At 41.2% G+C, this 72,089-nt stretch overlaps 1 protein-coding gene across 2 annotated transcripts; it reads left to right on the forward strand.

Moving 5' to 3' along the window:
* The first annotated feature begins 14,811 nt into the window (after positions 1 to 14,811).
* On the forward strand, positions 14,812 to 59,006 carry acsf3 (acyl-CoA synthetase family member 3). 2 transcript variants are annotated; one of them, XM_061742001.1, is made up of 11 exons: positions 14,812 to 14,888; positions 15,450 to 16,250; positions 19,008 to 19,163; positions 26,972 to 27,126; positions 28,561 to 28,706; positions 33,498 to 33,595; positions 35,726 to 35,852; positions 52,331 to 52,465; positions 54,429 to 54,540; positions 57,794 to 57,951; positions 58,324 to 59,006. In XM_061742001.1, exons 2-10 carry the CDS (start codon positions 15,540 to 15,542, stop codon positions 57,906 to 57,908), a joined length of 1,755 nt encoding a protein of 584 aa, XP_061597985.1. In that variant the 5' UTR covers positions 14,812 to 14,888; positions 15,450 to 15,539; the 3' UTR covers positions 57,909 to 57,951; positions 58,324 to 59,006. The 2 variants fall into 2 exon arrangements, with proteins under 2 accessions (XP_061597985.1, XP_061597976.1); XM_061741992.1 differs by having other exon boundaries at positions 58,390 to 59,006.
* The last annotated feature ends 13,083 nt before the right edge of the window (positions 59,007 to 72,089 follow it).

Below are 72,089 nucleotides of genomic sequence, written 5' to 3' on the forward strand. Positions count from 1 at the left end.
GTGTGTGTGTGTGTGTGTGTGTGTGTGTGTGTGTGTGTGTGTATGCATGTGACTAAATGACTATATGTGTGTGTGTGTGTGTGTGTGTGTGTGTGTGTGTGTGTGTGTGTGTGTGTGTGTGTGTGTGTGTGTGTGTGTGTGTGTGTATAATAAACCAAACAAAGCTCCACCTGAAGTGTATCTACAGTGGGGGAGGGGGGGGAGCAACCCCGCCACCCGCGAGACCAGAGGCCGACAAGGAAGAGCCCGGAACCCAGGCCACCGGCAACCCCACAGAGGGGAGAAGTAGGAGGGAGGCAACCCACCGCCTGCGAGGCCCCCCCCCCACCCGGCGGCGGCCGAGGGGGCCCGCGGGCGGGGCCCCCACGGCGCGGAAAGAAGCAGCCAGGGATCCCGCGGCGGCGGACCGCGACCCAGGCAATCCCCGGCCACCCGGTCCGGGCCGGACACGCGGCCAGGAGGCCCTCACCCTTCAGGCCAACGACCCCCACCCGGCAGGGGGCCAGCCTGCCCGGAGAGACAGAGCCGCCCCGGCCGCCGACGCGGGCAGGCGCACCCGTCCCCCACGAAAGTGGCCCTCCAAGACCAGAGGGGCGCCCCGCCGTAGAGGCAGCGGGGGGGACCGGAGACGGGCCCGGAGAGAGGGAACCCCCCAACAAGGCGACACCCGCGCAGGCCCGACAACGGAGGGCCCCAGACCCAGGCATCCCATTCATTCATCCATTCACCTATTCGATACCTATACTAATAATAATATAATATACTATACATAATAACAATAATAATACTAATAATAATACTAATAATAATAATAATAATAACCATCTTTGTATAAAATAATATTGATAAATTATTACGTTTTTGATGTCCTGCCAATGGAGGCTCAAATCCTCCATGGCAGGACCCTTCCATACCGCATTCCCACCGACACAGACATACAATCACGCACCGTTTCCCCCTCCCCGGGGGGATCCAGCACCGCCAGAAGGCACCCCAGGCTGCACGGCGGGCCCCGCCAGGCCCGGGTAACCCGACCCACCCGTCCCAGGCCCAGGCCGGTGAGGGAACGCGGGTGATGTGGGACCCCCTCCCGCCCCTTGTGTTGAGTGCATGTGATTAATGCCATAAAAACAGGGAGGAGGGAGGGCCAAGTATCGATTGACACAGACCCCCCCCCCTCCCGAACTACGTGTCCTTGTCAAATGTATTTATTAAGTGTTGAATGTGCAGTGTCTATTTTGCTGTTAAAACCGTGAGGCGGGGAGTGCCAGGCCCCGCGGGACAGTGCCCCCCACGACCCGGACCCCCCGCCTTTCGCCTATGTGCGTATGAATCGTGTAGGGGGGGCAAGAGGGGGAGCGGAGGCCGAAGCCAGGAAGCAGGACCAGCAAAGCCGGCCCTGATAAGACACCCGCGTCCCCCCACCGGCCGTCCAGTAGACGGGGGCCGGCCCCCCGAGCCGGGCAAGGGCCCCACCGTACCTCCAAGGGCGCCCCCGGCGCCGCCGGAGCCCCCAGACGGAGGGGGAAACGGTCCAACATCCTCCCATTCATACTGACAACATAAGACATAGATACCTGGGAATGGTGCCACCCCGCCGTCGCGCCCGCCCGTGCACCCCCCGGTCAGGGGAGGCCCGCTCCCCGGACCCGGCCCCACCCCCCCCCGAGGCCACCCCGGCGGACACCCCAAGGGTCCCGGAGTCCCCACATCCGCAGGGGCACTTGGCCCCCGCCCAGCGACGGAGGACCAAGGCAGCAATGCCCCCCCAGCGCAGACAGCCACCCCCCACCCAGGCAGGGCCGGGCCCTCCGGGTGGGACCCCCACGTCCACGGCCCCGCCCCCCCCGGGAGGCCCGGAGACGCCCCTGCTGAGGGTTTATGAGTGCATCTTTTTGATTCAGTCGTATACTACACAACTTTTGCTCACTATATTTGAGTAGCTGTCAAACGCCTACTCCAGAGACATTCAGCCTAATCCCAACGTGTCCATCCTTGGATGCTCTGCAGAGTCTTCTGATCTATCACAGGACATACAGGGGGCTCTGTGCCTAGGGATGGTGGTAGCTATAAAAACTAATTCTGCTCTCCTGGAAGTCCACTACACCACCTACCTTTGTTCACTGGCCAAGTGAGATGTGAATGATGGGATGTTATTAGATGGAAAAACTGTGCCTGCACAGATCCAATGAACAGAGCAAATTTGAGAGAATTTGGGGAGCCTTTTTAGCACAATGTCACATTAACCCCCATGGATAGTGACCTTAACCCGTAAGACCTTTGGAATGGCTGTGATCCCCCCACAAAAACTTTAAACACAGTGCTTGACCTTGCTTCTCCTGTAACATTCTGTAATTCTGTTTATTCTAATTTAAAGGTCTGGTAGCCTTGTTGTCTCCTTCTTCCTCTTTTACTTTCTTTGTAAGTGTTTTATTATTTTTTTGTTATGTCTTCCAAATTAGGCAGGATGTTTTATATGGTTGAAAAGTTAAAAACAGTAAATACTTTCAAGGCAAAGTCTAGTTTAAAAATAAACTAATGCCATTAAATATTTTGAGAAGTGTGATGAAATACTGTCACTTTTATAACTATAGTCATTAATTGTGTTGTCACTTGTTTGGAAAATAATAAATCAACGTGGAAATAATTTTTAAAAATCTCAGCACAATGTTAAAAATAATAATTAAATTAAAGATAAGACAAAACCTGGCCAATTTTATTTTGCAATCATTTTCTTAAAAACAAAATCAGTATCTCTTAAATCCTCTAAACACGTACAATGCCATTTCCGATTTGACTGCCCTCTCATCGGTCTTCCTTCATTAAACCGCTTTGCTTTCATGTCCCCTTCATCTCATTAACTGAAACATTATTCCTGACCATGTTTTTACCCCTTTTGCCTACACGCTTACATACTCTGAACAAAAGAACATAGAAGAGCAAATGGACCACACTGAGAGTGGACAACGGACCACAGAGGTAAAAGGTTAAAGGGTTTCTTATGGCCGTGACCCCTGTAGTCAGTTAGTAGCATTGTGGACTGTGCTGCCACCACCTCAGCAGTCTGGTGGAGATGATTAGGTCAACTCAAACTGCCCTCTCACAACCAGCTTACAAAAGATAAAATATCTGTTACATTTATATATATATGAATGTGTATAACTGCAGCTAAAGATATAGATATGTATTGCATGTTCCTGCTGCTCTGCAATAGTTTCTCTCTTTATGCTTTTGTTATCTTTCTACTTATGGTAAAATACATGTTGTGACCTCGCTCCAGCATGTAAACTGCCTCCCTGAGCCTGCAGAGACCTTCACAGTATTGCTTCCTGAGCAAGGTCCAATAAACAAGCAATTACAAGACAGGAAGATGTATCGGGCTGAATTGCTTCATGATGGTGAAGCGTTTAATTTCTGATTTCACAGTCCTTTGGAAGTAGGGACGGGGGGGCCAATCCAAACAGAAGTCACTTTCCCAGAGACACACACATGCACTCCGTCTCTCTGACTCACACACACACACACACACACGCGCAGACATAAACACACAGAGTCAATGACAAAATTACTTTCATGCCCTACTGTTTTTGAAAAGCTCATAATTATATCTTAATGTCACGGCTCCCATTTTGAATTTAATGTATGTATGTAATGTATTCTGGTCTGAGGAAAACATCCATCTCTATCTGGTTTTTTACATGCTCCTCATAACTGAATTGCATTTTGAATAATTCAATTTGCCGTCATATATAATCACTACGTATAGTGGAGAGTGACCACAGTTTCAACATTCACTTAATGGATTGATTCAGTTATAAGAGTGGACTGGAGTAAGTAGTTTTCCTACTGGCTTGTCTAACCACAATGTAGCCATAAAGACCAACATTAAGCTGCACACAGATCAATATGTAACACTGAAAAGGGTTATCATGATTAAGACTGTGATTAAACCCTTCCTTAGTGAAAGTTAAATGTTCTTCCCATAAAAAAAGAATCTTTTAACACCTTTCCCTCTTGTTGGAACTGCATTCACGCTCTTGTTCAGTAATTAGACTGTTTTTACATGTGAGGTTGACAGCCGCAGGAGTTCAACACACCAAACATGCAACTCTCCTTCTTTTCTTTTAACAACTGACACGATTTCAAACTATCCGAGGACAGAAACAACCACTTCTGTCTAGTCACAATTTCAATTTACTGACAGATACAACAACTTTTCTGTTATACACTCCAAAAGGTTTATTAGCTGCTAAGTGGTGCTCAAGCTAGAGAAAAAGTAGGAACACCCCAACACTTAAATAATCCATTAAAATTACAGGATTCAAACCTTATTTGAGGAAAAGTACAGAAGCATTAGTCGCAAACTTAACTAATGCACTACAAATGACTCATTTGAGAGATTGGATCCTTTTGAGTTGTTAAATATTTAATAAGTGGACTGCATTGTAATATTATAGTCCATTCAGCTGCTACATTGATGCATATTCTGCTGGATGGTCATCATTTATTTTTTGTGCTACTTTAAAGGTGGCACATATATGAAGTCTTTGTGTACAATGATATCAAGCACTACTTTTCTTCTACATATTGTGTAGCTTTTTTGTTTAGGCCTACCACACAATCATCCATCCTGTTGTTTATAGCTTACAATATTTCTACAGCCATTACAGCATTATTTACTGCCTAAGTCAATGTTTACTCGTAAACGTGAACCTTCCCACTTTCCTCTATCTTTCTGAACTCTTGCGCACGCACACACACACACACACACACACACACACACACACACACACACACCTGCACATGTAGTTTCTGTTTCCGTTAATCCTGTAGCGTTGGTCTCAGTGGTTTTAGTGTGCATCCCACCTGCCCTCCCCATCCCCCACCCCCACCCCCCATACATCTGCCAGGGCTGATCTATTGTCCACCAGCGTGCCACACAAACAGGCATCAATTAAGCAAGATGCCCCTTTCTGTAGCAACATGATTGTTTTGGCCTGGTCTCCATCGCAGCACCTGCCGCAGACATGGGGCTCCTTTGATGGACTGTAACTTAACCCCTGTTCAAATGACACCGGGAGTAAAAATAGCAAGTGCCATGTTCAGCTAATGAGTGGTTCAGTTAAGAGCTCTCTGTTGCACAAATTATTCCTGACACATTGTGTTTGACACTAGTTTCATTTCTCATTTGGGTTGTCGCTACACGTGTTTATTTGCACATATAGTGCTCCTTATTCCAGGAGGGTGTGAGGTCAGTTCCTGTTGAAATGGCTTGACTTGATAATGACTGGTAATAGCGCTAAATCCAAGCGTGCTCTTACTGTACAGGAAGTCCATGCGCTTAAAACGTCCACACAGTAAAAGCCAGACGAATATTAAGTCAGGCTTTAAAACAGAATGCACTCACTGGCTAATATTAGATTTACACCTGGTATACTTAATAAGTGGTGATCACCCCTTATTTAGTATACCTAATGTTGCTGATAAAGTGGCTGGTGCGTGTATATTTATTTATCATAGGTATGAAACCTGGAGTTGGAGGGGAAAGAGGAAAAAAAGGAGTGAGCAGAATTTTCAGTTACTTTAGTGCAGACACAAAAGAGAAAATTACATTTAATTTGTCAATTTCCACCTTTTGCAAACAATATAATTTTTTATTCTGTTCCTCAAACCTTTAAGATTTTTAGATGATATTCCACAATATATTCTTTTATCAGTTATTACTTTATTATTACTTAAAGCCTTTGTTAGAGAGCCTCAAATTCAGAGATGACAGGAAATGGGGGAAAGAAAGACTCAAAGCAGGAAATTAGAATTCAAGTCCAGCACTTTCCACCCCGAGGAGCAGCTTATTTGTAGAATTTAACAGAGCTTATTTCACGTTTTATATCTGTTGATTACAAGTGAGTAAAATCCCAGTGTGATGTGACAATTCATTTACTTAAGATCAGTGTGGTCTCAGGTAAAACTGAGAAAAAAGCATGAATTAAATTAATATAAATGTATTCCGCAAATGGACAAACTTTGCTTTTCTTTCAGATGTTTCGAACCATCTTTATGTTTTCTGCAGGCAGCATCATCACTTGGGAAAACTAATATTAAGAAGCTGCTGTGATGGGCGTCCATTTGAAGAGATGCTGTTGGTGTTTTTCTGAATCTAGCCGTTATTCATACACTCAACTGACCAGTGAAGAGGAAGGGAAGTTAAGTTTTAAGCAAATTAATATTTAGAAGCAGTCAGACAGAAGTCAAACTCTGCAAGTTTTAATGACTGTCTTGAATATATCTTCACCTTCACATCCTCTATCTTCCACATATATTTACTTTTTTTTTTAATTTTAAACTCCATGAACACAAGTCAATACACCTTATTTTGTAACAGTTTCCCAAGCTGCTTTGAAAGTGAGTTGTGAGTAATGTTTTATGGTAGTTAGCCATTTCCAACAAGCGCTGCAGTCCTGCAGGATCACCAGGAGCCCCTCCACGAGATGTCTGAAACATCCAACTCATTTGGAATTTATTCCTCCGAGTCCCACGTTGAAGTACGTGCAATGTCCAACTAAAATTTATATCAAGCGACTGTGTAGCTGAGGAGCACAGCTTCATACTCTTTTCCATTCACAGCACCAGTGGCATCAACAAAATCATTCCCCAGTATGACATCCTGGAAGCAAAACACGGCACTTCCTGCAGCAATAGTCTTTTCATTTAATTTCCATCCATCCATCGTCCGCTGCTTATTGGTTCCCGGGTCGCGGGGGCAGCAGTCTCAACAGAGATGCCAAGACTTCCCTCACCCCAGACACTTCCTCCAGCTCTTCCGGGGGGAGTCCGAGGCGTTCCCAGGCCAGCCGAGAGACATAGTCTCTCCAGCGTGTCCTGGGTCTTCCCCGGGGTCTCCTCCCAGAGGGACATGCCTGGAACACCTCCCTAGGGAGGAGGGACATGCCTGGAACACCTCCCTAGGGAGGCGTCCAGGAGGATCCGGTACAGATGCCCAAGCCACCTCAGCTGATCCTCTCAATGTGAAGGAGCAGTGGCTCGACTCCGAGCTCCTCCCGGGTGACCGAACTCCTCACCCTATCTCTAAGGGAGCGTCCAGCCACCCTGCGGAGGAAACTCATCTCGGCCGCTTGTATCCGCGATCTCGTCCTTTCGGTCACTACCCAAAGTTCATGACCATAGGTGAGGGTAGGGGCGTAGATTGACCGGTAAATCGAAAGCTTTGCAAAGAGCAGCTCCTTCTTCACCACGACGGTCCGGTACATCGACCGCATAACTGCTGACGCTGCACCGATCCGTCTGTCAATCTCCCGCTCCATCGTTCCCTCACTCGTGAACAAGACCCCGAGATACTTGAACTCCTCCACCTGAGGCAGGACCTCTCCACCCACCCGGAGAAGGTGGGTGGATTTAATTTCATGTCAGAAAAAAAACCCAACCCTTTTTGTATTGTTCTTGTTGATATAACACAGAGCAGAAATGAAGAAGATACATTTAGCAAAAATTTCACAAAAAACAAAATGATTAGTCTTCAGCCTGCAGGAAGCATATCGTAGTGGTGAAAAAAATGAAAGCGAGAGCTTAGCGCTGTATGGAGCAAGGGTTTCCAAAGACAAACAAACAAATGAGAGAGCAAACAGACAATATATTCCACTCGTACGCACATATGATACAATCATGAGCGTACAGCAGCTAATTAATGCCATAATCTACTCCAGTCTCCCACCAGCATCATTGTAATTGATATTAAAAGTCACAAAACTGCTAACAAGGTGTCAAAAATGTTAATTATTCTTGCAATCGGCTAAAATATTCTATTTAAATTCACATCAATTGAAAATCAATAACAAGACAATCAATACAACCAGTTGTAAAATATTCTTGTTTCCAGCTATCATAACATCTCCACTGTGACTTGATTTCAACAAGAAGTGATTAAACAGTACTTGAGTCTAGTTGTTTCACATCATTATTTAAGTATGAAGGTTGATTAAATAAGAGCAACATAAATGTATAAGCACGTGAATTCAATATTTATTACATGTCAGTTTGTAAACATTTCCTGCAAACTGCACAATGTACAGCTGATTCCAGGAACATGAAAGTATAAAAATTATAGGCGCACAAACAGAAGATACACATTTGACAGGGAGTGGTATTACCAAAACATTTATCTTTAAAGCATAAAAGAAACTAAAGTGCTTTTTTTGAATCAATGTCTTCCAATATGCATTTCATATATAAGTAAACATCATCTTGTATACAAAAAGATACTGTTAATCTGTTCTCAAACTTCAGGGCTTAAAAGAACCACAGCTAATTAACCGCACACAAAAACAGGAATACATTTTAATATTGATCCCCTTGTGTCCCTGGTGCATTGTCTGTGTGCATGTGCGTGTGTGTGTGAGAGAGAGAGCATCCATGTGTGTGTGTGTGTGAGTGAGTCTGTGAGAGCAGGCAAGAGTATGATTATGAATATTTTAAGAGCGCATTTAACATGGCGAAGCCAGAGCAGCCTCGGTGAGGGATTTGCGCCTACTCTTCAGCTAATGACCCCAGGCGCTTCCAGCAAAGCTTCTTCATATTTTAAAGAAAGTCGATAGAGCTGCAGCTCAGTCAGCAACATTAAGATTCATACAGACGCCACAGGGACCCTGAAAAAATTAATAACACGCGTGTCTAACAATCCTTCCTGCGATTTAGTGGAGCACCCAAGCTCTCTGCCTGAAATGCAAAGCAGTAATGAACACACAGATAAGATACAATTTGAACACGATTCCCCTTCCCCTGAAGTCAGTGTAGAAACATACACTTAAACCCACTCTTTCTTCATCTCCTTATTAACAAATATACACACATTGCCACCCTGAAGTCTGCTCCAAAATGTAACCAAACACAATCTTTACGCTGCTTTGCACTCTGAGTTTTTAATGTCTCTCTCTTTTCCTGTCAGTCTCATCTCATCTGCAGAAGAGAAGAAAGGATAAATCAAGTGGCTTCAAAAGACCCAACATGACACTACTGAACAAAGGCTTTTTTTCTCTCTTTTTTTCTAAGAACTGTCAAGTCTCCTCAAGTGCTGATGTGCAGAGGCGTTTGGCAGGTCCTTCAAATGTAAAGTTGGCAATTGTCTAGAATTTATTTCAAGAACTTGTTTAGCATTTGCAGTTTGCCTGAAGAATTTATATCCTACAGCTGGTAGCTCTTTCAATTGTCCAAGTAAACGAGGATGCTGGGAGCTGCTGCAAGTGCACGTACAACGCATATGTGTGTTTTCTGAACTGTGTGCAGTTTCGTCACAGGCCACGGCACCTCTGAGTTTGCACCAGATGGCCTTTGCCATGCGCGCCCTGACACACCGGACAATGGCAAAATACATCAACGTAGGAAGACACTGAAACGTTGAGCTGTGGGCAAATACCAAGGTCTTCTCAGTGAAATTAGAGAAGAGGAAGTGAATAGTAACAGGCCTTGATGAGATTGGCATAAATTATTATTTCTTTCCCCCTTTTTTTATTATCATCACTTAGTTTTTGCCAAGTGATGAAGATCATGGGAAGGTTTACGGTATACCAATTCAGACTGTTAATTTAGACCGTTAGGTCACGACGCATCCAGGAAACTGACGCAGGGGTCGTCTTTTTGCAAGGGGCCCAGACAAAATAGCACGTGTGTTGTCATGTGTATAAAAACAGCTTTTGCATCATTTTTTATAGTTCTTTCGCAAAACATTTACAAGTTCAAAAAGAGTTAATGTAAAGGCACATAATTGCACATAATGGTGGGTTAGGATTAAGGACCAACAGTAGGTGAGGCATTGAGAGTCAGGACAACAGTGCAGTGGCAGGCTCTGCACTCGCTGGGATGCTAGACAGCATATGGCACCATCTCCCAGAGAACAGCACACCACTCATGCGGCCCGGCAGACTCCAAGTGTGTTTATGTGTGTGCGTGGAGGTGCAGACCATGCATGTATGATAGAGACTGTTTTTTTGGCCATGAAAAAACATGAATAGGTCGAAAAATATAGAGGGAGGAGATAAAGACTTAAGTTAACATTTGCATACATGTCCTGATGTGAGCTTTATTTTTATTAACATAGGTTGTTTTTTAGTTTTTTTTTCATCAGAATAATTATTTTATTCACACCTATACACAATAGTGCAAACAATGATGTTATTTTGCCTGGATCAAATAAGTTTAACACTTGCCATGCTCATAAAACAGGAGAATGGAAGTCCTGAATGTCCAGTGGAAGAGTTTCTATCAGTGTAGAATTTAAAAGGGAAAGAAGGGGATCAATAAAGCATTAGTGACTGATCTATATCTTGTATAGCCAATACGTTAGGAAGTTGGATATGATTTATTTAAGCTGAGTTACTTTAAGACTACTGTTAAATCAACTTTATTCTTTCCATTTGACAAAAGCATTTACCTCAGCTATTCAGGAAACATGTTAATTACAATAACAAGATGCAGTTGCTTCCATTACCTTATTTTTATAATGGTGTTTATCCACAATGGATTAGTGTATCGTGAAATTCTAAAGGGAGAACATCTTCATATCTGTTCTCCGAGCAACATTAATCAAAGATCTGGTGCCAACTTAGGCGATGCAGATGCACAGCTCCTTCAAATCCTCTGGTGGAGAGATTTCTCTCTAAGGCCATGATGAGAGGCTCATATAAGCAGCTCATCAGCAGCCTGTTTGCCCATATGTGCCTCACACCCCGAGGTCCCCAGTGGGCTCTGGCTCTGTGCAATGAAACCATCTCATCTGCCAACATGGACTACTTGGAACAACTCCCAATTTCTCATGCGATGGGCCATTTCTGTTGTCACTGGCAAGTGTTATGAGCTGCAAAGATAGTGATGAAATTCTGTCCACCAGTTCAACAGCCCGATGCAGGGCTGGTCAATAGAAGAGGAAGTAATAAAGGAATAAGAGCGGTTAGGTGGTGAATGAGATGCAGATTCATGATATCAACCACAATGCAACAAAAAGGAGGTGTGAGCAAACTTATATTAGACTCGCATACCCACGTATACACATAAGACATCAACCGGAATGAGCAAATTACTCATAATCCAAAATCATTTAATCAAGCAATCATATATAAGCCTCAGTGGGAAATGAAAAGGTGCAGGAGAAGCATGACGTGGTGTGGGAAGAAAACAGATAGGAAAGCAGGGTCCAGTGTCATATCTGCAGTGTGTGTGTCTGCAGGTCCCGCACGGCGATGGTTCGTTTATCCCCCTGCCACCCCACATATGTTTGGGACATGGAACAGTTGGACGTGGCTGAGGGCTAAAATAGGTCAGACTGACACAGATGGAGAAAGAAATCCCACTGGGTCACTATCAGATGACTAACACCCACATAAAAAAGGTGAGAATGTGTGTGTGTGTGTGTGTGTGTGTGTGTGTGTGTGTGTGTGTGTGTGTGTGTGTGTGTGTGTGTGTGTGTGTGTGTGTGTGTGTGTGTGTGTGTGTGTGTGTGTTAAAGTAAGACATGTTAACAGCTTGCCTTTCTCTTGAAACAAGACTGAAAAATAGAAACAAGTTTTGAGTTCAAATTGGGTCATGTATCTCTGGAGAAGCCGGGAACAAAACATGAACTGAAAGTACAGGGAATGCCACGAAAACAGACACTTTCACATAACTGCCATTCTTCTGTTTCATTATAAACAAAGCCTATATCGTAAACAGCACTTCTATCAATCTTAGCCTCGAGAGCTGACATTTGGAGTACACTGAAAGATTTGGGTTTTGCAACTGTACAAAAAAAAAAAAATTAACCAGCAGTGCAGGAAAAGGCTGGAGAGAGCAAGGCGAGCTGGCATACAACGCACCCCAGAGATGAAACAGAGTCATCCAGAACAGGCAAAAGCAGCATTACGTGTTTCTTCTTAAACTTTGAAAACAAGTAGGGACAAATTCATTCTTTGTGACCACTTCTCACAATACATCCAAATGGAAATTCTTCCTCCACAATGAAGGATATCTGCAAAGCGAGCTCGTCATTTTTCCATGGAGTCGTAACTGAAGTGTGTTCAAAGCATTTCAAGCAAATCTCCCTAGTTGTCAAAATCTCCTTCAGAATTGGATTGTCTTGAGGTAATTGTTAAGTTAAAAGATTGCCCAAACACTGGTTTATAATAAAAATGTATGGAAAATTCCTTTTTTGTGTAATCCTTGGTTTTTGAGCAGATCTTTACGATAAGATATGCCAACACAAAGTGACTGTCTGATGCACCAGATAAAGAGCACAAATTCATGTGAATCTCAATCACTCATATTCTTCTTGTTTTCAGACTTTAAAATCCGTCTTTATAAGCAATAAACTTCCACTGTCCATGTATTGTGTCATCTCTGCGTCATTTTGAAAACCATGAAGAGACATCGAACAGCAGATCTTTCACTTCAAATGAGCCATGCCTTCATGCGAGGATAGAGTCCCTGCGCAGAGAATACAGACCATGTTGTCAACCATGCAATCGTATGTGGGTGGCATGTGTTCAGTGAGGCACTCATATGTTTACAGCGAATCTCTTGGATGAAAGTCAAGTTTGCAGCTGCAGCCTCGGAATAATTCATCGCTCGCCTTTTTACCCAAGAGGAGCCACAGGTAGTTGATGAAGTGGCAGTGCCAATACTCCCAACTGGCGAAGACGAAACGCAGCTGCCAGGAGTCAGCGTGGCCAGATGCCGCTGCTGATGTACCATGTGTTCCAAGCAGGGCAGCAGTGTGTTTGTGTGTGAGCTGAGGTGGGAGGGGAGAGAACGGAGCTCTTGCCAAGACATTTTCACATCGATGCCAACCTGACACATGCTTGGGTACTCCCCACGGTTTGTGTTACCCTCTCAGCCTCTCTCACAGATCTGTGGGGGGTCCGCGTTTTCTCTTTTTCTCGAATGCGGTACGATGCCAAGATGGGAGTTGGCGCCTGCTTGCGGCCATCCCGTCCATCAGCAAAGAATATTTTCAGGTAGTCTATTCTGAATGGCGTGTTGGCAGCAGGCCACTTCAGCAGAATGTCATCTTCTGCTTACTTGGTCTGTCTTACCATGTTTCTACGATAATCATAACCTTTGGTCCTTGCAAGAGCCGTGTCTTTTTTTCTCATGACAATCCAAAATATATGTGATGCTCTTTTTTTCTGTCCTCCACCCTTAATCCACCTCTGGATGTCTCAGTATCTGTAATACGTGTCCAACTGGCTCAGATTCCAGTCCCCACATAACACATGTCAAAAATATGGCCAAATTCCAAGGAACAAATCCAAAAACACGGGTCGTCGGTGCCTTTTCTTTTAAGACTCATCCGAGATGACATTCAGTCTTTTTCAGTTGAATCCTTAAAATAACCATGGCAGTGGTATCTCCATCGAAAATGGCCAAAGATTGTGCAAAAGCCCCACAAATAAATGATTCTCTGGTAATTAGCAATAGCAGCATTTTCCTTACGAATGGGAACGAGTGGTCTTTGACGATACTATTCCTATGAGTGGAGGGGAGTTCTCTGAAACAAAGGCTCCAATTTCGTTAGGAACATGCCATCCTCGTCTGCAGTGTAGGGGGTTTGGGAAAGGAAGTGAAAACTTTTTGAACGTGTGCCATGTCTGTACCATTCTCTTATCTAAGGCCCGCGACTGCCAGCTGGCGGCTGAATGTGCCCACTTGCACTGTGATGATAGAGCCAGCCAAGCTAGTTGGCACACTATGAGGAAGGACTGGCATGTGATCTTAAGCCAAACAGCACTGTGTGAGGTAGCTGCGTATATCCAGTGCTACCCCCACACCACATGTGTCTTCATCTCTGCGGAGAAACTTCTCCACTGGATCGGCAGGTTTTCAGATCAAATGAGGATGGGAGAGGATGAGAAGGGTGGGGGTTGGAGGGAATAGTTTTTGATAACCACAAGATGAGGGACACCAACATAGCAGATCTATGATTAATGATACAATTACTTGAAACTGGCTTGGAACATATAATCCCATCCTGCCTAAAGGTTCCTGTAGTGGGGTCAGGCTGTGTTTGTTAAAAAACAACACAGCCATTCATCCATCTATACCTGCTTTCTCCTTTTCAGGTTCACAGAGAACACAATGGTTACTATAAAGAAAAACAACATCTTCTCTTCATTTTTTTTGTAACTTCATTTCAATGTCATACCAATTTCAATTACAATTGAGATTCTTCTCTTTCATTGTTATGAGGCTGCAACTTACACGTTACATTTTGGCAAAGGTTTTTAAAATGTCACTACATCGTCAAAGGGAGAATTTTAAATTGACTTGTAATGTGCAATTTTATTTTTTGCTATTTAATTATTTGCTATTAATTATGTATCTGTTAATGATTTCAAGTGTTTTTCAGATGGAAATGTCAGAAACAGGCACAGGGCTAAAAAAGATAATATAAAATATGGATAATCTAAAAAAGAAAAAAAAAAGTATCTCAATAAATAATGATTCCTGTTTTGACATTCTGTCATTTAGAGCAGTGGTCCCCAATCCTGGTCCTCGGGGCCCACTGTCCTACATGTTGCCATTCTGCCTTTCTGACTTCCTGAGAAACAATATTCAAGCTTCAGCACAGTGAGACTTGAAGGAATTGAGGGTAAACACAACATAAGTGATATCAGTTTACTAATTCAAAATAATGAATTAGATATAAAAAATAATCGATAAATAGATGTATTTTATGTATTTATTTTTAAAGGATATTATCTCATAAAACATCTGAATCTATCATGCGCTCAAGAGGCAGGAACCCTTAATCTATTTTGTTTCAAGCCGGAAGATTGATACTGCTGCACCGTCCTTCAAAACAAGACCCCAAACGCGGCGTTTGATTAAGGTTTTAACATTTAGATAAGGTGAATTGTGTTTTTTTCTGAAATAATATTCATTAACGATTGCCTGCAGGTATCCTTGTTTATAGTTCGTCGTAGTTTTTCTCTGCTGTCCGGTCAGTTGTCTTCGTTGTGTTACAGAGTTAAAGTCAAACGTTACTTTACATCTGTATTAAAACAGCTGCTGAACTCTCAGTCCCACATCACAAAAATGTGTTCGACATAATTTAAAGCTGAATCAAGATAGTAATATTTGGATAACTTTAAAGGGTTTGATGAAAAACAACACATGACATATTGCACTGTACCATTCTTTATATCAACAAAATTCATAAGCAATGCATTAAAACAAAAACACACTCTTTAATTCTGTCACATGTGGACCTTCAGCGGGTTGTTACTTGAATTGCTTCATTTCATTGAGCTTTTCAGGTATTTAGGAGTGCGAGAATGTGAGAATGTAAAGAAATGTCTTATGGTTTGTCAAATTGAGGCTTAAAGGGTTCAGGAGGCTTATTAATCTGTGGGTCCATCTTTGAATGCTGCTTAATTTAACTAAACTGTGCCCCCCACCCCTTTTCACAGGTCTTGTTTGGTTTGAACTGATGGCGGAGACTGAAGATGGAGCCCGCTTGAGATTCTAACTTGGTGGTGATAAACAGCTACGTCTCAAATATGCTGTCAGGACTTATTGCTTTTTCTAGATGCCCTCTGAATCGGCCTTTTCCTCAGTGGAAAGGCTCTTTTTGCCAGGCCTTTCGTCCAGGCCATCGGATATGGGGAAATGCAAGTCAAAGAAGGACTCACATAAGAATAACAGCGCCGTCCGCAAGGATAAACCAGAAGCCTGTTTTTACCAGGGCTCCGGCATTTGGTGAAAAACATGCAATCATAGACAGCAGTGGCAGACACAGCTACAAGCAGCTGTACAGCAGCAGCTTAGCTCTTGCTTATAAAATCAGTGTCATGTTAAACTCTGACTTTGGGGGTGTGGATGGAAAACGAATCTCCTTCCTGTGTGAAAATGATGCTTCTTATACAGTTGCACAGTGGGCAACTTGGATGAGTGGAGGGACAGCAGTGCCACTCTATAGAAAACACCCCTCATCTGAACTCGAGTATATAATCTCTGATTCTCAGAGTTCACTTCTTGTGGCAGCCCATACCTATGCCGAAACCCTAGAGCCACTGGCACAGAAGCTAAGGCTACCCTGCTTGATTCTGCCCCCTACTTCTAACCTGGATGCTTTAGAAGGAGCAGACATGTGTGAAAAGGAGAACGCTATCACAGACTGGGCTGATCGACCGGCTATGATCATCTACACCAGTGGTACCACAGGCCGCCCCAAAGGAGTTCTACACACCCACAGCAGCCTCCAAGCCATGGTAAATGATGTTCCTTTTAAAACCATAATTAGAATAAAATTGCCTAAGATCTTTAAATCACAGTTTTAACATTCTGTGATTTCATAATAAAATGTTATAACTGTGATTCATCTAGAGTGTGGCACGGGAAAAAAAAAATATCCCTGCAAGCAAGGTATCTAAAGAGTCTCAATTTGACCCGGAGCAATCTTGAGCAGTGGTTTGAACCTGTACCATATGCAGTGGGGCAAAAAAAGTATTTAGTCAGACACCAGTTCTCCCACTTAAAAAGATGAGAGGCCTGTAATGTTCACCAGGTATATCTCAACTATGAGAGACAAAATGAAAAAAAAAAAAAAATCAAGAAAAATCCCATTGTCTCATTTAAAAAAAAAATATTTGCAAATTACAGTGGAAAATAAGTATTTGGTCAATAACAAAAAAAAGTTAATCTAAATACTTGTTATATATCCTTTGTTGGTAATGACAGAGGTCAAACGTTTTCTGTAAGTCTTCACAAGGTTTTCACACACTGTTGCTGGTATTTTGGCCCATTCCTCCGTGCACGCTGTCACTGGGCAACACGGACTTTCAACTCCCTCCAAAGATTTTCTATGGGGTTGAGATCTGGAGACTGGCTAGGCCACTCCAGGACCGTGAAATGTTTCTTACGAAGCCACTCGTTCATTGCCCGGGCGGTGTGATTGGGATCATTGTCATGCTGAAAGACCCAGCCACATTTCATCTTCAATGCCCTTGCTGATGGAAGGAGGTTTTTACTGTCATCCTGGTCCCTTTGCAGAAAAACATTCCCAAAGCATGATGTTTCCACCCCCGTGCTTCACAGTAGATATGGTGTTCTTTGGATGCAACTCAGCTCTCTTTTTCCTCCAAACAGTGTTGTGTTTCTACCAAAAAGTTCTCTTTTGGTTTCATCTGACCATATAACATTCTCCCAATCCTCTTCTGCATCATCCAAATGCTCTCTAGCAAACTTCAGACGGGCCTGGACATGTACTGGTTTAAGCAGGGAGACACGTCTGGCACTGCAGGATCTGAGTCCCTGGCGGCGTAGTGTGTTACTGATGGTAACTTTGTTACTTTGGTCCCAGCTCTGCAGGTCATTCACTAGGTCCCCCGTGTGGTTCTGGGATTTTTACTCACCGTTCTCATTTTTACCCCACGGGGTGAGATCTTGCGTGGAGCCCCAGATCCAGGGAGATTATCAGTGGTCTTGTATGTCTTCCATTTTCTAATAATTGCTCTCACAGTTGATTTCTTCACACCAAGCTGCTTACCTATTGCAGATTCAGTCTTCCCAGCCTGGTGCAGGTCTACAATTTAGTTTCTTACGTCCTTTGACAGCTCTTTGGTCTCGGTCATAGTGGAGTTTGGAGTGTGACTGTTTGAGGTTGTGGACAGGTGTCTTTTATACTGATAACCAGTTAAAACAGGTGCCATTAATACAGGTAATGAGTGGAGGACAGAGGAGCCTCTTAAAAAAGAAGTTACACGTCTGTGAAAGCTAGAAATCTTGCTTGTTTGTAGGTGACCAAATACTTATTTTACCGAGAAATGTACCAATTGATTCGGTAAAAATCCTACAATGTGAATTCCTGGATTCTTTCCCCCCATTTTGTCTCTCATAGTTGAAGTGTACCTATGATGGAAATTACAGGCCTCTCTCATCTTTTTAAGTGGGAGAACTTGAACAATTGGTGGCTGACTAAATACTTTTTTGCCCCACTATACTACACAGTTGTGTACATTTAATGTTTGCTTTCATTGATGAGCTAGACTCTTTCAGGGGCAAGGCTTGGTGAACGAACATAACAAAAGTGGAGCTTTTTGTGAAGACCATGCATTAGATTTTTTTTGTGTTTGTGTGTGTGTGAAACCCAAGGAAGCCATTGAGAAAAAGACCAAAGTACCAAAAGTAGAAAATTTCATATTGTCTGTTTTACTTTGAAGCTCCTACGATGTACTTTTACTGAAGGTGTTTCAGCAAGTTAAAATATTAAGGCAAAGTGTGTTCGTTTCAGTAAGCCATGATGAAGGCGACGGATGCAACACAAAAAACAAAAACTTGTTGAGTTCTGATTATAAGCACAATCATTGCTCCAAATAACATAACACAATTTCGATTGGAAACATATCTACTGAAAAGATGAAATGGACATGTTCACCCACAAAGGTGCAAAAATAGGACTTAGTAAAAGAATCGATTGATTAAATAATCCATTAAAAAGTGTTTGTTGGTTTTTTCAGTGACTTGTCAACTAACATCATTTTATATGATAATAATACTTATATGCTATTCCTGCTGCCTATTACATTTGCACATTTCTTTCTTTCGTTCTTTTGGCTGAAATGCTAAAATTGAGTTATATCAATAGGTCAGCGACAGAAAACAACAGTTTTTGGTTTAATATCAAGCTGAACGGGTGAAACTTTTACATACCAACTCACTTTCTTATATGTTGTTTTATGGTGATACTTACCAGTGATATTTATGACTCCAAGTTATAGTAAGCTGTACGTAGATACGGTATCAGATAAAAAAAACAAGTAACCTTTATCGATATCTTGTCTTAGTAATCGCTGGATGCTGGGATAAAGATGAATAATTCACATAACTATTCTATAATCTGAAAGAGTAGCAAAGATGTCCTCTGATCATGGAGGTAATTTCTGCAACAGTGGAAGTGAGTTGATTTGTTTACAGCCGTGCTGACCTCTCCTTCTCTTCCCCTCTGTTCTGTCTTTCTTCTCCCTCAGGTCCAGGGTTTGGTGTCGGAGTGGGCGTGGTCCAAGGACGACGTCATCCTCCACACTTTACCACTGCACCATGTCCATGGCATCGTCAACAAGCTGATGTGCCCACTCTGGGTGGGGGCCACCTGTATCATGCTTCCTGAATTCGAGCCTCCGAAGGTCTAAATTCACTTTATTTCTTTATAACCTTTTTCTTGTGGTTCACTGTTTTTACTAAAACATCCTTGAAGTAGAGTGGCCTTTTGCAGCAGGACTGCACCAAAAAATTACAAAAAGTTAATTGTGAGAATAAAAAAATATTTTAAATTTAAAAATCCAATATTCACAAGATCCTGCTGGTTTAAAAAAAAGAAAGGCACATTCTAGCTGTCATCATCATTTTGTCCCCCCTGAATCTTTCCTTCTTCCTCTCTTCTCCTCACTTCCTGTCTTCTCCCTCTTGACCACCATCAGAGACTTCTCCTCCTTGTCTTTTTCCCTCCCTCCATTTCTCCCTCCCTGACTGTCAAACTAAGTGTTTGGGGCTCAGTGATGAATTGCCCCGTGTGGCTTTGTGTCTGACCAACGTCGACTCACAGCAGGGGCTTAAGCAGCAGATCAATCGATGAGCTGGCATTGAAGGATGATAGTGCTTGTTCAGCCCTGAGAAGGCGTGGGCTTGTGGGTGGGGCTGTAAATAGGTGTAGCTACACGGTTTTCAATGTATGCATTTGCGTGTGTTGCTTGTTGAAGTTTGAAGAAAATAAATAAAGAAACGGTCTTGAAGGGCATATGTTTCTTTCAACGCATGTTTTGCTACACTATTATAGTTGTAGGTATTCAAATGTTATCTGAATACCTGACCTTGTACACCAAACCACCAAGCCCCTTCTTTCACCATCAGAGAAAAAAAGGCTTTATTCTCCTTCTGAAGTTACAGTACATTGATGAAGTGATCGATAGTCTGTCTCTTCTATCCGTAAGATCTCTGAAGGGTAGCCTAAGCAGCAGAAGCCAGCATTGATTTTTGTCCGATTTTGCCTGGAGATAGTGACACAAAATTTCACTGCAGGAACTGTGATCCAGTAAATCACAGATAAGTCTATTTCAAGTCTTCTGCCGCTGACTGATGGCAGCAGACTCTCTCCCAGTTTTCACAAAGAGCTGGTCAGACTTCTTTCTTTTCTTTTCTTTTCTTGACTCTATTGACTACATACTAACAGCAACTACTCATACACAGTGCAACCGTCACTGCTGACATATTCCTGAAGAGGCCTAGATAAGGTGTCAGTGTATTGTAATCTAAGAAACAAAGATAATTAATCAAATGGCCATGATTAAGAACATAAATAGGGGATCTACTTGAAAACACTCAACAATCTATTGTTGTGGCTGAATTGATGTCATATACAAATTGTTAAAGTTGGAAAGGAACAGTTGGTTATATAGTTTTATTTTTACATTTTTTTTCAACCCATAAAAACATTTAAGAAATTATTACATGAGTTCATGGTCCCCTGATGTTGCAGGGTATTTGTTTAGGTCATCTTCTTCCTTTTTTTTTCTCTATTGCACCTCCAGCAAATCAAAGTGTTTACTCCTCCACCGGAAACCCATCATTACTTGATTTATTGCTATTTAATTTGGTATAGCCATTCATGATCACTAGATGATGCTATAAATGCTATAAATTGATTGTAGATTATCACTGGACTTGTCCTTCTAGTGACATCACAACATCCCTTTAATTTTCATTTTTACACAAACCACTGCACCAAAACTTGTGTTATTAAACTCAAATCTGACATACAAATTAAATGATATAACAAATGGCATCCGTCAAATCAAAGAATGAGAAAAGTTAACTTTTATGGAGCAGTGTGGTGGCTGCTTAAACACTGACGCTGGATTGAGTCCCATGTTGGATGCAGCACTGAGCACTTCACTAAGTTGTTTGGGATGCAGGCCGTGGCTGTGGGTTCTCACCACACCTTGTCCCCTCAGTGGGAACCAGCTCTTTGACAGACATAAATTGCCTTCCTTTCCCCTCTAGAGTGAACTTAGTGGAAGCGCTCCACTGCACTTGATAGACACCGCAGAGAGTGGTCAGGGCACACTCACTTAATAACCCTTTCCTCTGCACAAACTCTTATTTTGTATTCTTACAGGTAAACTCGAGGTGCCCACATTTTTTTAGATACAATCAGAATGATATTCTGCAAAATTGAACTCTGATGTGATGAGAGTGGTATCATATCATCATTTTATATGTATTTCTGTATAAGCTGCAGATATGTTTGTTTGTTCGAGGCAGTGGATGACAAATGAAGGCAGTTTAGTAGACAATAGATGAGGTGAATCAGTGACGTGGTCACACAAAGGAGAAGTGGAATGAAAAGTTTAGTAATAGGTGGCACATTAAGAAGGATGTGGTGTTTCAGGAGGTGAGGGTGATGATGGGAGAAACTGTGTTTTTCTGTGCTCGTATGTATTGAGTGTGTGTATGCGAGAGACTGCAGAGGCAGCGAAGCAAGAAATTAGGAGATGAAAGGTGAAGGTAAGTGAATGTGAGATGGGGGGGAGAAAAGAAAGATTAGGAATGATGCGGGGTCAGAGATGAGAGAAGAGAGTGATAAAGAAACGTGAGGAATATGTGAGAAGATGGACAAAGAAGAAGTGAGGATGAGCAGAGTAAACGGCATGAGGGGAGTATTTTATCTCACATGGAGGGGGATGGGGGTGAGAGAAGCTGCAGATCACCTTCATTTAATTCATGTGGCTGTCCCATCCTCTCATCCCCTGCTGCCGTTTACCCAAACTGTGTGTCTGCGTGTGTGTTTGAGGTGTAAGCTGGAGCAGGTAGGACAGGTTGAGAGAAATAGCTTTGTCCTTGATCAAATGAGTTTATGTGATATTCAAAAGGTAATATGTATGTGTGGAAGTATTTCGCAATGTATGTTTATATCCTTGGTGGAGTTATGATTTAGGTATTGTGGGCATTTCTAAAATAACTAACTGAAAATGATTAACAGAAAAACTAATGGGTATGTTTTCTGTGAGCAAATTATTAAAATAAAAATTCACCTCTGATGACAAGATTCATCACTTTTACTCACACAGAAGATTAGCTTTTATTTTCCTTATTTTGTTATGGGCATGCCAAGTAGTGGCATGACCATATTGCAATCGTCCAGAATGGCCCAAAGGGCAATGTTGCTAACATTTTGCTAACAAGCTAAAGTCGCAAAAGTCCCACTGCTCACCAGCGGGTGTACTGCATGACCCCGCTCTGATGTGGAAGAAAAAAATCCCCAAAAAATAAAACACACCAGGGAAAACCTGAAAAATGAAGGCGATATAATAGTATCTAGAAAAGGTTTCCCTTTTCTTCTTATTATTATTATTCTGCACGCTTTTTTTTGTCCGTTAATACGGCCCAAACCGCAACGTGCACTCATGCATGGCATACATTGTTGGATGCGTCGTGCCTCCATCGTGCCTCGATGGGCATTACTTTTTTGTTACCCTGGCAAAGCTAGATGCCAAAAAGCAAAAAAAAGGTGAAAATTTGGACGCTTATTGCTCGGTCGAACTTTATCGTAGAGACATCGTTCAAATTTACAAACACTCGGCCTGATTGGCCCTAAAGGACAGTACAACCTCATCATGCAAATTATTACGGTTTTTGCGGAAATTTGGACACTTGAAGCGCGGCACGCTTCGGGTTTAGGAGCGCACCTCATCTCTGAGATGAGGTCTCTCCTCCTCCTCCATTTGCACAAATTGATGAAACCAAAACAAACTAAGCAAACTTAATTCATTTGGTAGATAGAGTCCAGTTACTACACTACAGAATAGACTACAGTTCAGTTGAATGGATGAAATTCGCGCTTCAAACCAGTCACTTACAGTCGCCAATCAGTGCAGTTGGTGCGTAATGTATGAATGAATAATGATCTCTGTAAAGCGCTCTGGGTGCCTTGAAGGGCGCTATATAAATCCAAGTCATTATTATTATGTATATATATATATATATATATATATATATATATATATATATATATATATATATATATATATATATGAGCCCACACATCAAGGTTAGCTAAATTGAATATGAAACTACACACTTATAATAGCAGTGGTGTGATAAGTAAGATAACATGTAATTTTATCATGTTTTATCATGAATCACATTACATTCAGTTAGAAAACTCTAGGATGGCATTTAGACAGCATGTTTATGTTCTCATCAAAAAAAAAAAAAAATATATATATATATATATATATATATTTGAGATATATAAGTAATATAATATAAGTAATATATAAGTAATCCCACGACTTCTGTTTTCCTTAGTTTGCTCGTTTGAGCAGGAGTATGCTGCACACCAGCCTCGCATCCTGATAAGTGACCGTTGTAAGCTTGACGTTCACCACTCCAAGATGGCGGCGCTATTTCTCGCGTTCCAGGAGCCAATGCTCAGTCTAGTGTTCTATATGATGTCTATAGTGTCATCGGACTCGGTTTTGACTCATTCACCTTAATTGGTGCAAATTAGCCCCGCTCCTTCTTCTGATTGGTCAATATTTGATAGATCCTATTTTCTGCCATAACTTTTGAATGGTTTGACATAAAGACTTGTGGGTGGTGTCATTGCACTCAGTTTCGAGTCCTTGAACATAATTGCTGCAAATTAGCCCCACCCCTTCATCTGATTGGTCGATATCTGAAGACCTGAAGACATCTACATGCAAGTCATACAAGCGCTTCCACTGCAGCACACCTGAATGTGCAGAAGAGTGCGAGAGCCCATTCATCGCTGCTTGCAGCTTTAATTAGGGCCCGAGCACCTTCAGTGCGAAGGCCCTATTGTATCTGTAGGAATTTTTCTTTCTTTCTTTCTTTCTTTCTTTCTTTCTTTCTTTCTTCTGACGAAAGGAGGGCCTTTTTGCCCCCCTAAACGTGCCCAAAAAGTCACCAAATTTTGCATGCAAGTCAGGCCTGGCGAAAAATTTGATATTTAATGGTTTACATTAATGGGCGTGCCAAAATGGCTCAACAGCGCCCCCTTGAAAACTTTGTGCCTCAAGCCCCACAATACGGTTTGACGTACATGCACGAAAATCGCTACACACCTGTATCAGTACACAACTTAAAGAAAAGTCTCTTGGCGACATGGCCGAAACCGAACAGGAAGTCGGCCATTTTGAATTAATCGTGTCACTTTGGCGCAATTTATGCCATTCCTTGGGCAGTTAATACGGCCCGAACCGTAATGTGCCCCCAAGTGTGTTATACATCAAAATGTGCGTCTCCATCCTGCGACAACACGCATTACTTTTCTCTTTCAAAAGCGTTACCGTGGCGACGGTAGACGCCAAAAAGCGCACCCACCCTTCATCTGATTCGTTCAGACAGAAAAAACTTTGCGCCTCAAGCCCCATAATACGGTTTGACGTACATGAACGAAAATCGGTACACACCTGTATCATGTCGCAACTTAAAGAAAAGTCTCTTGGCGCTATGGCCGAAACTGAACAGGAAGTCGGCCATTTTGAACATTCTGAATTAATCACGTAATTTTGGAGCAATATATGCCATTCCTTCGAGACTTAATACGGCCCGAACCGTAACGTGCACCCAGGTGTGTTATACATCAAAATATGCGTCTCCATCCTGCGACTACGCGCATTACTTTTCTCTTTCAAAAGTGTTACCGTGGCGACGCTAGATGCCAAAAAGCACGCCCCCCTTTCATCTGATTGGTCCATATTTGATAGTTCCCCAAAAGGCACCAAATTTGGCATGCAAGCCAGGCCTGGCGATAAATTTGATATTTCATGGTTTGCATTAATGGGCGTGGCAAAATGGCTCAACAGCGCCACCTGGAAAACTTTTCTCTGCCATAACTTTTGAATGGTATGACATAAAGAGTCGTGGGTGGTGTCATGGGACTCGGTATTGAGTCCTTGACCATAATTAGTGAAAATTAGCCCCACCCCTTCTTTTGATTGGTTGTCCCTATTTCCTGCTATAACTTTTGAATGGTTTGACATAGAGAGTCGTGGGTGGTGTCATCAGACTCTGTATGGAGTCCTTGACCTTCATTGGCTTGAATTAGCCCCGCCCCTTCTTCTGATTGGTTGTCCCTTTTTTCTGCTATAACTTTTCAATGGTTTGACATAGGAAGTCGTGGGTGGTGTCATTTCTGATATGCTTATGGGGGCGGTGGCTGTGAGTGCGAGGGCCCGTTCATCGCTGCTTGCAGCTTTAATTATTCTTGTATCTTACTCTAGATCTACTCATTCATTTTTTTTTTTTTTTTTAATTGTGTACCTTTTTGTAGAATAATTTGACTTTATTTTGATATGAATAGTTAATCCTCAACATAAGCTGGTTAAACTCCAGCAACGACTTGGATAGAAAAGCACTTATCACAAATCGTATTGTAAGCCTGTGACATTTATGCAGAAAGAATACACAAGCCATCCATCCATCCATCCATCCATCCATCCATCCATCCATCCATCCATCCATCCATCCATCCATCCATCCATCCATCCATCCATCCATCCATCCATCCATCCATCCATCCATCCATCCATCCATTCTTTTTATTTTCTTTTTTTTAATACTCCATACTATTGAGGGTCACAAGGGGCTGGAGCCTATCCCAGCTGGCATCAGGGGAGAGGTGGGTAAACACTAGACAGGTTGCCGGTCCATCATAATCATAAGGCAAACGAGAATAAATAACTTCACACACTCAGGATCTCCAATATGGCACATTAAAATCACCACCCAGCATGCATGGGTTGGCTGTGGAAATAAGTTGGAGTTCTCAGAGAAAATGTATGACATCAGTAGAAAATGTAACCCCCCACACCAAAATTCAAACTTAGAGCCGTATAGCTGTGAGGCAGTACTACTAATCACCACACCATGCTGCCCAGCAACCAACCACCCGTCTCTCCATCCATTATCTATACCTGCTCATTTAGTCTGTTACTGAATGTGTTGCTGTGGCTGACCAGCATGTCATAGAGGGTGAAAACTGATTTCCAGCATTATTCTTATCCCATGTGCTTTCCCAGCACATGGGATAAAGGACATAAAATATCCTGAGCATCATCCACCACATTAACAATACCCCAAAGTAGACTATTTTTATTTGCAGCAAATTGCTGCAAAGTTCAGTCTTTTTTTCCCTGGAGGGAAAGAAGCATACCTGCCAGACTTGTACATCCCATCACCTGCAGTGATCCCTTCATTTTTCTGTGTCATGCTATCTCATCTGTACAACTAATTTATAATATTTCATAAAAAATAAATAAATACGTTTCCTGATGCACACAGTGCCTTCTTTTTCATTTGCACATCTTCACACCCAGAAAGCATAGCAAATACATCAGACTACTGCACCTGCTGTCACCTACATAGCATTTTATGCTGCATGTTTTTTGGAAATGTCTTTCTTTTGCCCTATACATCTCATAACATTAAGTGGGCTCTTTGCGTAGAAAAGTATAATTTATCATTTAACTTACAGTTGTTTATCTTATGTACAACACTTAAGGATAAGCAACCCCTTCTGTGATAGTTAAAAAGCACATTTGTCAAGAATAGCTGTACAGAAGGTATTTTAACTGGCCAACATTACATCTGTGTCCTAAAGCAGTCGGCCATTCTCCTCCTCCTGACCTTTACAAATGGTGACTTTTTTTTCTTCTTGTCTTTCTCTGGCGTTGTGTTGACAGGTTTAATATGAGGCTGCTGTGGACTTCACTCTGCCATTTACATCAAATAAAAAGAAAGTCATTTTTTTTCTGTCACACTAGTGGAGTGAATCTGGATGTAATAATTCAGTTTTTCATTGTCCTCTGTTAGATGTACTGCTTCTCTCTTAGCCTTTTCTTTATCTCTCGTCCTTCCTCCTAATATGTTGCACTTATCTTTCTCTTTTTTTCTCTGTTTGCATCCGCAGGTGTGGGAGATGCTTTTGAGCTCCAAGGCTCCAATGGTTAATGTGTTCATGGCTGTGCCAACTATTTACTCCAAATTGATCCATTATTATGATCAGCACTTCACACAACCGCATGTGAAGGACTTTGTCAAAGCGGTCTGCAAGCAGAGAATCAGGTACGGGTTCTGCCATCAGTGGCAGCTTCCTTTCAGATAACATTTACATTTTCTGCAAAAAAGCTATTAGGATATTAAATGTAAATATATGGGAGAAAAAAAAGATGCAATGATTTTGAAATGTCAGGCAAGAGATAGATTCATAGCATTTATGTTCTAAATCACAAATAAACACCCATAACTCTGCACAACTGGATGAAAAGGCATTGTCTTTGTGAAAGGGCGTGTTTTGCTGAGTGGATTAATGCATGTGTTACAGCATATGGAGCAGAAAACGTAATCTTATTGCCATCATGTATTTATAACACACATCCTGTACACCGTTACTGGCTGATGGCCAAACGCCCACCACTTAAATGTTGCAGCCCCAAAGTGTTTCAAACCCTGCCAATTTTTTTTTTAAAGTAAGAAAATAGACAGGAGGCACGATCAATGCAGAACAATACTCTACCATACATGTCGACAATCCTCAGCAAGTGAAAATGATTACATGTACACTTTTACGAGTCTGAACATTTATTTCTTTTAGATGTATGTATTTTATGAAGTTTTTAAAATATGTTATGCAAATTCTACATTTAAGCCTGTTTGCCTAGCTGTTTCTATTTGTAAGTGACAGTGGCTGTACAGGCAGCTGTCTCTGTGTTCCCTTTATGTATTGAAAGTAATCCTGTAAAGTTACAGACGCTTAATTACTGTAGTAAAGTTTCACCGAACTCCCTACTAATTCTTCACGTAAGTGGGTTTGGATTTGTTTGAGTTGCGACTAAAGAAGGAGAACACTTTTGTTTTTACAAAGTGGCGCTCTTGTAACAGTTAAATTAATAAAAACCTTAACTGCTTCCCCAAACAGTGCTGCACAACTGATGCTGCAGCTGCAACAGTCAACAGTGGGGTTAAGATGTTGGATCAATGATCCATTTACAATTATGAACTTATTGTTGCTTGTAGAGGACTGGTATGCTCCTCTTCTTTTCACCACATGCAGTATCTACTCCTGTTAACCCTACTGCACCATTAAAACGTCTTTTAAAGGACTCTGATGCCCATACATCTAAGACGATCTTGTTGCTTTTTCTCTTTCATTGACATCAAATATATTAGAGTAAATCCACTTTTACTCCGTATTTTACTCTTTAGTGTGTTTTTAGTTTATTCCATGCAATTCTTATTCTATATATTTATGTTTTTCATCAAAAAAAGGTCAATAATTATATCTAGCATTAGAAACATGCTCCCATGCTTGCTGATTCTCACAAACTTCCTTCATCATATGTGATTACACATCATTACTACAGATGTGTAAGGGGGTTCAATATGATCACATTCTTATTAATTAGACAGCATTAGCACGTTTCATGTTTTACTAACACAATCTAACTTTCCAATGTGGCACGTGAAGTTTGTTCCTGGCGTCCTTTCGTTTCCTCTCAGGCTGATGGTTTCAGGCTCAGCTGCTCTCCCGTGTCCCACTCTGCAGCGCTGGGAGGAGATTACGGGTCACACGCTGCTGGAACGTTACGGCATGACTGAGGTTGGCATGGCACTGTCCAACCCACTGAAGGGCCCACGCATCCCAGGTACTGGGTCTGACTGGACCCACACAATCGTACAAGCGATATAAAGTCCAACTCAGACCAGAAATGTGTAAAAGAACATATTTCTGTTGTGAGTATTGATATTTGATTGTCAGCGCTCACTCAACCTTGTATGGCATTTTACATTTTACGCAGGATCAAAACATTTGTAGAGTCACAAACTGACAGATCCAACATCATTGTCATCTCCTCTGTTGAGGAGATTTGGGAACATTCCTGTGAATTCAGCGAGGCATCATGTGTCTCAGGGCCACTCAGGAACAACAGACCTCACAAATGCTCTTGTCTGACTGACTTACTGCACTTTTGAGTCACTGGACCAAATAGCCTGACTGTTTCACAGCTTCATTATATTTTACAAGAATGGCGAGTGTTGAGCAGGAAACCCCATGAAACAGTTTAATCTTATGCTTGTCCTTAGATTTCTTTGTCTCTTGTCAGTTTTGACTTGGTGTGTGTGTGTTCAGCAGTTTACTTGGTTAGAGATGAAGATCATTTTAAGGATCGTAGTCAGGCCTGAAAGGAGTCAGCTATATGTTAAGTTTCCTGTTTTATGTTTCACATTAGTTCTGTTTGCATTGTATCAGTTGAGTAAATGGCGACCTGCGATGGCAATTTTATGCTGATTTGTTTCTTGAACCATTAGTTGGGTGGCTAAGAAGCTGCACTTCCTAGTTTATAGCTGTACAACACTTAAATTTCACATTTCCTTTGGCTGTGACAACATTGATCCTGTGCCGGGTTTATTCATGAAATATCGTCTCACAGAATGATATGGACTCTGGGAAGTGTGTGCACTGCATGCCACAATAAGTGGCTGCATTTCAACCTGAAAATGCAAACAACCCTACCTCCCTCATCTGTTGTTGATTGTTTGACTTCTGCTTTGTCTGTTGTGCTCATCTTAGTCAGTTTTCTCTGTTGTCATGTCAAGTAAAACCCCACAGTCCCAACTTCACCTCCCTCGCACCCAAAGAAACAAAGACAAGGTCTGGAAATGAGGCCAGACATGTGTTGTTTACCTTCTTCTGCTGTCATCTCCCCATTCCTCTCTCTCCCCACCATCCACGTCCCCAGTTAACACTTCCTTGTACAGGTAACACTAATTAGCTTGCAAGTGGATTGGGTAATCCTCTGTCTGCTGTCTTGTTTGGGTATTGTTTTGTTTGTTTGTCGGGGAATGTTTGGCAAAAATCGAGCAGGCTGTGTTTGATTCCTCTCAGGTGATTATTAAGAATATCTTCAAGAGGTCTGTGGTTCTATTGATGTTTCCTCCGCGGCACTTGTAGAAGGTGTGTATGTGTGGGTGTGCGTGCGTATGTGTGGGTGTGCGTGCGTGTGTGTGCATGTATGTTTAGGCATGAGCTTGTTTCTGTCTGAGTCTGTGGCTTCCCGTCTTCTCTTTAAGTAGGTTAAAATGGATCAATAGTAACCGCAGGAAGTGCTATCAGAGGAGTGTAGTAGTGGAGTCGCACTACCTGCCTCTCGTACATCCACCTACTTTCTTTTATTTCTCCTCGCTCTCCATTTATGTCAAAAACAACAACATAATACATTTAATTGACAGATATACTACTTAATTTCCACATATCTGGTGCTCCTAACTGGATTTTTTTTGTTGTGTATTTTATTGCTTTAATTAGCAGCGGTGTGGCATACTGATGGCCGTATTGCCCTTGCTAAGACATAAACATTTTTAGTAAATCCATGCTGGCCTCATCCGTCATCATTCTGCTGCCAGTTTCATCTTTTTTATTGTTTTATTACCCTCATTTCACTTTTTAGTTACCTTTTTTGTCTTTTCAGAGATATAGAGAAACGATGCAGTGTTGAAATATTCTTTCATTAACTTTTTTACACAGCGGCTTATAGAAGATTCTGTTTTGAATCCCTCCACACCACATAGACATTTTCCCATCCAGAGTGTGCCATTTAGCCATAGCCATAATTTGCCCGGACTCTTCAAAGTGCCACTTGATTTTGTTAAATCACAGAGCACAGGATTTTATAAGGCTTTAAAAAATTCTCAAGCTGCTGATGTGTAAAAATAAAGACGATGAGGGCAAAGAGAGAAGAAAGTTCCCGGAGTCCAAGTGTAAATATATTTTAGACAGATTTGCTCGACTCAGCAAATATGTATATATGGACATAAATTTGTATATATTTTTTTTAGATACACCAACCTGCTAAAAATCAGTTGCTGATTTACAATTTGATGGATATCTTATTAATTTCAGAAGGTGCCTTTTTTTTCATATATATATATATATATATATAAAAACAGTCGTCCATCCTGATTATCGGCAAGAACCACCCAAAGTAAATTTGGACTTCTGTTGCAGTCTTCCCTTCCAACAGCTATGTATGATTTACTGCACTACGTCCCACATCAACAATGGTAAAGCTTGTGCACAGAGTGAAAATCATAGCGAAGAAAAGTTAGAGGCTCAGAAAAGTAATAACAGAAGAGAAAAAGGACCCAGAAACAGACCAACAAGGGGGGCATCTTACAGCTGTTCCTCCTAAAGTTCCTGTGTGTCATTTTAAATTTTCTGTTTATATGCATTCAAATGTGTTGTGGTTTTTATGGTTTTGTGGTTCGGGTTCAAGCCCAAATGGGGGGGGCGGGTTCAAGCATTCCATTTTTGGGACAAAAAGCCCACAATTAATAATCAAGAAACCATTTGTACTTACCTAACAGCCAGTTTTCACATGGGTTAACTGTCCACACCTGAGACATCTGTAAACAGCTTTAAATTCGTAAAAGGGAGGTGTATCTAACGACGTTTGGGACGTCACTTCATCCTCCTAGTGTCATTATGTTACATTTTTCTACAGTCAAGGAGAAAATGTGGAGAAAAGTAGTTTTTTACAGAATAGTGTCAAGATGATGTGTCTTTTTTAATCTCTTTTTGAACAGTGCAGTAGAGGTTCACTAGGTAGTGAACTGTATTGTGCAGAGGTTCGTAAATAAGTTTGAAGAAATCATTAAATAAGCCCATGAACTGTAACCTCATTTAAAGTTCTGAAAGTGAAACATCTATAACTACATGTGCAACAGGGTTAAGGTTGTAACAGCCAAATATTGCTGTGTCCACACCTTTCAGACTCCTACTTACCATTGCCCCTCATTAATATACAGTGACAGTAGTGTCAGTAGCCCAAACATTTTGCATTGGTCCCCTGGTCTGCGTGGGCAGATGTTTTTATTTATGGTGCGATACAGACTTTTTCCTCTGGACTGAAAAAATTAAGGTAGACCACTCAGTCTGCTCCTATTTACAATCAGAGCAGAGGACAGAGCACAGAGGCTGAAAGATTCATCTTTTCTGCTAGTTTCTTTACCCATTTGACCACCTCTTTCACTCCATTAGACAACACAATTTCATTTCATTCCCAGTTTTTTCATTAAATGATGAACAACAACTTTGGATGGAGACTGTATCTTGCTTCAAAGTGTCAAAATGCACAGTGCCTTTTATTTAACAAGCCAATAATCCAATCTTGTTGTTTTTTAGTGAAAGCACCATTTTTTTATGACTTATATACAGTATATTTATATGGATCATGCTAGAAAGCAGCTAGTTTGCATAATGTGTTCTTCTCACTCAGTTAAAAGGTTGTAATGAAAATATGATAACATAGCCATCATACCCTTTAGGTCGTTATTGACCTTCGTCTGGTGTGTGTGCAGCTGTATGGGGTTTAACTGTCATTAAAACTCTACCAGATTCAGTTTATCTGACCTCATTACTCAAACATGTAGGTGACCCTGGTGGTCTATTGAGGAGCAGTCAAGTTACTTTCGTGGTTACTTGGTTCTCATATTGATCTATCCAACTCTAGTACCCCAATCAGTGCTTGAATTGATTAGATCAATATGAAGTGAGGTTCTTCTTAAACAGGACCTGACCTACTCTTTATTTGGAGAGCAGTAGTCTGTGAAATGGCATAGTAGCCTCAAGGCAAGCAAACACATACCCACCTACACATGTGCATAGAGAAGCCCAATGAGACGTTTTTTGTGCACCTGCTGCTATAATTACTTAACTCAGAAGGTCACACAAAGATGGAGACTGCAGGCGGTGTCAGATCTTGTGGGACTATTCAATTTCTGCCTTTTTTTTGTTTGTTTTTTACACATTACTTATTAATACTTTAACATTTCAGAAATTCACAGTTTAAAGCATATAATTTTTTTAAATCAAGCTCTTATTGCATTTGATAACTTGTCAACTCAGAACACATTTCTGAGTCTATGCTTCATTCAAAAAGCCTGCCGAGCACCTGGTGTTAGTTAAGATTGAAAGATTAAATTGTATTGCTCAGTTGGTTACTTGGCTTTTTTTCCAGAAGCCCTGTGAAACAAATGCAAAGAAAGACTAATGTCCAAACAGGTCTATTATTTTGAAGTTTGCTTGATGTTGGCAGGAAAAAAGGAAAAAGAAAAAAAGTCTGCATCACGCTTTGCCCAGAAACCCCTATTACTGTCCGAACAACCTGGCTTCTCTTGACTGGGACGAATTGCTTTCAGTTTAGTGTTTTACAAGCTCAGCAAGTCATTTAGTGTCCAGTTATGCCCTGGAGATGGAGGCTAATGCCATCCTTGAGAAAAATACTCCACTCTCTGGTGCAACAGCTTGAATGGTGGTTGTCAGTGGATATATTGCTGACTTTTGCCCTTATAAGCATCACATTTTTGTGACAAAAAGCCAAAAAAGCCACATGTCTTTAAAATATCTTGTTTTTTCCCCTTTCTTTAAATGTTTGCAGGGGCTGTCGGATTGCCTCTTCCAGGCGTGGAAGTTCGAATTGTCATGAATAATGCAACCAACACCACAATTGTGGAGGGCACTCACAAAGAGATTCAGGTAAATAATATTACAATGAATTTTATATTGCAACACCTTTTTGTGTTAATGTGTCAAATGCCATTTTGAACGGATGGGTCTTTAAGTTTGGGTTTGAAATGAGGCTGGTCAGTGATTAACTCAGGGGGGCAGCATGTTCCACATATTGAGACCAGCTACTGCAAAGAACGCTCACCCCACTTTTTCACCCTCGTCCGTGGAACCTCTAACAAGTGTTGGCCTGCTGAACGCACAGTTCTGCTGGGTTGATAGAAATTGAAAATGTCACATAGATATGAAGGAGCAAGGTTGAGTATAGCAATAAAAACAAACAAGCTTAAAATTGATTCTTAATGGATTCAACAGTTTAATGTCATCTAGGCATCTGCTGATGGACTCCAGGCGTTTGATGAACTAGCCTTGATTGGCAGATAGATTTGCAGATCATTTGTATACTGATGAAAAGAAACAATTTGAGCAGAAATTATTGACACTTATGGTAGCATGAATAATGAGAATAGGACAGGGCCCAAAATGGATCCCTGTGGCACACCAGAAGTCAGAGGGGCTGAAGATGAGGAGGGGTCATTAATCAAAAAATGGAGACACTCCTTTTTATTAAATAGAATCTGAACCACTGCAGCAGAAGTCCCTGCAGGCCAGCCTGTAGATCCAAAGGTTTCAGGAGGACTGGGTGGTCAACAGTGTCAAATGCCATGAGGTCCATCATCACTAGCAGTTTCATTGGCATCCGGGGACAGGAGGATGTGATTCTGGTCCTTCAACAGAGCAGATTCAGTGCTATGACGGGTCATGACATTAAACAATCACATATTAAAGGAGCTGTATGTAAGAGCAATAATAAAACGAACCATAAAATGTCCCCAATGTGTCAACAGACATTTAAAAATAATGTTCATTTCAAATACTTATGTCACTGACAACAGCACTCAAGCCAGGATATTCCAGTTTAAAAAGAGGAGTTGCAGCCCTCAACTGATGTTTATGTTGTCATTTTTTGTTTTGGCCTAAAGCTCCACCCTCCACCTATCTCCCAATCACCAAGTCAGTATTGTTTCGGCATCAGGGTTGCCAGCTCGGCTCTAATTATCGCAGCCATGGCAGCCTACGTTCCTGCTGCATTCTGCAGCCTACCTGGCAACCTCTGGTCGGGGGGAGGAGGGGGAGGGTACACGCCGCTCAACAATATTTTGAAAGTGACTGCAGTACCAGTTTTGGCCATTTCTTACAGATGGCTCCTTTAAATTAAAAAGGAAAAAGGAATGGGAATTTGTTCGTCACAGAGCCTTGGTGACAATAGACGCAGGAACTAATTTTAATGGATAAAGATCTCCAGTAAAACCAGATTCAGGGGGAACACCCATCTCCCTTGATAGGGGACAGGACTGAGAGGAACAGACATGACTCTTGGCCAAGAAACACAACAAAACCGAGGCTGAAACTAGTGACAGCAGCAGTAATGGTGTTTATGTTGAGAGTAAAGAAAGTGGAGTGAAAACAGGTACTGAGTGCATCTTAAGAGGTCACCCAGCAGTCTGGACTTAATGCTGCGCAACTGAAGGAATGGCTTAGGATGACCCAAGCCAGGTGTAGCTGTAAGCTTTAATTAAAATAAAATTTAAAAAGGTTTTAACAATAAATAGTAACTATTAGTTGCCTACATACTCATACAACTGGAATGAGATCGAAATGATTTTGTTGAGCTGAATGTTTGAGGCTTTTTCAGAATTCATGGTTTCAACTACGGCGTTTGAGGTTTACACTGCAGATCAACACAGAGGCACACTGGGAGTGATACAAAGCAAAACAAAAAACAAAAGGTAGAGATTGACTTTTTAAATTATCCCAGGGCACAGCTTGAATCCACTCAAAAGTAGGTTGACAACAATGGCATCCCGCCCATGGCTTTGATTAGCAAAGTCCTCCCGGAGCGCTCTTTGGACCGATTGTTGTTTTGTTTTTTTTTTCTCCTTTTTTTTTGTTTTTTTCATTTCATGTCATGATGTCAAACAAATCCTTAAGCTTGTTTATAATTTAATTAAGGCTATGCTGACTAACCTTAATGGTCTTCTAAGGGTTTTTATTTATTTTTATATTTTTCTGGTCTTCTTTGTTTTGAATATGTCACAGGTACGTCCAGGTCTTGAGGGTAAAGAGGGGGAGCTTCTGGTTCGAGGTTCATCGGTTTTTAAAGAGTACTGGAACAAACCTCAGGAGACCAAAGAGGCTTTCACTGATGATGGCTGGTTCAAAACAGGTAAAAATCCACCCTTTTCTCCTTTCACATACTTTCTGGAAAAGAAGCAAATTCAGCTAATACTTGCAGCTATGTGATCGGTAGTGATTTACTGGAGGAAAAAAGAGCAGGGACATTTTTTACCTGTGTTTCAGGCCACACTTTCACGTCATGAATTCAAACACTTAGATACTAGGAATGCCGTCCAGGTAGGACACAAACACACTTACACACAATTTGAGTAAGTATGAACTGTGTCTATGTGAGTACGTTCATTTTGGAGAAGTACGAGAGTGTGATAAATGGACTTTGTGTGTTTTGGGTGCTGCAGGACATTTTTCCTCAAAAGTGGTTGTGACTGCTCTGGGTCTTGATGAACCAAGTATTGCTCTCTTCTTCTCCTTTCCTCTTTCTGTTTTCTTGCGTGCGTGCGTGCGTGCGTGCGTGCGTGCGTGCGTGCGTGCGTGCGCGCGTGCGCGCGCGCGTGCGTGCGTGCGCGCGCGCGTGCGTGCGTGTGTGTGTGGTTGCACAGAGGGGAACTGTCATCAGAGGTTTTTACTCCCTGCAGGCCGTCACCCCCCCTCCCAAAAAAAAAAAAAGAAGCAGCGTAGCCAGCATTAAGTTGGCATGGGGGGCCTGAGATGTGCAGACACAAGTAAAGCTCTGAATGGTGATGTGGATGACAGGGAATAGGAGCCAGAGGCAACAAGAGTGCGGAAGTATTGAGCTTGGAGATGTGGTGCTACAGGAGATGGAAAGAGTCAGCTACAAAGGCCGGGTAGAGGTTAGGTAGGGACGGAAGGGGAGGTGTGACACGGAGGTGGCAGAAAGGAAGGACCGAGTGATGGAAAGCAAAGCAGAGCGAGGTAGTGGGAGAGCAGGTCAGAGTATGTTTAATTGGCTTTGCAGGCTGGAAGGACAGAGATCCACAGCCCAGCATGTTGCTGTCACACTCCATTACAGCCACTGGCCACATAATGAGAGCCTGTGCAATCAGCTCTCCACAGACTGGTCCCTCAAGCCACTCACACACACACACTCCACTTCTCTAGAGAAGCTATCAAACATGTTCCTCACCCACCTAGCTCCCGGAGCTACCGCAGCTCCCAGATGCCAGCTTGAGTACAGATACAGAGTTGTGAGGTAAGAAAAGATTTATGGATATTCAAGATTCCAGAAGTGACATGTTTGTTTTTACTCTGAGTGGTTTTTCAAATATAATCAACTGAGGTAGACTTTTATTTATTTTGATGACACCCTCTACTGAGGTATGAACAAGCTTACATCACTCCAAACCTATATGGGATTGCTGTACAAGTCTTGGCCAGCACTAATGTACATATAGAAATTAAAAAAAAAATAAGATGAAGTCCTTTCTGCTATGTAAAACCTATTTATTTAACTTTCCAGGTGGACTATAAAGGTGATATCTGTTCTAATGTGTTGACCAGAGGTTGTAAAGGTCATAAGATCTTTGGGCTTACAGCGGGCAGAATCAGAAAGCTTGATTTTTGTACAAATTGCTGATATAATTAGTTGCCTAAAGTTAGTTGTTGAACATTTTCAGAATTCATTCAGTGTTTTCACTGATCATATAAATAATTGTTACGGAGCAATCACATCCCCGCTACCACCACAACGACCACAACCCTTCACAATGTGGCGACATCGTTTCCCTACATCAGTGTTCGCTGTCCCACATGTTTTAGATGTTGCACCAACACACCTGATTCAAATGAATCGGTCACCGTAAGCTTGTCAGGTCTGCACAAGTCTGTTAATGACCTGTCAGGGTGGACTTTGCCTCTCGCCCAAGAACAGCCAGGCTCTAGTCCCCCAAGGGTGTTCAGGATGAAAAGGGTAAAGGAAATGACTGGATGAAACTCCATGATCATCAGTACATACTGAATGTATGTGGGTAAAAAAATGTAGGATTTAGGTGGCTGGCTTTGTCAGCTTTAAACTGAGAGACTACGGTACACTAATTGCATCCTTGTTTTGAAGCACCATGCTCATTTCACATCTTATTGATGTAAATTTAGTTTTTCCTCTTTCTCTGTCAGCAAGAATACCAGTAACTGTATTTAGAAAAGTCTAATACTCTACATTTGTCATTTATTCTTTTCTCATATGTCAATATTAGACATATTTACAACATACATATTCTTGATACATTGCTATCAAACTGCCTTTGCACACAATTGGTTAGCGCTAGAGAAACTAACTAGGTGACGTTTTCAGAGTGGCGGTAACCAGTCAACGGGAGAGTGGGTTTTGTAGAAGAGTGAATTAAACTTTTCACGTTGTCAAAATCGTGTCGCTTTTTGATAAAACAGCAAATACATCCACCTTGCAAAGGAATGATTTGAGTGCCGTCTTCTGCATGAATCAGTGAAAAGTTTTAATCATTAACTGCAGATGCCTAAGCCAATTCAAACAGCTGTTTCCTCAACTGCAGCCATGCAGTGTTTACATCCAGATTATGATACCGCTCTTTTGTAATCATGTTAAACCCGTGTGGGGACTTTCTTGACAAGAATAGACTGATGTGACTGGCTCTCCATGTATTTTAATCAGCTCCAAGTAGATAGAAATACATGCCAAGCAAATTTAAATTTGCTAGCGCTACGTCTCAATTTCAAGGCTTTATCCATCTCTCTCTCTTTATATATATATATATATATATATATATATATATATATATATATATATATATATATATATATATATATACAGTGGGGAGAACAAGTATTTGATACACTGCCGATTTTGCAGGTTTTCCCACTTGAAAAGCATGTAGAAGTCTGTAATTTTTATCATAGGTACTCTTCAACTGTGAGTGATGGAATCTAAAAAAAAAATCCAGAAAATCACATTGTATGATTTTTAAGTAATTAATTAGCATTTTATTGCACGACAAGTATTTGATACATCAGAAAAACAGAACTTAATATTTGGTACGGAAACCTTTGTTTGCAATTACAGAGATCAGACGTTTCCTGTAGTTCTTGACCAGGTTTGCACACACTGCAGCAGGGATTTTGGCCCACTCCTCCATACAGATCTTCTCCAGATCCTTCAGGTTTCGGGGCTGTCGCTGGGCAATACGGACTTTCAGCTCCCTCCAAAGATTTTCTATTGGGTTCAGGTCTGGAGACTGGCTAGGCCACTCCAGGACCTTGAAATGCTTCTTACGGAGCCACTCCTTAGTTGCCCTGGCTGTGTGTTTTGGGTCGTTGTCATGCTGGAAGACCCAGCCACGACCCATCTTCAATGCTCTTACTGAGGGAAGGAGGTTGTTGGCCAAGATCTCGCGATACATGGCCCCATCCATCCTCCCCTCAATACGGTGCAGTCGTCCTGTCCCCTTTGCAGAAAAGCATCCCCAAAGAATGATGTTTCCACCTCCATGCTTCACGGTTGGGATGGTGTTCTTGGGGTTGTACTCATCCTTCTTCTTCCTCCAAACACGGCGAATGGAGTTTAGACCAAAAAGCTCTATTTTAGTCTCATCAGACCACATGACCTTCTCCTATTCCTCCTCTGGATCATCCAGATGGTCATTGGCAAACTTCAGACGGGCCTTGACATGCACTGGCTTGAGCAGGGGGACCTTGCGTGCGCTGCAGGATTTTAATCCATGACGGCGTAGTGTGTTACTAATGGTTTTCTTTGAGACTGTGGTCCCAGCTCTCTTCAGGTCATTGACCAGGTCCTGCCGTGTAGTTCTGGGCTGATCCCTCACCTTCCTCATGATCATTGATGCCCCACGAGGTGAGATTTTGCATGGAGCCCCAGACCGAGGGAGATTGACCGTCATCTTGAACTTCTTCCATTTTCTAATAATTGCGCGAACAGTTGTTGCCTTCTCACCAAGCTGCTTGCCTATTGTCCTGTAGCCCATCCCAGCCTTGTGCAGGTCTACAATTTTATCTCTGATTTCCTTACACAGCTCTCTGGTCTTGGCCATTGTGGAGAGGTTGGAGTTTGTTTGATTGAGTGTGTGGACAGGTGTCTTTTATACAGGTAACGAGTTCAAACCGGTGATCAAATACTTGTGTCATCCAATAAAATGCAAATTAATTACTTAAAAATCATACAATGTGATTTTCTGGATTTTTTTTTAGATTCCATCACTCACAGTTGAAGAGTACCTATGATAAAAATTACAGACTTCTATATGCTTTGCAAGTGGGAAAACCCGCAAAATCGGCAGTGTATCAAATACTTGTTCTCCCCACTGTGTGTGTGTATATATATATATATATATATATATATATATATATATATATATATATATATATATATATATATATATATATATATATATGTGTATATGTATATGTTAGTAACATTATCTTTTACTACGGTACATGATATCTTGTGTTTATAAAAAAGAGGAAGAGAGCATGCATTTTCATTGAGGAGATGTATTTCTTCAGTCAGTAATATAAAAACTCTGCTAGATACCCTTTTTCTTCCACATACAAGCCTGCCATTTCCACATAAACTATCTTGGTGTAGCTATCTAAGAGGAGAGAAGTATTAGAAGGACTCTGAAGTGTCCTCTTTGCTCCCTAACTCTCCTCTCAGTCTTACCCTCACAGCTGCTCCCTGTTTCACGCTGCACCCTTCTTTTTAACACCTAGTCTTATTGCCAGACTGTCTCCTTGACTTGCCAACTCTTGCTTGATCTCTTTTCAACTCCATATAGAGCTGTATGTATCACGCTTCCCTACATCCTCCAGGATTTGACCGTCAGGTCAGTAAGAAAGTATGAGTTCTGCCTTTTAGGTATCTGACTTTTTGACACTCAGTTAATGATTTCTTTGACAATATATCTGTCCTTCTCCTCTCTTTGTTCTTCATCCTTTCTTTCCTATCTCCCTTGTCCTGCTGTACCTAGCTGGCCTTCGGCAGGAGGGTCCCCCCCTTATGATCCAAGGTTTCTTCCCTCCTAAAGGGAGTTTTTCCTCGCTGTTGTTTGGCTTAAGGTGGAGTGGGATGGGAGTTTTTACCTGCCATTGTTTATGTAATAGTTGCTCAGAGGTCATGTTCTGGGTCTCTGGAAAGCACCTCGAGACAACTTGTAATTTAATAGATGATACATAAATAAAATTGAATTGAATATGTTTTCATCCACTACTGATATGTTAACATTACATTGCAGTCTTGCAAGAAAAAGCGTAACTGATATGTTTGTCCACGTTACCAAAATGCAGCAGCTTAAGAGTTTTTGAGAATATTTATGAGAACATTTCTGTAGGATGTCGATTCATTTTGGACTATTAACATGAGATTGCCTTTTTTCCTTTTTTTCATCTCATTTTATAAAATGTTTCAGTTAGATAGCATGGCAGCACCTGAGTCCAACTGGACTCAGCAGTCTGAGCAGCACTTATCCAGCTGGACCCTCCTATGGGATTTCTTGCTTGTGTTGTTCTCTCAGATGTAAGTCACTTTGGATAAAAGCATCTGCTAAATGACAGTAGTAGTAGTAGTAGTAGTATACTTCTCCATGAATCACAATTGTGTTTTATACAAATTGATTGAAATCGCTTTATTTCTGCAGAGATATGACACCTACATGAGATAAACGTATAAATACTCAGTGAGTTACGTTAGCAGATGTTTCATTTCTTATTTTTATGACACTGAGGGTGGATGTAAATAACTTTCAAAATGTTCTGTCGATGAGAATATGTTGCTGACATAAAGAGGAAGGTGAAATCTGATAAGAAAAGGTGAAGGCTACAGCTAATAGGACCAGGACCAAGAAATGGCCTAAGAAGAATTCAAGTTTTCCATGTGCGGAAGGAAGATGAGTGCATGGGTCAATAATTTCTCAGCTGGTAAGAGGTGTCTTTTGGAGAGTCAGCAGGTGCTGTGTAGCATGATTGGCAGTTGAATAGCAAAGCTGTCACCCGAGTGCTCTCCTTCCACTCATCTTCACAAACATCTCTGAGCCAATTGATCGCTCCTCACTTTTTTAAGACTCCTTCTGTGTTCTGCAGTGGAGTGTGTCTACAACTAAAAGCAGTGTTCAGTCAGAGTCGATGAGCTCGTGAAAGATTTTGTGCTGGGTATGGTGTATACATGTAAATACACCTAGCCAGGAAGAGAAACTATAGAAGTGATGCATCAAATTTGGGTTTATTACATGCCTGTACATCAAGAGAGGCCAGTACGCCTCCCAGGTAGAAATGCAATCTTGGAAAGATCCCTTAATTTCTTTAATTTGTGAATGCATGAATAAGGAAGGATTTATGAGAAGAAAAAGAACTTTAGGCTTTAGCAATTTCCAAATTTAGCATTTTGGTAAAGCATAAGGAATATTGTTTGTGGAAGGCATTGTTGAGGACTTGAGCTCGGGGGCTGACTATTAGCCAGGCCTTATCTGAGGTCTCATTTAATTAAGTAGGAGAGGCTCAGGGGTAGAAATGTTAACAAGACTGTTAATCGTTGTCATTTTAACTCAGTTTCACACTCTTAATGGCTTACTCCCCAAAAAACTATTAATCTGACTCATCTAAATCCCTTATGAGCTATAGTTAAAAAATTGGGAAGATGGTGTATATTTCAGTTCAGGTTTTGTCATCTCCCCGATTTTTTTTTTTAATATTTTGAGCATTTTATATTGTTGCAGAGTTTTGTTGTGGACATTTTACTGTTAAATACATCCTTGAAAGGTTTCGTTTTGACACGGCATGAGTATTAAAACGCATTTGATGGAAGTTGTGTGTGTGAGCAATCGTGCGTCTGTTTCTGCCTGCGTGTCACAGAGAGGCGACACCCCAGCTATAAAGGTGAGCTTCATGTCTGCAAGGTTTGTTTCTCCAAACACACAGCAGTGGAGCTCATGTCCTGCAGAGCCATCACTAGTCATTTGTGAGTTGCACTTTAGCTCCCAGCTGCTCTTTGCTCTTCATCCTTCTCTTTTCTCCCAATGTCATATTTTACCCGAAGTCACACTCTGTCCTCCTAACTCCATTATCAGAATTCTTAGCTGGATTTGTTCAACATCTACTCCTCCCTCCACGTACTTTTGCTTAAATCAGCTCTTCCTGTAACATTTACCGCTGAGATGTCACCACATGGTGGCCCTTGTTTTATTAACACCGCTTGCAGGTCAGTCTAATTAAAAATGCCTCTTAATGTGAGCCAATGAACTACAGGGAACCAGTGAGTTCCCAAATTTCCTGCTGAAAACATTAAACAAATGGAACTACTTTTCCTTCTTTGTTTATATTCATCTGACATTTATTCATCTGTTCTGATCGAGAGTGATTAGGCAATTATAAAGTGATTAAGCACTAATACTCACTTTTTTCTCAATACTATAAAACATTTTTTCCTCATAGATCAATGTTATTGTTACATACTGTAACTAAAGAAGAAAAAAAGAAGGAGGAACACTAATCGAAGTTTTGAAATGTGGCTTCTCTGCGTTCAGGCGTCATAATCACCGCCTGCTTTCTGGAGTCGATTTGTCTCCTGATTGAGATCAGGTTTATGTGACTGAGTGCAGAGTTAGTGCATGTAAACAGCAGTTAAAGAGTTTCCTTGATGAACATGACAGATCTGAGACAGACATCAATCCTCAAGTTCTGTCTGTTATCTGCTGCCTAAAAGGCAACCGAGCAGTGGGTATAATCAGAAAGATTAACATAAAGCAATTCAAGCTCCTTTAATTGCATTATATTAAACAAATTAGATCACTCATCCAAGTGCAAAGTGCCTTCTTGTACGATATTAATTGCTAAAAAAGGAGCTGTGACAAAAGTTAAGGATGATAAATAATATCAGTCGCGAGATTTCACTGCTTGGCTGTCTGTTATTTATCCTCATTAACACTTTCATCTAGGCATCGGAGCTTTAATGTTGAACATTAATATTCATATATGCTAAGTGTTTACAGTCACTCTGAGAAGAGGCATGACTCACATTAGACCTCTCTCATCTTTGCTCAGATAAGGCTGTCGTTTCCACCGTGATGGAGAGCGCTCAGATTTAAGCTTCAGCGTGAGAGAAGGAGCTGAATGTGATGAAAAACTGTGACTCCACTTGTCCCTTCATGCAGTGGAGTAGCGTCTCCTCATCGAGCTCTCGATCAGCTCTCCAGCGATGCTTGTGTAGAGGCATGCACAAACTCTTTAGGTTTGACAAACAGCACCTCTAAGACTTTATGCACTGGGTTTTAAAAGGCTTTTATTGCCATGCCAGAGTGAAGTCGAAGGTGGAACACAGTAATACCGTTTTTTTTTTTTAAACATTTACCCCAGGTATCATTTTCAGAGCAGCCTACCTATACTGAGCAACAATGGTCAAAAGAGAAGACGGCAGCAGGTTGAATAGAAGCTTGCTGTTGGTCCAGTTATGTGTGTTTGCATTTTTATTTAAGGCTAATGTACAGATCAGTTATTATCATGGCTAATATTTTGAAATGGCGGGTTTTCAGTTGGGTTGTCATACATTACTAAGTCGATGAACTCTGAACCAATCATTGTTATGTACCCAATGCTTTCTCTTCTTCTGTGAGATCAAATAATCTGAGCTAGTTTTACAAAACTTTCCTGTTGTACAGAAACATAAAAAGGGGGAAAACCGTCTCCAGTAGTGAAAAAGATGGGTGTCCTAGATGGGTAGCTTGTATCCTGTTCAACTATTTCTCCAATGGTTACCGGCCAAGAAGTTCAGGAAGCACCAAGTTTACATTTGCATTTATTTTTAACTATCTATGAATTTTAACAAAGTTTATAAAGTAGAAAGTAACAGAGGGTCATGGCCTGTACAATCTGTTTATCCTACAGCCTTCAGCAGTGACTGTATAATCACACAACACATATGATTGACTTAACCTTGCAGTCGTGACTTGTTTGCTTGGCTTTATTCATTGTTGAATGTTTAAAATGTTTTAAGCTAGCACTCTTACGTGCTGAAAGGCAGAATGACCTTTAATGTGACCATAGTGCAGGTTCATTTTATAAGTAAAAACATGTACTTTTACTGAAAGCTTAATATCAGCCACATCTCCAGGATCAATAGGATGTGCACACACAACAAGTACAAGGTTCTTGGATAAAAGCTGCACTCACATGACATTAGATTGCAAGCACTTCTTCCATTGTGTTTCTGCAGCAACACACATCTGTTTGGGTGAATTGAGGATCCTGGCAACGAATAAATGACTTCTGTCACCTCCACACAAACTGCTTTTGTGAACTTCTTGTTGCTTCTCTCCTTTCTGGGCACTTCTGACGGTGACGCTGACGGCAGCGGGCTGAAATGTTTTTGTTACGCTGGCCTTTGTCAGATGTCACACTTTGCCCTTTTCTTTCACACATTTTTTGTGTAAGAAAAGCAACACGTCCAGACTCTGTGTGCCTTTGTGTTATTCTGTATTTGTGTGGTGTCAGGCAACCGCACAATACCGTTTTATTTCCTTGGCACTCATGGTTTTAACAACAGCAATTAATGATTTATGAGAAGCACTGAAATTGCTGCACATCTTCTTTGGAATCTTGTCAAATTTGTAACTCAGTACCTCACTCGCTGCAATCTTGGTACCAAGTGAACCCCCCACTCTTCTTCACCATCAGCTCTGATTGTCTGTTGAGCGGGTACGCAGCGACAGACGCAAACAGTTCTTTTGATGGGAAAAGAGCCGACAGCCTGGCGCATCCAGGGGGATCGTAGCTGTATTAAACCCCAAGCAGAGTACTTTGCATCTGATCTCGCAACTGAATATTTAAAGACCTCATATTGTGATTTTCCAATTTTTAAAAGTGATTTGTTGCATCATATATTAATTTTATATCTTCTATAGTTACATATAAAAGTCATACATAACTGATCAATAAACAGTTAAGTAGTTATAAGAAAAAGTGTCCTTATACACCAAAGAGGGCCCACCAGAAAAACTGAATTAACTAATAATCAATGAGGTTCATAGCACTCAGAAAAAATCTTTTGTTGGTTTGGGGTTTTTTTTTATCCTTTTTTTTTTAAACTTTATTGTCTTGAAATCAAGAAAATCGTGAGCTTACTCAATGAATCCAAGCACAGAACAAACGTGCACCTGGACACCATATGAAAATCCTCCTATGAAATCACTGCATGGGCAGAGATGGCCCACCCACTGAAGAACAAAAGAGTCTGTGCATGCCAATTAGTTGTGAAAGAAGTGGAGGTGGTTGTTTTTGTTTGGCTGTTTTTGCTACAAGGGTAATTTAATTACATTTTCTGCAGTTCCAGAGTAGACATTTATATTTTTAATAAAAAATTACAGTAGTCCAGTAAAAAGTTTGAAAGAATTAAGTTACACATACAGAATATGCATTGACCCCTCTGCTTTAATCAGTGTGGGATGCTGTGGTATCATCACTTGCCTTAATATCTTTACAGCAAACATTCTCAAACTTGTTGAAGGTCAAATTTATTTATACATTTAAACACCAAAGTGATTTACCGGCAAAATGAAAAGATGTCAAATTCCAGTTTGATTTGAAGGCCAAAGAGTAAAGATCAGATTTGAGGAAAGATCTGAGGAAAGATCTGAATTTAGCCGTTCCATTTAAAAGTTTTAGCAGTTCCAACTTGTAACAAAGAATGGGACCAGCCACTGAAAAAGCATTTTTATCTCTGTTTTTAAGTCTAGATCTGGGAACATCTGGCCTGAGGATGCCAGTCCTCTTACAGGAGAATATAAATTTGTAAGCCCAAACAAGTAAATTGGTGCCAGTCCATTTAAAACCTTAAAAACAGTCAGTAAATTCTTAGAATCTATCTTAAAGTGGACGGGAAGCTAGTGGAGTGATGCCAAACCCTGAATGATGCACTTAAATTTCCGATCCCACTAAAGGAGCGGGGCAGCAGTATTTTACACCAACTGAAGTAGATGAAGAGACGGCCGATCAAAACCGACCAAAAAGAAATACAATAATCCATTCAGTGTTGTTGCATTTCTTTAAGTGTGGATGTATTGTAAAGGAAGCAAAATCAGTTATGATTCAAAGATCATTCAGACCATGCATTGAAATGAGTCCAAGAAAATTAGGGTAGACCACAAGTGGCCAAAGTCAATGTAAGATCTGAACACAATCCAGGACAGATTTGAAGGTGGTGTGGGCCACTTGGGTCCGCACTCCTAGCATGAACTTTAAAAAACAATGGATGAACCATTCTGAAGAGGGGTTTCGAAGCCTCTTTTTCTTCGCCCTGAGCTCAGCTATTTTGCCCGGGAAGCCCGGACGGTGACCCGCCCACAGTATGTCCATCACAGTTAGCTGTGGCTACCAGCTCTTTTAGCAGATCCCTGCCGAAATAGCAGCAGAGCTGTTTGCAGTTGCAGTTTACATCAAACTAGTACTTCTACAGGATAAACAGACTTAGAAATAGTAAATTATAGGAGCTTTAACATTTTTGTTCAGTGTTGTAACCATACATGTGGACGTCAGTATGTGTTTGTGGTGTAAACGGTTGTTCAGAAATGTTGCATGATCCCCCCCAGTTACCAAAGCGATCGTGTGGTCATTTTATGCTGCATGATGAATTTTTGCATTAAAACTTTTACCTCAACTGGCTGACTCCCTGTCAAAGAAGAGTTCTCATATTTCTTCTGTGTCCTTCAGTTTTCCTTGATTTACCACGAAGCATTTCAAGAATGCTGCCAACAACTTTGATTTTTCATAAAATAAAAAAGGAGGACTGAAGGTTGTTTTTTTGTTTTTTTTTGTTCAAATACATCAATCGCTTTTTCTGCTGATGACACACTTCTTTTTCCTGCTAATAAAATTATAAACAAGATCTTAAAAATAACTTAGTATTGATTTGCTGTCTCTTCAGTTAAACTGTAACCTAGGCGTTGTTCTGCAGAGGCAAGTTTTCTCTGCCCTGCATCCTCAGTTGAATTCTTGATCTGTTTTTATTTCTTTATTTTTTCCACACTATGTGCCTTCACTTTCTTTAATGCCTCAGAATGAGATGAAAGCCCAGTGCAATTAGGCTTCTTATCGTTTTAATTAAGAAACCCATTCGGCCATATCTGCCTCAGACGCCATAACACATAATGGCAGAGAGTCTCTGATGCCTGAAGTAGTGATTGTGTGTCTGTTATGTGTGAGCACATACAGTATATGTGTGAGCGCGAGAACAAACGTGTGCGTGCGCGTCCCAGTAACACAGTTCTCAACAATCTTTCTCCTGCCCTTCTTTCCTCTTTTATCAGTCTGCGCGCTTCGTTCTCTATTCCCACTTGTGCGTCTCTCCAAACATACAGTTCTATCCCTCGTTATTTCCTTCCTCCTCAAAGAGACAAGGTCAAAGAGTCCTGTATAAGTACTTCAAACTCAAGTCAACTGTGTTGTTTAAGTGTTTCCTTTTTTTCCCAAGCCTTTTGTCAAAAGATGCTTCAATAATGCAGTTTCCTCCCTTTACACTCAAACATTTGCAGCCAGATGGAGGGATTTTATGTTTTCTTTTATCTGTTTCAGCATGTGCATACACACAAACAGCTTATCAATGTGCATGTAAATGGCTCTTTTCTATCTATCTGTTAGCATGACACGAGAGCTACATGGCTATAACCAAATTATTCCTACAGTTTTTGTTGGTTTTTTTTTTCTTCTGCCCCTCATGCTAATGTGGAGGTGACTGTAAATACCCTGATGGTAGTGTTAACACCCGAATGCATTCACTATTCCCCCCTCTGCTCTCTCCCTCTCTGCCATCCTCCCTCTCCTCCTCTGTTACACTGGCCTATCAGTGCGGAGCAGTGGTCTGTGAAGAAATTCCCAATATCTAAATTTACACACTGTATCAATCTTGTTTAATAGACTGGAAAGCTTATAGCCGCCGTGGCAAGCCGGCAGAGAGGGCAGCAGTGATAAATTGTCGGTGTGCAGGCGACAGCCGCCCGTGATGTATAATGAAATATTTATGATTTATCCCAGCTAATAAACTGAAATGAAGTGCATGATGTATGGGAACAGATGGGCCCTCTATTGATGCTGAGGTGGAGCAGCAAGAGGGGGAAGAGGAGACAGGAAGATGGGTGGAGCGAAGGAAACAGGAGATGTAATGAGACATATTTGAGAGGTACAGAGGAAAATTTGAAGGGTAAGGATGAGACTTTAAAAAAAAAAAAGCATTTTTTGTGTTTGGCTGACACTGAAGCGGAAAAAACTGAACATTGGGCTCATGGGTAAAATGGATGGAGGGATAAGGGGTTAGAGAAGAGGGAAAAAAATTAAATTAAATGATGAAATAGAGGACAAACGAATGATGGCACTAAAAACAGACCAGCATTAAAATACAATCGCTCTCCTGTATACGTCATTGTGTTGATTTGAGTCAAGGCAGGTGCCATCATTTTCTTTTATTAACTCCATAATTCATAGTTTGTGCAAATAGCTACCGCTTCAGTTTCCTGTAGAAGAGATTAGTGTCCTGCTGGGGAACTGCATCTCCTTAAAAATGAAAGAATAGTCCAACAACATGGAAAATATAGTTTTCAATTGTCTTGTTAAGTTTTAAATGGAAAGAAAATTACCAGTGATGGTGCTGATCAACATGGTCGATTAAAGCAGGATGGCCTAAATAAGGGAGGCTGCTTCGTGTGTGGCGATAGGTAACAGGTAACTCAAGCGTGTATTGTTGTATTTGTTGTGTCTTGGGATGTTGTAGGCTGGGTTATTTTTGGGAATTCATCCATGTTTTGTTTTGTGTTGGTTTTTTTTCTCAGTTTGCCTGATATTTTGAGACAGCGATAAAAAAATTTGAATTTTGCCCTTTTTTCGCAAGTTAAAGTAATTTCTTGAGGTCTTAAACTAACATCTAAAACACGGTTTCATCAAAACACCACAGAGATAAAATAACAGAGCATAACAATTTCATAGCAGCTGGCTTTTTTGGAGGGGAGTGAGCCAATCTACTTCACTCCAACCCCCTTTCTTTTTGTTTAGATCTTCCCAATCGCTTTGAGCTGTCATGTACCGGTATATTTAAAATTGGACATGAATTACACTAAAACGCCTTTGACCATATTACCATATGAGTACAGTTTTTATCCTGAGACAAACACTAAACTGAGTTTGCACGACCATACTGAAAACTTGAAAACACTTGACAGGAATTGATATTCTCATTTACTTGCATTTCTCTTGTCTAAAGTTCAGCCACGAACAATAGATAGATAAACTTCTTTTAGACACAATCTTGTTATGGTTGAACTGGCCTAAGATGTTAAGACCACTGACAGGAATGCCAAAGCAACATAAAAGCAATGTATGGTTATGTATCAATCAAAAGTCACGTTTTAATTCATTCACCAAATAAAGTGCTTAAGTGTTTCATCTGTTTCCATTCCTCTGTTTTTGTTTTTTCTTTTTCAATTGCTTTCATGTTGGTTATTTTTCATCAATGTTGCCTTTTTTTGAATTTATCTATTTATTTGTATTATTATATTACTGGTCAAACCACCGCAAGTGATTAACTATTTAATATGAACTGAAAAATTGTAATTTCCAAGTTTGACCTGGGAACACGAATAATGTATATCAGAAAGTTCATATTCAGGATGTAAAACATTGAAGTGCTATTAGAACATTATTATCTAATTTCTTTATGAAGTAAACAATTTAACTGCTCATTAGCAAAGCTCGTCAATAGCAAAGCAAAAGGAGGAATTAAATAGTTCCTATTTCCAATATGCAGCAAATGCAGCATCCTTTGAAATTAAAACTAGGTGTAAATAAAGTTAAAAGGCCCAGATGAATCTACTGTCTAGATATTTTTAAACCTCTTTTTAAACCAGCTACAAACAAAGTGCCAGGGTTGGTCCAGAGTCGATAGTGAGTTGAGACACCTAAATACATGCTTTCAGTCACAGAAAAAGGGAATTTTAAGTGTAATATATCAATTTTAAAGCAACTACAACGAGCTACGATAGAAGAAGTAATTTGCATTGCTAAATAACCAAATTGCCCAGTTAGCACTGGATTTTTTTATTATATCTTTAAAGGAATATATTTTTAAAGCCACTGGTAACTTCAATTATAGACACTGTTATCATCTGCTCAGCTGTACAGCTTTTTCTGCTATCTTTATTATTATCTTCTGCTCCCCGAAAAAACAAATAAATAAATAAAATTGGAACATATTGACATAAATACAAATGCATCTCCATGACTCTCTGATTAACCTATATAGCCTATGTGGGTGGACCAGTATTTAAATTGGTCCCTACACAGTTTAACTAGCTGTATCAGTCGTTCCGAGGTCAGCAGCATCAAATCAAATCAAACTTTATTTATGTAGCACTTTTCGTACAATAAAAGGCAGATAAAGTGCTTAAGAGTAAAAAACAAAGTCGATCCCACCCCCTCCCCCACCAGCCTTAATCCCTATCAATGATAAAACATGATCAAAAGAAATAACAGCTTGGAAAACATTGCTGGGCACAGAGGAATTAGTGAGGGAACATTATCACACGTCTGCATCGGGCAGCGGCAGCTACACATTAGGATGTTTAGTATATGAGTGTTAGAAAGGTTAAACCCCCGCCTTCCAACAACCTGCAGCGGGAAAAAAAACACGCCAGAGAAAGACAAAACAGGATGGAAGGGCTGCCACGATGAATGTGTATGAAGATGTGATTTATCATTTGTTCTAATATTAGTTATCTATTAGACATCAGAGGCTGCTGTCTGAACTATCCTCGGTTCATTAAAACCCTTAAAACTCCAGATACAGGCGAACTGCTCTAGTTCGCCTCCCCCCTCAGCTGCAGCCTTCACCCATGATGCTCACCACTGAGTTCGGGCCTCCAACTGCAGAACCTGCTTAACTTCATCACAGTGTCGCATACATCCATCCTCGTGGTTCCAGCTGCGGTGAATACACCACCTGTAATAATCTAAGAGGACATCTTCATGTTCGCCCTTTTTCTCCCCCTCTCCTCTGTCCATTTTTCTCTCCCTCCATCTCTCTTCGCTCATCCATACTGACCCATTTCCTCTGCTTGTTGTCCCAAGGACCAGCTGCGCCCCTCATCCCACATCCTGTACTCATCCTCCCGCAGCACCTGTCCCCCTGACACCTATGGGTGTGCGTGTGTGTGTGTGTGTGTGTGTGCGTGCAGGGTGGGGGTTTGTCTGGAGGATGTCGGGGGATCTTAAACACTCCTCCATCCACTGCTCTTTGACTTTCTCCATCTCAAACAAACATACCTACCTTTATTTTGCCCTCCGTTCTTTAGTATTCCACACAGGTATAAATAGATATTATGTACATACATATTTAGTGTTTTTTGCTTCTTTTATTTAATTAATTTGCTCCTCACTGTTGTCCAAGTGGATGAAATACCAAAAAGCAGCTGGTTTATTTTCCAAAATCAGTTTTAAATCAGTTGTTCCATCTCCCTTTCTTGTAAATAGGCATAGTTTTTCTTTTACTTATTGACCAGTCCTTTTCTCCATGTGTGGATGTATTATGTCTTACAGGAGACACGGCGGCCTATAAAGACGGCGTTTGTTGGATCATGGGCCGCACCAGTGTTGACATCATAAAGAGCGGTGGCTACAAGATCAGTGCTCTCGAGGTGGAGCGTCACCTGCTGGCTCATCCCGACATCATCGGTGAGAATATTGTTATGATTACTCTGCTGGGAAAGCAGGGAGCTTGATGTTCAATTCTGCAGGGAACACACTTAGGGCCTGATTTACTAAAGGTTTGCGTGCGTAAAAACGTGTGCAAACTTGACAGCACCCGCAAACCAAAGTGCCAGCTGATCTACTAACAGCGTGCAAAGAGGACTGTGCCTCTCAAATGAGCAAAATAGCACACGCTATTCATTTAGTACTTTTGCCCTGATGAATAATCAATATGGGGCGTACCCGCCAGAAATCGCTAAATACTGGGAGGGGAATATGCAAATATCTCCATTTACCACCCGCAATGAGATTTACCAAGCCTGAAAGTTTTTGCGGGGATTGTGATTGCGTCTGTATTTAATACGTTCGAAAGGAAGGTGCTAATCTCCACATGCAAAAGGAGAAATATTTTATTTGAATGTTAAATCGAGTATTATTCAGCAAAAGGTTGCCACAGGAGGCACATTCATTTTTTTATTTGTGATAATAAATAAATCACGTGTTTTCATGGAGAAAAAAGTGTTTCCTATTGTGCGCCTATACTTGTTCTGCAGTTGTCATACCCCGGTGTTGTGCCGTATTCAGCACCCCTGCCGTGAAAAGCACCCCCTCGTCTGACAAAAATGATATTCTCATTCCGTGTCACGTTCTGTTTAGTGTCCAGTTTTGTGTTAATGATTCATGTTTAAATGCGCTCATGGATTCCACAATAGTCATACTTTCCCACAATCACAGTCACAGATAACAAAAATCGGGTAAATGGTTATTGATGTCATTAATTAATAGCCTGCTTACTGTGTTGTCTTCCATAATATTTGTAAATATATATAATATAAACTCCTAAGTATGTGTTTGTGTGAGTGTGTATATATAAATATATTGAAGTGTCAGTGTGTTGTTTTTTTTCTTGGTCTACTTATCATTGAATATACGAGGGGGTGCTTTTCACGGCAGGGGTGCTGAATACGGCACAACAATTTGCCTCTTCCACTAATATCTCTAACTCCAACTCGTCAAATTTCATTTTGCGCTTGCGACTATATCCTGCTTTCCATCCAGACTCTCCATGGCGCAAAGTCTGCGCCGCAAACCGTAAGACGCGCAACACCTCATTTAAATACTGAGGTTTGCACCTGTTATCAATTGCGCACGCAATCTTAGTTGATCACCCACAAAACACACAACAACAGCACGCGCAAACTTTTTCAGTGCACACGCAATTTAGTACTCTTTATTTAGGATCTTAGTAAATCGGGCCCTTAGAGGTTAAACTGACATCAAGGAAGCCACCACCTCATAAGATATAGCATTTAGCATTTTAACCCCATTATATCTGTTAATGTCCGAAGCGCCTAGTCTGAGGGAAACATCCAGCACAAAATGAAGGTTTCGCTGTCTTTGCTGACCAATGAAAGAATTTAAAAAATGTACATTTTAAGAGTCGCTCTACCCTAACTCACCTTGCATGACATTTTCCCAAAAAACAATGTGTTTGTACTTCTACAATGTTAATAGGATGTTGCAAAATTTTGCACCACAATACTTTTTTTTTAAAGTATTAATACGTTTTTGGAGGTTTGTCCCACAGAGCCAAATTTTGTCAATCTCTGTGAGCTTCGCTAGTTGGTTGACAAAATTAAATAAATAATCTCAAGTGATTTATAATTATCTACCAGTGTCTTCAGTGATCTAAAACTAAAATATTCTCCCATTTTCCAACCAAATTTTGAATATCTGCACTACTGATATAGTTCTATCATATCCAGATGTTACCGTGCCTTCATAAATATAAACTCATCACCACAGCCATGTGGATACAACAACGACATGAGCTGGGAAAGACGAGGCACTTAGTATAAAATCACCTAAAAGCTTGATATACCTGTTTTTCCAATCATCCATTTGTTTTGAAATTTTTATTCATGTTTTTTTTTTTTCAATGTATTAGATGTTGCTGTGATCGGGGCCCCAGATGCCACATGGGGCCAGAAAGTGACTGCTGTGGTGCAGCTGGAGAAGGGGCAGAAGATGACTCTGCCAGAATTAAAGACCTGGGCGAGGTACTATTTCCTTAAGCCAGATCTTTTTTTTTCCCGTAATATTAAATTGAGTTTAAATCCCTTTAAATGTTGCATTAAACACTTTTGTTTTCCAAACTATGCTCAAGTTTTGTTGGGCGGTGATAATTATGGGCTACAGGGTGATCAGAAGCCAGTTAGATGAGTTGATTGGATCCAGTTTTCCACTCATATAGAGATAAAATTATTCTCTCAAAGCTGCACACAGTGTCAAGATGTTTTTATGTCACAGAAAAGTGAATAAAAGATTGAAAAGTGTAGCAAAAAACGTCAAATTGTACACTACATTAATATCCTCATTAGCTATAATGTAACTTCCCATGAAATTAATGACATGAGGTGTTACAGTTGGTGGCGAAGATGAGTGTGTCGCCACAGGCTTACCTTTCTTTAAATATAAGCACTTTTAAGAGTATTTTAAGGACTGCAAAAGACATTATAAACAGCTCTGATCAATTTCAGCATTTAGAACAGAGCTTGCAGGTTTGTTCAGAGCAGTAAGTGTCACTGTGTCATCCCACAGGTTTTAATGTGAAACACAAACTTTACATCTACTAGTTTTCTTCAAATTTCCATCACTTGACGTTTAAGATCTCCTTTTTACAATATTTTTCTTGTACCGTGCTGGGTTTTGAAGAACCAAATTATAACGTTTGCAGCTGTGTGATGTTTTAGCAGCATCCTAATTAGTTGAGTTTTTCCTCTCTCGGGTACAAAAAAAAGGAAAAAAACACTTTATTGTACATGTTTGATGTGAATGTGTTCGTGCTCAAGATTATAGTTCAAGGTTATCCTTATTACGAAAGAAGAAACAAGTACTGAAAAATCACATATCGTATGTAATGACCTCAGTGTTGAGATGATGGTCTCCAGCAGATGCGTGAATCTACATCCGTTTTGTTTTTGCAGAACGACGGTCGCTTGGTACACGCTGTCACAACAAATCAGTAAAGAAATGCAGTATAGAAACATTCACACTGAGCCTCCCGTACACCATCTGATAATTAAATTTCATCATTTGGACCCCAGTGCATCGTAATGCTGATGCACAGAATATAACACCTGTGTAATGTGTTGATATGGACATCATTTCAAATAAATACCGCATGTGGCTTAGTTAAAAAAAAATAAAATGTGAACCTGACTCAACTTTTACTGCAGTGCACTTTCATCCAGCAAGTAACAACTTCATATATATTCCTTTCTTGTAGGCGCAGAACTTTATTAAATGGATTCAGTTCACAATTTAGGTTATAATTTTACTATATTTTTCACTTATTGGGGGGAACAAACAGTTCTCGATTGTTATAAAATTCTTTCACCCAGTATTATAAATGACTAAGCCGTGTTTGGTAACTATTAAGGTAGATGACACATGGATATGTTGCAATGAACTGCAGTTTGTTGGAATATAATCTATCTTTTGATTTCTAAAAGGATGGTTTTTGGTTTTTCTAAGTCTAATCGTTGTACTTGTACTGAGTATCATGGAAGGTTAACGCTTACCACCTTTAAAAGTGCTTTATGGTTGCAAGTGGACTCCAAACTCATACCACCAGAGGAGACCGTGACCCAAATAACTTTCATCCAATCCATCATCTTGAGTTCACAGAAGCAAAACACCAAAAGAGCATGATACCTCTTTTTTTCCAGAGCACTACTGACCCTTTCTTGGTTCAATATTTTCACTGTTACTCAAGTAAACAGTGTTATTTTCAGACTTATTCTAACCAAATAAAAGCTACTAATTCAGATTCTGCAGATCTCTGAGCAGATTGGCTCACGTATCCCCAGTGACTGGCCCTTATGTCCTCGGATCAATATGGAAGGATGTGAGAGAAAGAGAGGCCAGAGATGGACTAATGAGGGGGGCAGAAAGAAAAGCAGGAGATGGAAAAAAAAGGGCGTTGTGGAGGAAACAACAGATAATTGTTATGGAGGGCTTCTTCCTACAAGCTAACATTTTTCCCTCCCTTTCTAAATGTCAGTGGAGTTTATTTTGTCTGCAGCAGACAGTCGCTGTTGATGTGCAGTTCTCGCCCTAGAAATATCCTCTTTTCTAGCTTTAAGCCTTGTCATAAAATGTCCTCTTTCAAATATCTCCATACTTTCCCAACATCCCTTTTTGTCTTGCAAACTTACAACCCACTGGTGTCATCTAGTCATGAATCATGAATTGAATGCCATGGAGTGCAGTTCATGTGTGTGTTGAGGCTGACAGCTCCATATGTGAGTGATATATGTGATATAGAAGTTTGGATATGAGACCTTCTGGTCCAGGATGGTGGATTACTACCACTGCCTGTGATCCAGGTTAACACACGTACACACAGGTTTTGGAGGCGGTCGTCCTGCGAGCATTCAGGCAGTGCCATCTCACAGCAGACTACCGAGCCCAGAGTGAAGAGGAGACAGAGGGAGATAAAAACAGACATAAACAAGTAGATGGATGCTCACTCTTCAGTGCCCTGGCTTCAGCTGTCAGTCTGAATCTCTATCCTGCCCCCCGTGTGCCATGCTGCCACACACACACACACACACACACACACACACACACACACACACACACACACACACGCCACCCTCGAGATGTTGGTGACACGAGCGAGCCCTGTTTCAGAGACATGTACGTATGCACATATACTCACACTTTACCCACTGAGTCAGAGAGACGGAGACATCTGCTGAAAGGAGTGTTCGACAGCAGCCGCGTGAGTCATTATGCTGCCTCACACAACAGAGGTATACACAAGAACACACAAACAAACAAACCAGATTAGGAGATAATTAAAAAACCTCCAGGCTTCAAGACTTGACGTAACAGCCAACCACTGAAAACCGAAAAAATAAAACACTTTTAATTATCACAGCCTTCTGTTTTTCCCTTTATTATTTTTTTGGGGGGGTGGTTCTTCTCAGAGTGATTATATTGCTTAGTATGAAGGGGAATGTTGGTGTCTGGAAGCAAAAAGGGGATATTATGGAGGAGAGCTGTAGAGAGTATGAAGGACATTTCTTTCCGTATCTCGACGACTCTGCCACAGGGCGAGCCTTTGTTTTGCAATTGTTTTTTTTGTTTTCCTTTTTTCTTTTGAGTGTGTGTGCATCTGCACTTGCACATGTGTGTGTGTTCCCATCTGTGTTGTTGCATCCACCAGTGATTTGCATGTCTGGTTCATGTTTGTATCTCCTATCTAAACAGTCTTTGGTCTATGCACATTCCTGTTTATTGCAGAGAGCACATGGCGCCGTACACCATACCTACAGGCTTGGTGTTGGTGGAGGAGATGCCGAGGAATCAGATGGGTAAAGTCAACAAGAAGGACCTCCTGCGACACTTCTTTCCATGACTGCACAACTTTGTTACGTCTGACAACGTGCAGGTTTCTGCAGGTGTGTGTCCCTCTCTAGTGTACCCTGTTTGCTCTCTCCAGATCAGGTGAACATTAGTGATGAGTGTGCAGAAAGATTGAAAAATAATGGTTAGACTCCTCATGATGAAATCACTTCAGGCACCAAAATCTCCTCCCAAGCACAGGAAAAAAAGATTATTTTTTTGTAGCTCCCACTGTTTAATATATGCATGTACAGTAGCATATTATATGCTGTGTTAAACTCATACAGTGTGTAGGAAAGGACAAGGATGATGTATAATGCAATAGTACTCAGCAGAACTGTAGATATATCTGAGTTAATGAGGTGAAAGGGCTAGTTTTGTATCCCCCTAAATAAACTGATCAGCGGCATCATTAAAAACCCTGACAGGTGAGGTGATGGGAAACCTTCAGTCCTGGCATTTACACGGACGTTCCTGTGACACGTATGTTTCAGACTGATCGCACCCATCGCCGGCAGCTCTCCCCAACACCTGTCCTGTTTCAGTGCAAGCTATAAACTGCCCTGATCACAGACGGATTGATCATCCAGTGGTTGCAGCAGAAGCCCTCCAGATGCCACAACCCACATGACCTAAAAGTTCTGCTGCTGATGTCTCAATCCCAGAGCTCTCAGGCCTGCCATCTCCTAATGAGACATATATATATATATATATATATATATATATATATATATATATATATATATATAAAACAAGGGAGTTATTGAGTGTTTAAGCAAAGTGGTGTTAATATTTTTGTTGATTTCTGTGTTTGTATGAACCATCTATTTTAATATAATTGCCCAAACTTAGCATTACCTTGAGTGCTTTGAGTGGGAATATTGATGTTTTATTAATTAAAAGAAGTAATTTGATCAGCAAAAACGTGATATTTCAATAGTAGGACGGTGTTATTATAACTAATGATAACTTTTATTTAAATCTACATCGGAGAAAAAGAATGATGGACTTGGAGGGTGATTGTGATGATGACGTGAATGAGGCTCCAGTCACTGAGCCGATGCACTTGAAATAACAGCTCAATCAGAAAATTAAAAAGTCAAAACTGGAAGTGAATTGTTTTGGAATTATTTTTGTTTGCTACTTTTCCATAAACCACTCACTTTTTTCCTCTTGAGAGTGTGTGCATGCTGATGCAGCTGTGGGTACACAGGTGTGACGAGAGATTGAAGGGGGGGATTCTCAGCAAGGCACAACACCACAGCTGGATGCCCCGCACTCCGCCTGACTAACCTCCTCAGCCCGTTCGCTCTTCTCACCTCTCATCCTTTCCCATCTCAATTTCTGCAATCCCTTGCCTCTTCTGTCTTCATCGCAAGTCACAACAGATTTCAAAGACACCCGGAGCAACTTGACTGAGTCGTTCTGAATAAGCCTTGGCACGCTGCCGGGGATAGAATAGGAGAAAAGAGAGGATAAAGGAAGAAAAAAAAGTGCAGGGCAAAAATACAGAGTATTGTTAGAGAGATTGAAGTCTTAACAAGAGCTGGCTACAGAGTTGAGGAAAGAAATAAAGATGCACAGTGATGTACTATGAATGTCAAGGAACAGAAAGAGAGCACTAAAATCTGTTTGAGATAAACAGTCATGATGAACAACCAGACAGCTGAAGATGGAAAGATATACAAGTGCAACCCCCAGCCGACACAACCTTGTGCTCACTCACACACACACACACACACACACACACACTCCCACTCGTCCACCCATAGTCACCAGAGACCTGATTAAGAGAGCAGTGCTATCGATCTGTGGGCTGGCAGGCTGGGATGGATGAGCAGGCAGGGCTGCAGGAGCACCAGAGGACAGCTGCCCCCCCCCCTCTCCTGCCGCTCTACCCACCGACACCAGGGCTGGGAATCAGCCGGGGCCACTGGCAAGAAGTCTGGCTGCCATGCTGAGACTCCAGCCGGCAGGGGAGGGTCAAAACAAAGCTGAGGGTTGTGGAGCTGGAGTGTGGTAATGGGTTCAGTGGATTACAGGACTGTGTGTTTAGCGGGGGGGGGGTTGCTCAGGAGGGGTTTCAGGGTTCACAAGAGGGAGGGCAAACCGGTGGTTATTCCCCAGATTCAAGTGATGGAGTACTCGTGCCCTTGAACTGTCACCGCCTCCCTTTTTTGTCCACATCTCGAACACACACGTGCAAACGCCCTCTGCCTATGTTTGTTGGAGCGTGGTGGGAGAGGCCGACTACAGATGGCTGCTTATTGGGCCCCAGGGTCCCGGAGGGTTGGCCGTGGGGGACACCGGGGATGTTGTTGGGGACAGAGGGGGGTTTCAGGAAGGGGCAAGCCTTTATATGCAGATGCTGTTACAGAGAGTTTTAATTGTTTTGGTCACAATCTCCCTTTTTATTTAAGTCCACTGCAAAGGTGACATTTATTCTTCCAGATTATTCAAGACTTTTTAGTTGACAGAAGCATTAAATCCAAACAGAAACCAGGTGGCATCATGAGTTAGCAAAGAATTCACTCAGTACTGCATTAAAGAGTTTTTTCCTTTATTAAATCATACACAGTGATGAATTGTGAGTTCATTAAAACATTGATCCATTTTCTCTGACTGCTTTCCAGAGCTGGTGTTTCAGCTTGCAGGCAGACTGCAGCTATGTCACTGGGTGGGCAGAAACGTGTGAGCAGTCAACTCAAGTCTCACTCAGAGGAAACTACACATTTATTACTACGGTTTCAGAATAAAGGCGCTCTGGTTGTCCAACCTCTCACTGCGCCTAAACATAAAATATAGCCTAAGTTTTCTTGTGACCTGGAAATGATGCAGCTCGTCATCTCCCTGTGCAATCATATGTTGTTATTTTAACACTTTGGATTTGTGTGTGATTCAGGCTACATGTGATAACATGATCCAACACGCTGGTGATGGTGTCAGACAGCTTTTCTTCCCTTTGGACAATGACAGACATGTACCCACTTTCATTTCTGCACATTTGTCAGTTATCTTATCTGGCATATTTTCCAAAATGCTGACCTTTATTCAAACGGATTAACCACAATAAAAATGGATGTATGAGTGAATCCTAAAATGCTGTTGTTTTTAAACATATTTTGAGTGGGAAACAGTAGTGCAAGTTTTGCAGCAATGGTAATCAATCATAAATGCCTTCTGCGTCTTCCTGTTTAAGACCACACTTTCTACAACTATTTTACTCTTCATTCTTGTTAAGTTTTCTTTATTTGCTCTTTACCTTTCTTTCTACTCTTGCTTGCTTATTTTTTGGCATTAAAAGCACCTAGTTAAGTTTAGGCAAAGAACTGCTGAGTTGAGTTTAGGAAAAATTAATGGAGACGTTAAGCTGACCTTTTTTCTTTTTTCCTTGATGAGTAATGCAACAATTTATTCACATCCCAAAAACTATCATGCGTGTCAAAACGTGCCGCAACAGCTCCAGCCTGGACATTGAAAAATAACTGAGAGGGATCCTGACTGAAAGGAAATAGAGACCGCTTGAGAATATGCTGCTTGAACAGAAATGTTCCAGTTAACATCGGTGCAGGTATTGCTCTCCTGTTTGAGCAACATGAGTCAATCCTGACAAGATTGTCTGCAGAAACACGGCGGGCCCACCAGAGAGTTTTTATCCTAGTGTAACATGTCTAGCCGCTGCTCAGAAAGGCAGGAACACACGACCTCTGTCCTTGCTCACTCTAAAGTTGTTTCGCTCTGCAAGTTGGAGAAAGTTGTGCCTCTCTCTCCCTGACGGAGCTCACTTTCTCCTTTAAACCATTTCCTTTTTTCATCAACCCACCACTGGCAAGATTTCTGATTTAAAAACATGTGTTCGTCCTTGTTGGAATCCCAACATAGTTGTCAGAACCTCATAAGCCAGACAGTAGTAAAAACAGGTGATTTGATTGTGACCAGGATGGTTTTTATTCCTGGTCTCATGACCGAGCCAACAGCATGAAACACAAAGCTGACTTTGTTTTTGTGTTTTATTTGACAATTTATAATTTATTCACTATTACTAATCTTGATCTTGATTAATTTTAATGGGTGCACAAATTTAGTTAGTCCATTGTCAGCTTTGCCTTGAAATGGTCTTGGGAGTTATTTGTTTTTGTTTGTTTGTTTTTTAGTTTACTAGTACGTGGGATGATTCCAGTATCCTGGCTGGCCATCAGAGGAAGCTTCCCATCAAGGAAACCTTGGACTGCACCATTTTCCTTTCAGAAGATGGGGAGAGGGGAAGTTTTATTTAGAGGCACAGTTTCAGGTTCTTTCTTAGTTATTAGGGCCCGAGCACTTACAGTTCTCGTTTTTCTGACAAATGGAGGACCTTTTTGTCCCCTAAACGTGCCCCAAAAGTCACCAAATTTTGCACGCAAGCCAGGCCTAGCGAAAAATTTGATATTTAATGGTTTGCATGAATGGGCGTGGCAAAATGGCTCAACAGCGCCCCCTAGAAAACTTTGTGCCTCAAGCCCCACGATACGGTTTGACGTACATGCACGAAAATCGGTACACACCTGTATCATGTCGCAACTTAAAGAAAAGTCTCTTGGCGCCATGGCTGAAACCGAACAGGAAGTGGGCCATTTTGAATTAATCGTGTCATTTTGGCACAATTTATGCCATTCCTTCGGCAGTTAATACGGACCGAACCGTAACGTGCACCCAGGTGTGTTATACATCAAAATATGCATCTCCATCCTGCAACGACGCGCATTACTTTTCTCAGTCAAAAGCGTTACCGTGGCGACACTAGATGCCAAAAAGCGCGCCCGCCCTTCATCTGATTGGTCCATATGTGATAGTTCCTACTTTATGCCATAGGTTTTGAATGGTTTCACATAGAGAGTCGTGGGTGGTGTCATCTGACTCGGTTTTGAGTCCTTGAACATAATTGCTGCAATCAGCCCCACCGCTTCTTCTGATCAGTCGATATCTGATAGTTCCTACTTTCTGCCATAACTTTTGAACGGGTTGTGATAAAGACATGTGGGTGGTGTCATCGGACTCGGTTTTGAGTACTTGACCTTCATTGGCCTGAATTAGCCCCGCCCCTTCATCTGATTGGTTGATATCTGATAGATCCTACTTTCTGCCATAACTTTTGAATGGTTTGACATAAAGAGTCGTGGGTGGTGTCATCCGCTAACTGTCCAGGCCTGAAGAATCTACAGACAAGTCATACAAGCGCTTCCACTGCAGCATGCCTGAACATGCACAAGGGTGCGAGGGCCCGTTCATCGCTGCTTGCAGCTTTAATTTAGTTTTGCGTTGTGTTGAACAATCAACGTTGCTTTTCTCAAAAAGTGATTGTCTTCTTCCCATGTGTTTCTGGGCTGATTATCCATTAAACATTGGCCTTGTGTGTCACTTTGTTAGGTCCATTCATGCTGTTAGGTTCTTTCAGTTTGGAGTTTAGTTCAGTTATGTTACTTTGACTTCGTTTATGGGCCCAGCTTATGATTTGGAGAATGGATTTAGATGTTTTTTCATTATTGTGGCAAATAAATCAAATACTTTTGATGTCTCTCATCTGTTCACTCGGTCCCTCACACTGGTTATGTCATTCTTACTAAAAGTTAGAAATTAAACACATTTTTCCTCATCAATCATTTAAATCCTGAATTGGGAAATGAAATCATGATTTGTAGGATCAGTAATGTATTACCTGCACTCTAGGGTTTGTCTCTTTTTACACCCGTTTTCTACATGAGAATTATTCGTCATGAATGATTCTCGTGAGAAGAAAGAGGCTGACAAAACACAATAGTTTCTGAATTTGCAGCAAAGCTTTCACCCACTGCTGCTCTGTTGTGCTTTAAAGCCCCAAAGAGAAAATGGAGCTATAATTATACAGTCAAACATTTACATGCACACTTTTGACAATCACAAAAGACTCTGGGCCTGCGGCTACTTGATCAACATGACAGGCTTTTTGAATGTAAGTGGGCAGAGAGACAAGTGATGAGAAGATGACAGACAAGGCTCTTCAGCCCCAGGGACGCCCGAGCACACAGTTCACACACATGCACACATCAGTGAATCCTCAATGCCACCAGGCCTTGTGGGTGCGTAACTGATTCTTGTAGTCGCAGGTTGTTGTTTACGTTGAGCTCATGTTTATTCTGAAGCTGCTTACACCTCACTGGCTCGGCCTCGGGCATCTTTCCTGCAAAACTCCTGCCGGCTCACTCTGTTTTTTTCTTTGCCTTTTTTTTTCTTTGACATTTTTCCTTCTTTTTTATTCATCCGCTGTCTCTTACTTTCTTTTTCTCTGTAACTTCTTATTACAGCGTGTCTTTATAATGTTCCACAGCATGTTTGCCTCACTCATGCTCTCCATCCAAGGATGTAGGACAGTTTGTCTCTGGAGAAAGTGAAAAACACCAGATTTTGGCTCGTCTGTCTGTTGCTCAAGAGTTATGCGGCAGCAGCGGCAACACAATAACACGAGAATTCATCTCACTTTATCCAACCTAAATTGATGGTGTGCTGAACTGTCTTTGAAGTCCTCCAAGCACTTAAAGATAGTTAACAGGTAATTGGATTAACAATCAAATGTAGTTGCAGCTCTCCTGCAGAATCTTTTAATAGAACCCAGGGGTTTTTGAATGCTCTTTATACTGGTCCTTTTTACTTGCATTATGAGAACTCACTAAATCATCCGTGGTTGGAAACTCCTGAGCGTCTGAGCAGGTGGTTGCGTTGGCAGTGCTGAAACACTTTAAGCAAGAATAGCTTTTTGTTTGGTTCTTTTTAGTTTCTTTCTTTAGAATATGGCAAATCACATCTCCAGGCATGAGAGAAGAAGTAATTTAAAAGCAAATAAGATTATCCTCAAAGGCATCCATTCCCGTTGAACTAAACGGCTCCTACAGCTTTCCTGCTGGAAATGCATACTCCTGTGTTTGTGTCCATGTGCAGAAAATGAGCTGTCAGAAAGAAACATCACATACATCCTTATTTGGAGAGACATCACAGAAGATAACGCATCTGAGATCTGAGGATAGTAACATTCTACATCATGCATGTTGGTAAAAAGAAAAGCTAGATTTTGTTGTCATAGGATTAACACAAATTGGATTTAATCACTATACATATACATCAGGGTTGTTTTGAATGACTTTTGTCATGAATTATCTACAGTTGTATTGCAATGGATTGGATTTAACTGAACTAGTCAAACTAAAGTGAAACTAGTCAACTTGTTGAACTGGAGAGGCTGCAGTACCTGACCTCGTTCCTCCAAAGTTTAAATGTCAGGCGTCAAGAAGAGGTTCTCTGACACAAATGAAACTTGTTTTGAACAAATGAACAAATGAAACCTCGTTTTTAAACAGAATGTATCGCTTTCAAGTCCACCATGCCTCAAAGCAGGTTTGTTTATGCGGTGCCACATAAACAGAGCTATTGGTAGACGTTTGATTGTTAATCCAATTACCTGTTAACTATCTTTAAGTGCTTGGACGACTTCAAAGACAGTTCAGCACACCATCAATTTAGTCCATTCTGGACTGCTGTAAGAAGATCACAGGATAAATGTGCGAACCTCCCATTTTTAGATGTTAAAGGTTTTTTCTAAGAAACAAACCTTTGACCATTATAGCATCGTTTGTGGTGTTTTTACCAAAACATCTATAACATTTGATTGAGATGTTGGGAACGTGTGTCAACTTTAAAAAAAGTCCATATAGCTTACCTTTCAAGAAAGTGATGCTATTCTTTTACATATGTGCAACCTGTCCACAGAAGATTACATGGTTTTTGTTTGACCTTCATGATAATGAACAGCAATATGAACATTTCTTTGTGGAGAAAGAGAGTAACATGCCCACTTGATACGCTACAGCTTTGAACATAAAACGTATACCTGCTTCACATTAGCATGTAGAAATTCATGAAGCCTGAATACAAACCATTAACTTGCCTATCTAAACTCGCTGAGAAGGAAAGTTCTTGACCATATTTGCAGAAAGTTTGACTCACCACTTCTCTGTTTGCAGTTGAATACAGCTTAAAAAACTTTTAAAGAAGAGAATCAATAGTGAATTATCATGTTCCAGCGCTCATAACTCGGCCCACTCAACAATGGAGAGAGACAAGGTCACGAGAGAATAAATAGCAGGCAGACTTGCTAATGATCTATCATTCTGGACAAGCGGCTGCACCCGAGAGCGGGCCGGCTGACAAGATCATTAATAAAAGCTGCTGGGAGAGTGATCGATCGGCTTGATGGATGATCAGAGCCACAAATACTATAAAACACCTGGATGTCAAGTCTCGTCTCTTTGAGGGGAGGGAGCCTCAAAAAAAATCCTCCAGCCCATCAGAGGGGCTCAAACCCTAATGCTCAAGTTCTCCACTGTGCTGGAAAATGACTTCAGTGTTGCGTGTAGGATTTTATGCATAGATCCATGCAGGATCACGTTGCGTTCTGCAGTCAGTGTCTGTTGTAGTGTATAGCTGCTTGGTGTGGGAGGATCAGTGCGATTTCAGGTAGATCAGGGAATCAGCAGGTGTGGTGCTGTACAGGCTGCAACAGCAGTTCACCATGCTGTAATGGGAGGTATTTATTATTGACGTGCTCCCTTCACACCATTTCTGAGCTCTGGAGCGGTAATCTGTGTCTCTTCTATGCATCACCTCTCCATCCTTCTCTCTATTCTCTCCATCTACAGTATCTGACAGCACATTACAGTGTCTCTTTGTCATCTACGCACACAAATACACTCACACACCTTACTCAGCAACTCATCTCGATTCGTAATCTTTTCAGAGAGAGGGAGAATGAGCTCAGACGGAGTATAGTCTCCTTGCATGGCTGCGTTTATCAATATCTGTACATTGATCTGGCGTTCCCTCCCCTGCTCCATTCATCCAGATATAGATTGGTTTTCCCAGCAGGTATCTGTGCCTATAATCTGACTGATGGTTGGAGTGGGTAAGGGAGGGTGTATTGAACCAAGGTGTCCTACATGCCACTTGAATATGTTGGACCGCTGAGCAAAAAGAACAGGGAGGAGGCACTTGTTCCCAGTGACAGATGCACGCATCTAAGAGTGCCAATCGATGAACTGGTAAAGATTATGTATCTACAGTCTGTCTCATTTTTATTAGGAACTAAAGCAAAGCATATATTCCCATGTTTAAATATAAGTTTTAGTTTTATTTGAAGGAATATTTGATTATTCGTGGGAATGTTGTCTAGTTCTCGACAATCATCAAAAACCACTCAAAATAACGTTCAACTCTCGTCCTGGTTTCCACTTGAGACAACTACATATCACTATTTGATACTCAGTCACACATCAGCAACAATGACATTAGCCCCTAGAGCTACAGTGGATGTCATTGCAGGGTCGACTAACCCGCGCTCCCACCAGGTGCAGAAACGGTGCAGTATGGCTCCACTGCGCCAGCTGTGAATTACAGGCGCTCTTTTCCACTCTTTTTTTCAACCCCTGTCTTCAGGGCACTCTATCCTGCATGTTTTAGATGTTGCTGTGCTCTTACACACCTGATTTAAATGATTAGATCACCATCAGCTTCTCCACAAGTTCATCAATGGCCCACTAATTTCAGCCATGTGTGTTAGAGGAGACCAACGTCTCTGAGAACCGGGCTTAAAAACAAGCACAGATCTGCAGTGCCACCCATTTCAGAGGCGACCATCCATTTTTATCCACTGACGATACATGCAAAGTTTATATTGGCGTTCAGTCACAGCTCGCTTTCAATGTACACAGATTTAGAATTATGGTAGATGGAGCCGGCAGGAAGACCGACACATAAAACACCATGAGCGAGGTCAACCTTGTACAGCAACATTACATTAATCTGCGGAGGCTGCAGGTGAACAAGAGGCTTCCAGAAGGAATTTAAACATGTACGATTAGAGGCTCCCAGCCAGACCACGGTGCTTCCTACAAAGAGCAGACATGGTGAGAATTATCTTTTTAAAGAACAGATTACATCATTAGCCTCACCTGATCTCAAAACCTCTCACTAACCCAGCAGTGAAACACTCCTGGTGCAACCAGAAGTGGCAGTAAGGACAGAGCGAGACCGCAGGGCAGCCGGGTCACGGTGCATACGCTCCCACTGGGAGTGGCAGAGTAAGAGAGAGACGGAGCCAGAGAGCATGAGAGATAAATGCTGGACAGTGTCATTGCAGCAGGTTAACGTCCATGCCTGTAGGGGGCTGGATGTGAATATTTGGACAAACAAAACATACTTTGAAATACATTTTCCAGCGGGACATGACTTTTTATCACACCATTAAAATGTCAAAATAATAATATAATACAATATAAGCCTAGCCACAAGCAGCCACGAGCAAACAGCACGTTAGTTTGACTGCAATATTGTTGTTTTGAAGAACACTTTCTGTGAAAGTACTCTGGTGACTTTTGAAAAGAGTTTTACAGTAACTTACATTACATGTCAATAGGTCATCGGTATATCAGAACATATCCATATTCCATTCATGATTCAGTGCTAGATTCAATGTGTGAAATGATGACCATAACAGATCCTTTCAGTAAGTAAAAAGCCATGTAATAAGAGTTAGATTGGGGGTGCTTAAGTGTGAGTGGAGAGGATGTGAATTCATTTTGTCTGTATGTGTCTGTGGTGTTGCCATCAGTGCCTGACCATAAATCAGAGGCCCTCGGGCCGTGGGGTTGCCCAGCCAGAGGCTCCTTTTGTAATTACAAAGCTGACATTTAAACAGCAGCAACCATATTTCACTCCGCGCTGGACGCAGAGTGGTCTACGGATGGAGTAAAAAGTTTTCAACGGTAAAAAAAAAGAAGAGAGAGAAACAAATCAATAAGAGATAAAATGCATTCCAATGTCATGTTAATGGACCCACATATTAATTATTCAGCAGTGGCCATTTTGTCTGCTCATTAAAGTGGCAGCTGAGAGGAGAAATGTGCAGCATTACTCCGCCTCGCTGTGCTCGGGCAGCTTTTCCTCACAACAATACGCAAAGACAAATGTATATCTGTGTTTTTGTGATCTGTGTCCTGTTGCAACACTGATTTGTATCTTATCACTTCATATCCCTGATATGAAAGCCATAAGAAAGCGGTTTACCAATTATATTGTTTCTAAGATGTTGTTTCCTGTGTGAAAGCTGGAAGCAGTGACGGAAATGGATCCTATAATATCATCTGTACCATAACAATTTGAATGATTTCATCTATGTTCTTGAGAATTGTTGCTTTAACTTAGTGATGTGATATCCTTTGGTTAAAAAAAGAAAAGGGAAAAATAGTCAGATATAAATATTGTTATTGAGATAATTTCTTTTACCATCTGCATTTGTTGCGACATTGACTTTGTCATGGCTGCATCATAACCCTGTTATCTCTATCCCTGTTATTTCATTTTTGAAAAAGGCATCTTCACACACTGTTATCGTGTCAGATGCCATTTTACCAAATGTAGGAAATAATTTAGCAGAATGATGTCAAGGTAGACGAGGCAGGCTATGCGAAAATGAGAACGTCAAAACTGTAATTACTCGTATCACTTCATCACCAGATAACACTGTCTCTGTAGCATGTCTCAATCCTGTCTCCAAGAAAGACATTATGTCAGGCTTTTTATGTCAGCTACGTGGCTGTTGACAAGAAAGTTAGGTTTGGTATGTTAGAATAACTAACAAGGACATACCAAACTGAGGCAAACAGCCATAGACATGAAGAAGAAAAATGTTATATCTCTGTGTACATTAAACATTCATAGTCCGGGATGAAAAATTAAGTGAACCCATGGATTAATTACTTCAATAAGGGCTGATTGGAATAAGTAGTCTGTGCACCTGGAGTGTAATTAATGAAATGAGTTTGGGGTTTTGGTTTAAAATTACTTTGATTGATAAAAGACTTTGAAACAGTTTAAGTTGAACAGAGTTCAATAGTTCAACAGAAGAATCTGTTGGCATGAAACAGGACGTCTCTGCAAACATACGGTCAAGAGTATGTATGGGTGGAAACGCCCTTTGAAACGCCCTTTAATGATTTTGTATATATATAAATATACATATATGTGCTTCACAAAAGAAAATAAAAACCTTGGCCACTCTTCCCAAAAGTGCTGAGTGGACAGGTGGACTATAAATGGGGAAAGAAGGAAAGAAGAGTGCAGTTTAACATCATCATCGCACCAGTGATTTGAGCTTGCTTCGCCGCCTGGGCCTGGACAACCTGCTGTCATCAACGGGGAAGTGGATTCCTAAGTGGCTGGTCTCCAGCTGAAGACGTTGGGTGGTGGTGGTAGAAGTTGAGTGATGCAGCAGGACAATAATCTGATGATTCACAGTAAATTCACCTCAGAATGATTTCAGAAAGACTAAAAAAATCCACCTTTTTGAAAGACCCAAACCTGAGAGAGATGCTGTGGGATGACGTCTATAGAGTTGTTCACATAAAATATCCTCAAAATATCTCTGAGATGAAGCAATTATAAGACAAAGAGTCAGAAAAAATCCAGGTGAATGTTGTGCAGGTGTGATCCAGAGATACAGAGAGCACATGCTGCTAAAAGGGCTTTGACCAGTTATTAACTCCAAAGGTTCACTTAGTTCTTCCTCAAGTACTGTGAAAAGGTGTGTTCGATGAGGACAAGATAAATTATAATAATGTATTTGTGTTAGTCTATTATTGTGGCCAAAGAAGATCAGATTACATTTTTTTGGCAAAACAGAGAACAGTTAATTCCAAAGGGTTCACATACCGGTACTTCTTTTTGTCACGCTTTGTTACTATATATGAGGGAACAAATAAACCTTTTAATGACCACAGAATTCGTGTCTTGATTTTGTATGTGTTATTTTTTTGCTTGTTTGTTTGTTTTGTGTCTGGAAATGAGCCTAATATTCCATGAATCTGGTTAAACTTGTCTTATTTTAAGCAAAGAAATCTTTGTAAATAGGGTTACAAAATGTTTCTTGACTTAAAACTAGTAAAATTGTCCCAAAACATTTTTTTTCATGAAACAAGTTTTTTTTTTTTTTTTATACTTTCTTAGAAATGAGTTTTTGCAGTGCACATCTTAGACCTCTACTCTTCTGACATGCTGGTGCCCACTGGCCTTTTTGTTTCATTACCCATCCATGCATAAAATACATTATGTGACACGATCTGTCAATATTTGACAATTATCGATCCAGATACTTTGAGTGAAATATGTTAAGTTTGATTTGGAGTGAAATATTTCTCAGGGCTTTATTGCAGGAATATGGTTGCGGATAGTGGATGAGTTTGAAGGCCACTATTGACAGCCAGTAGTTAGGAAATGTGTCTGAGGTGGGAGCTGTGAGACAGGGGGTAAAATTAAAATTCCTCTTTGGCCTGCTGTCAACCTGCGCCTGCTGACTGCTCGGAGGAGCTGCTGCGTGACGAGATTCCTAATGACACTGCAGCAGCCATTGCCACGAATTGCTTTGACTTGATTTATTTCTCCTTTTACAGCCCCCCCTCCCTCACCATCTTCACTACCCACTGCTGCCCCTCCTTCTTCTACACCAACGTCGCAATTCAAGCGTTCAGTTTCTTTCTCTGCCTTTCTCACCCTTTGTCTTCATAGGGATATATACTGTGTGCTCATGGGATACGATCGTCTCTTCTGCACCATGCCAGTGGCAGGGAACATCTGTCTCTAGGTCCCGCTGCCACACTGTGTTAGAGTCAGGCAGGGTCGTCCACTCCACTGGTCAGTCTAGAAAGGCCTGTGGGCAGAGCAGGGCAGGACTGACTGGGATATGAGGGCATCCAGCCGGAAACTTGTCCCCAGGTCTGTCTTGCTTTGCCTGCCTCTTGCCATTTGTATGTTTGCATGCAAGATTTTGCAAGCATAGACGGAGATTTTGTAGGTCAGAGAGCACAAAAACATAAAAAAACATCTAAAGGCTGCTTCCATGTACCCTCTATCTTTTTTTTGTGTGTGTTTTTCAGGCTGTCTTTCTGTCTGACTCTTTAAAACAAATACAATGTGCTACATGTGCATTGCTCATTCTTGCAGCAGTGTGTTACCAGCATGTACGCATGCCTGTGCTCAGTCAGTGTTTGACCAGTTTTAATCTCCTTACATTTAGACTGTTTAAATTGTCGCAGTTCAGTTAAGTTTCTATTTACCTAACCAAAGTCGAACGCTATCA

The sequence above is a fragment of the Cololabis saira genome, chromosome 2, assembly GCF_033807715.1.
Source record: "Cololabis saira isolate AMF1-May2022 chromosome 2, fColSai1.1, whole genome shotgun sequence".
Taxonomy (NCBI): Eukaryota; Metazoa; Chordata; class Actinopteri; order Beloniformes; family Belonidae; genus Cololabis; species Cololabis saira.

Coding starts and splice junctions, on each gene's coding strand:
- acsf3 (XM_061742001.1), top strand. CDS start 15,540: ATGCTGTCAGGACTTATTGCTTTTTCTAGATGCCCTCTGAATCGGCCT. Junction 16,251..19,007: donor ACAGCAGCCTCCAAGCCATG/GTAAATGATGTT, acceptor CTTCTCCCTCAG/GTCCAGGGTTTGGTGTCGGA. Junction 52,466..54,428: donor GGCTCATCCCGACATCATCG/GTGAGAATATTG, acceptor TCAATGTATTAG/ATGTTGCTGTGATCGGGGCC.